Source organism: Lytechinus variegatus, chromosome 8 (assembly GCF_018143015.1).
Source record: "Lytechinus variegatus isolate NC3 chromosome 8, Lvar_3.0, whole genome shotgun sequence".
In the NCBI taxonomy this organism is placed as follows: domain Eukaryota; kingdom Metazoa; phylum Echinodermata; class Echinoidea; order Temnopleuroida; family Toxopneustidae; genus Lytechinus; species Lytechinus variegatus.
The window spans coordinates 30,129,570-30,195,531 of record NC_054747.1 but is presented as its reverse complement, the minus strand read 5'-3'; the positions used below and the strand labels follow the sequence as shown (position 1 = coordinate 30,195,531).

The following is a 65,962-nucleotide window of genomic DNA, read 5'->3' as shown; positions in this document are numbered from 1 at the left end:
GCAAAGCAAGTTCAGTAGTTACCATTTCTAGAATCAGTGTTAGATTTTGAATCATATTAATACATTTTTTGTCAATCAGCAATATCAAATTGAAAAAAATCGTTGGGTCGAACGAATATCTTTAGCCCTCCTGAAGATAGGTGCTCGTGGCACCTAAATTATGTGACCTTTATGAATTTTTTTTTTAATAGCTACTTTGCTATTCTTTTATATTTGTACACTCACACTGGCACAAAGATATGCATTGAAAATGTTTAATTTCTATGCAATGACCCATTTTAATGTGTTATTTATACATGTTATATTCACTATATGGATGTTTACATATCCTACCCTGCAGTGAATGCAATGACAATATTTTGTGTAGATATCAGGATACCAAAACTGCCCCAAGCATATTTACTAGATATACATGAGATTGAATGAGGAAACAATAAAAGAATGAGAACATATTATTTTAGCACATTTGCATTTGACCTATTATATCAAAATCTTCGTAGGGCTATATTGCCTATCAGATGTAAGAAGAAAGAGATACATAAATAGATAGACAGAGAGAGAGAGAGAAATAAAGGTAATTGTATAGATGGCATTTCTTATAAAGGGCTAGACTAAGATTGCCGCTAACAGCCACTCCCCCCCTCCCAGTTGAGCACTATTAGAAACTTACCTTACTCTGTGCCTTTTTTCTATATACCTTCTTTAATAAAGGTACCACTCTAGTTCTCATCAGTAAACTTCACAAAGTTCTATCTCCTCTCTACCCCCATTCCAAAGAACAATTTTAACATGAGCAATTTGTAAAGGTCTTTCTAACATTAAGTAGGTGATCATACACTAGCACAAACCAATGATGAATCAAAACATAAAGAGGCCTAGACTCTCATTGACCAGTCTATATGCATTCCTAGGCTTACAAACACATACCTACTAACTTTACCTGATATAGCATTGCGAAGCCATTAAATTCATTTTTGCATCACTTGATTACTAAACATATTGATATCAGTTAGATATTGTTTGCTACTGAGGAGTTTGGGCAGGTATTCCATCCACTATGGGGAATTTGTCATGCGCGTAAAACATTCCCCATAGACTTGTGTGTTAAGTTGGCACTAAAGAAAAATTCATTAAAAAAAAATAAATGTGAAATTACAGGGTCGAATGTTTATTACCTTTGGATGGGAAATATATCTGACATTCCATATCGGACCAGAGAAGGGTATTGTAGCCAGCCCATTTTAAGAATAAATCCCCATTTATGAAGATAACTATGAGGGGATTAAATTCATCAACTGAAACAGTAAAATAGCCCCAATTCTTCTGCTAGTCACAAAAAAAGTTCCAAATCGTTGATATATCTTGCCAATTTTGGCAAAGGAAGTTCAGTAGTTACCATTTCTAGAATCAGTTTTAGATTTTGAATCCTATTTATACACGTTTGTCAATCAGCAATATAAAATTTTAAAAAAATCGAATGGGTTGGGTCAAACGAATCTTTAGCCCTCCTGATGTAATTAGGCTCGTGTCACCTGAAGGGGTCCGGAGTAAGAAATGCTGAATTTTCGTCCAATACCCTCTCTGAATGTTGAGGGCGCATTTTTGTTTTTATATTAGGACTATAATTGATGGGATGGTGCAAATAGATGCGTCAGGGTCCTGGAAACTATTTTTGAAAAGAGGGTGCTGGTTTGAAGAAAAAAAATGACAAGCAACAAAAAAAATCTAAATAAGTTTTGCGCTCTAAAATGAAGGTGATTTTGGTCAAATTTCTACTTTTTAGCATTTTTAAAATAACCTGATTTCTAGTAGGTGCTGCTTATTGTTTATAAACTGGTTACACTTTGTAATTCCGAAACACGTACATTGCCTATACCTCGATGTTCGTTAATCCGAAAACATAAAAGGGTTCGTTAATCCGAACATTATCCCTAAGGTTCGATTATCCGAAAACGAAATTAGGTTCGATGTTCCGTTTTCGGACTAACGAACCTTCGGAATATCCGAACCTTCGGAATAAAGAATCTTCGGAATTACGAATGTATGCAGTATAAACTATAGGCAGAACCTCTTAGAAATATCTTGTGGATGCTGAAGCAACCCCAACACGACCGAGATAAAAAAAAATATTCACTCGGTCGCAATTCATTTGTCAAGTTGCCCCCATATACACCACTTTGCGCTCCTGTGCTTATTTGGTTAATTATGTCAATGCCAGTCTGATTCCAGGAAGAATATGTGGGCAAGGGGATTTTGCATTCGTATATAGGAAAAACACATTCATTACACGTTGTGCGTAGCAATCTGAAGAAGAAAAAGAAAAGAAGGTCCCTTTGGAAAAATGGACCATTGTTCAAAACCTGATATTCTGGTAATGGGGGATGTCCAGTAATTCCCCATCAGGAACTTTCCACTCCGAGTATCCCTGACGCAGAGAGGTGTGGCAAGTGGGGTAGCAGTGCTTGAGAGGGTGGCGTTTATGACCATGACTTGGAATACTGTCATAAAGACGGTCACTGCGGGAAGAAGGGGTACGGCCCAAGGGTCGAAGGGCATTACCGAGGTGTCTTCCATCCCCGGATGATGTTTCCATGGGAACATGGGACATCTTCGGCTCATCAACGGGATCGATATGTATGGCGTGATCACTTGTACGATACCATTTTGTCATGTCGTAGTACTCGTCATCGCTCTTGGACTGAGAGTCATCATCATCACCATCGACGGGGCTGTCGTGTATCGACGCCTTTGTTTCGACTGCTGTAGCGCATGTAGGAAGGTAGAGTCGTGGGCTTGGCGTACGAATGGTGATCTGGTTAGCACGAATCCCACCACAGTCAAGGTCTCTGCTGTCTATACCTATCGACGTCATGGCTTCGTTTTTACTCACTCGATATTCAGAGGCATGCCCTGTTGATCGACTCTCGCGTCGATGTCCCCGACGACAGAAATATACTATAAAGACACAGCAGATTAATATGATGACCAGGGATAGTACGAAGATGATCTTGTATGGTAAATTTTCGTGTGGATTACCAGTAGGTTGAGAAGGATCCGTAGTGTTTTGATGGACAGCATGCTCGGTACCGATTGGAGATGAGGTAGAAGATTGGTCTGTCGTCATGATCTGGGTTAATGTTCTGTCTTGACCTTCAGTGTCGATATAGGTAGAGAAATGCAAACACGTGAAACGAAAAAAAGACAAATTTATCTTGCTGAACATTTCCTTCTTCCGATGAAAGCTCATTTTAAGGCATGTGCAGGGAAATGTGTAGAATGTTGATCCTGTGCGTAAGAACTGGAACCCTGTAGTCTGTTCCTTTGCACAGGACATTCTTCATAGTTAAGTTACCATGGCAATAAATCGAAAACGCACAATAGTTGCTCCCCCAACTCCACCTTTCTTTTTACCTTTCTCACAGCAGTCCGCTCCATGTATGCCAACTGTTAATTAGAGGGCACGTTATTGTTACTATCAATATCTTTCTTTTATAATAGTGAAATAATGATGGCTATCTTTATTAATTTTCATCATCATCGAGTTTTTTTTTCTTAGTGTACAAGTTAAGATTAATTAATCATTAATTATGTCTACACATTATTAATGTGAATTTATTTCACATATCCCAGTTGGATTATGCAGAATTCAAGCGGTATTTGCCCCCCCCCCCCTCCCTCCCTCTCTCTCTCTCACTACCACCCTTGTGAAAAAGTCAAGTAAAGTAGAAAAAAAAAGATATTCACCAATTTCATCTGTCGTCACCATCGTTTCGGTTATCCATGGACGAACTGAAAAGATACAATAAAATATGATCCTAACTTTGTGTTTGAGTCATTTACACCAGTCCTACGAATACAAAGAGCACTATTATTTTATTTTCGTTTGGGCCTATAATGTTATTAAAGAATATTCTAGAATAATAGAACTTTGTCTGACTGATGAGTGACAGACGCATTTGGCGGGCAGGAGTATGTTTATTTAGGGGTCGCAATTGCACTGGTTATGACGTCCGGCATGTCCGGTAGCATTTTAAATGAAATTGGGAAAGCCGATAGACATTTTGGGTGGGTTGTCATGATAATTTGCAAGACATGAGTAGGGCCTGCTCGGGCCTACTAAGGTTTTAAAATTTGTTGGTATACATGTAGTCATCACCTAAATCACACCTCCCCATACGGACGGTACGTGGACATTTACCTTATGTTCACCCTGAAACAATAACATACGTAGGCAGGGGCGGAAATCTCTCCCAAAAGGTAGGGGGAGGGGGACAAGGGTCTGGAAAATCTGACAAGCAAAAAAAAAAGAAAAAAGGCTATTACCTGATATTTAAGGTCATTTCGACGAAAATATATTTGACAGGCAAAAAAAAAGGTCTTCTCGTCCCAAAACGCTCGTTTTATTCCCATTTTGAGTTATATATTTCTTAGCATCACCAAAGACCAAAAAGAGTAGGGGGGACATGTGTCCCCCCCCCCCCTACTATTTTGAGTAGGGGGACACGTCCCCCTGGGATTTCCGCCCATGTACGTAGGGCAATTAAATAAAGTGCAATGATTGCCCTTACCTTTTTTTTCATTTATAATTCATTAGTGATCTCACATTTTGTTTCTGTTTTCAATTTCACAATCGTTGATCTTTCTCACCTTGATAAATCTGCGCAACGTTATCGCCCCCGCATAGCTGGAAATTGGCCGTGTCGAAACAGGGAATGCCACAATGGCTATCACACACGCGTTTGTCTGTATAAGGTTCGTCACATACGAAATTTCCACACAGGCAATCTGTCCCTTGAAGAAGACCAGCGAATGCGCAGTAGGACATAGCGCATTGTTCTGTGCATGTCCAAATATCCATGCTAGAGTTGTTGTGAATTCCACATTCCAAGGTTAAACAGTCAGAATGGTAGCATCCAAGGTAAGGAAAATCTGCGATAATAACAACGATGAAATAACAAATACACTCTCAAGGGCAGTGTTATTTAGGGAGAGAACTCCTATAATTTTTCAATATGTAAGAAAAGGGGAACAAAAAGGGGAGAAAATAATAAAAAAAAAATGAAAAAGTTAACGCAGAAAAAAAGACCTACAAGAAGAGAGTTGTAGATGGTGTAACTGTATGTTACCCCTAATGATAAGAAAAATGAATATGCCGTCTCATCCCCACCACCCCTCCCCAAATCAAAATATTCTGGATCCATCCCTGATTACATAGTAATTTATGAGTTCAATGAAACATGAGCGGTGATTTGATGTTAAGAGTGGAAGGGGCGGAGCACCCATTTTCACATCTATAATTGGGCTTCAAGACGTCAACATGGACAAAGTAAGACAATCTTTGCTTTAAAAAAAATCTGCAGGGAAATACAATTTTACAATAAACGCAGAATCTTGGTATTTGAAATAGCTATAATAGTGACAGATTTAATTTTAGAATCCTCTCTTACAATACAGAAAAATATAGGTCTTTAGAATTAAAGGGGTGATAGTCCAGGCTAGAAGAGGCATAACCTTGTTTGTTCATATACACAATATTTTTTTATGATTTGGATTTAGGTTAGTGTATTTCCGTTCAAGAATATTTTCGAAATATAATCATATTAACAATACATATTCAACATAATAAAGACAGTTCAATGACATTTCATGACAAATAATGAAGATAAATAATAAAAAAAAGTGAGTTGTATTACTTTATCTATAAAAATGAAAGGAGTGTCAGTAACTTGCCAAGAAAAACAAAGCTTGTGTAGAAGGCAAGGCTTAGCCTTCGTTTCAATACTAATTTCATTGTTAATTCGAGGGTGCTGATTCCGAATCTGAATGATAAGGCATTCGTGTGATCTTGAGCATTTTCCGCAAGTTGGCAAAATCCAATAGGGCCGCCAAATGTACGAATGGGCCGAAATTAATTTTCACAAAAGTGAGCACTAAAATAATAGTAATTGTGATCTATCAGTGAAGTAATGTCTAAAATCATAATTACAAACGAAATACTTAATTTGTTATGTTATGTTATGCATGCAATGACAAATGATAAATTTTGTATTTTGATATCCAAAACGGCCTCTGAATCCCCCTAACACTATTATGTACAATGTGAAAGGGGGCACAAAAAATCACAAGAATGAGCACTAAAATGCATTTAATTAAGATAAACGAGTGGAATACTGACTAAGAACATATTGTTAATGAAATTTAATTTATTAATATGCCATGCATGTATGTGATAAAAATCCGTATTTTGATTTTTTAAATGGCCGCCAAAGGCCCTACAGTAGGCATAGTGTGTACAATGTGAGAGAGGACAAAAACAGTCACAAGAGTATATAAGCACCAAAATGCATGTAGGTCTATTAGTGGTAAATTGGTAGGATATATACTGCCTTAAATATAATTCTCAACGAAATATATCATTCAGGTTTCATGTTTGTGTTAAATACTGTATTTTGACTTTCAAAGTGGCCACCATAGATTTTGAGTGTATTATGTACATTCGAAATGGGAAACCAATTTTCACTTCAGTTAGCACCATAAAATGCATATAATTGTGATTAATTAGTAAAATATTGTCTAAGAACAATACTCTAAAAAATATATTACTTATTCTGCAAGGTAGGCGATACATACTTTATTTGGAAAGTCAAAATGATGACAAAAACTAGAGAAGGCACCCCCCCCCCCCATCCGGATAATCATCTAATCAACAGCTAGCTCACTCATTGACAGTTGTCATTGTTTTACAAGCGTGTCCTGTCACAAGCATTATACTCTTGAGGAATTATTCTAAGGGGCATTTTCTGTATCATAAAAAAGAGTAACAATATGTACAATAGGGAAAAGGTGCTAGAATTTATGTCAAAGTTAACTTTTGAACTTGGGGAGAAAAATTGAACGAACGAAGACCTAAAATGAAAAAGGCATGTGCTAGAACCCTGTATGCAAAATAACGCTGTAAGTCTTAGGAAATAATTCATTAACTTCCTCCGAACACACTAATCAGAGCATGAGCATGAAACGGATAGCTAGGAATCAGTGGCGGCACCAAGGGGGGGCATGGGGGGGCATTTGCCCCCCCACTCAGAAGCTTTGCCCCCCCCAGTTGCCCCCCAGAAATTTTGAGGACTTAAAAGAAAATTACACAGTAATTTGTAAATAAGTAGATGCTGTCGTACTACATATTCAAGCTCAGCTGTGAAGTGCTCTAAAATACCATTTTCTGCTCTTCAAAACTTGAAAATTTTCTCACTTAGTCGCTGTTGGCTTCCTCGCACATTATTAGTTTGTAATAAGTTTATATCGCTTGTTATATCTTGCATTAAGGCAGACATTTCAATGTGTGATACACAAGCTAATGTAAGTGTTAAACTACAGTACATGGCGTGTATTCTGTCGTCAGCAATGTTTATTCTTTGGGGGGGGGGCGTGGAGGACAAATACTCAAAGTCTGCCCCCTTCCTTGAAATAAATATGCATCTACTCATGTAAAATTTGGATTAAACTCATCGATTTGCTTCATTAACAAATAAGAATGCTTGAACTCTTCGTTCATAATTTGTCACCGTCATGGTTTTTAGTGAAAAAGTAAATAGGCTATGTAAAGATGTGCAATCTGCGATGGGTGTTCTGTCCCCTCCCTCTTAAATTTTTGACCTTTCCACGAGGGGAATGTCTGTATTTATTAGGCTATATTCTCATAACAAGACACCCAACTATAGTATATTTGAAAATAAACTTTACCCTGTGTATTAAAAACTTTCCTGTCTTCGGAAGAAAATTATTAGGCCTATGTATGAAAAAAATAAGATATGAAAGAGAACAGAAATTAAATATTGAAGTCTTTTACAATGCGATCAGCATTCTTCAATGGTACATACAGTTTGTGATGAAGGCTAGTCAAGAGTGAAATGTGGCTAAACTACTGAACTACACACGTGGCTGTACGTGTCAGTGTTTACGTATTGACTATCTACTGAAGATGGCAGCCAGAGAATGCGTTGAAATTTCATGGAATATTGTGCATTTTTTCTGATGTGATACAAAAATGTAAAAGTAGAATAGGTCTACGCCTTAAGATTACATATATGTAAATGTTCAGTTCATGATCTAGTTTTGATCAATAACTTTGCTCCATTAAGCATTACCTGATTTTACAAAAATTTCTGTTTATATCAAGTGTAACAAAAAAATGTTTATTGGGGCCACTAAAACTCGCGCTTCGCGCTCGATTTTTCCACACATGCAAAAAAAATTTTTGACTGCCCTTGCCCCCCCAATATTTTCTTTTGCCCCCCATTTGCCCCCCACTTTGAAAATCCTGGTGCCGCCACTGCTAGGAATATTCTATTATGTACCTAATGATTAATAATTTTTATAGGCCCTATAATTTCCATAATATCACACAAGGAGTCCCAAACTCATCACTACAAACAGAAATTACAACATCGAATTGAACGTGTGTTGCAGTTATTAATACGGAGAACACAATGAACATGACCTAAAACCATATATAGGTCTATAGGTCTATATATATATGAATATATATATATATATATATATATATATATATATATATATATATATATATATATATATATATATATATATATATATATATACATACATATATATATATATATATATTTATGATTTTGCTTTAAAAATTCTTCTTCTCACCTTTTGATTCTTGAGCGCCAGATACGCCTTCAACGCAATCATTTGTCACATTCTGTAATAAGAAAACCGGGGTCAAACACAAATGCAGAGTGAGAAACACAAGCGCCTGCGCTTCTCTAGCCATTTTGTATCATTGACATGGGCCTTGTTAACCTCAAATCTCAAGATAAAACATAAGTGAAAAGAATAGAAAGATGATTAACGACTTAACGCATCCGATCCGCTGTCGTATCGATGGGGATGTGGGGTGGGGGATGAAAGGTACTCCCTCCACAAAATATCGAAAAACCTTTTCTTCAGTTTCCTTTTGAATGAGGAATTCACTCTGACAACACAAGTTGGGAAGGGGGGAGCAGAAACAATAGAGAAACTGTTGGTGAAGGTTTCATTAAAATATCCATCAAAGAGTTATCATTTCATTTTATAATCTGTGACGTCATTTGCGAGCAGATTCCCCCTAATCATGTAATATGTAATAAATAAAGTTTCAGTTTAATGGAATATGCTGAATATAAATTTTCTTTATTTCTGTTTTACAGAAGAGGGTATGAAAAAGTTTGCATGATGTTATATTCACAGTACACATAACTGTATTAAAAACACATTTTCTTGTTTATAAATGACATTTTGGGAATTGATATTATGCGACATAACACGGAGGAGATGCATGCCTGTGAAATCAGACTATAAAACTTTAAAATTTCCTTACTTTGTTTTTCTTTGATGGATTTTCTTCAAAACTTTACCAACAGTCTTTTTTTATATTTGTTTAATTCAAAATCATTATCTGGGTAAACTATCCCTTTATCATGTGTTAATAAGCTGCCGCATTTTTTACGGAAAGTGCTTAGTTAAGAAAGAGTGATGACTAACGACATAAACGAAAAATAAAAATTAATAAAAAGAGAAGAAGAATTTTCATTTTTTTGGCCCCTACTGTCAAGGTTTACTGGGAACACCACTGATTCCATCATGTGATCATTATCTTTGCAGAACGTACTGTAAGCTCTCACTTTCCATTCCTCAGTATGTTGTGCACGGAAACTAACACTAGCGTAATCAGCCAACATTTTTAAGGGGAAGGGCAGGTCGGCGTATTGGGGAAAGTTAATAAAAGCTGCGAGCGAACGGGTTAAACAAAACTGTTGGGCAAAATACTTTCCACACAACAATATTGTTCAAATTCTATCAAATTCTGGGTAGTTTAAAACTAATTAAACTACACAGTATTGGTTGAAAACTACCCCCAGAGTTGGATAATTTCTTTAACCAATTGTTGTGTGACAGTATGTTGCCCAATATTTTAACAGTAAACTTTTAATTCTTTTTATATAAGACTCTAAATTTGTGATACATTTTGACATAATATTCAGAAAAGAACATATAGTACCCTTTTCCTTTTATTTTGTTCTACCTTTTTTGTCATGATAATTCTGGGGGTCCATGTCCCCTTAAGCCCTCATCCATGTTTAACCCAGTGTTAAAAGACAAAACAAAATATTTCCCCTGTCAGCACACTAATAAGAAAGTGCATTTAAATGAACTCTTGATTTTTTTTTTCGTATACATGCATCGTTGGATTTCTAACGTATGCGGACAGGGCATTTCCTGGTATCTTTCATGTCAACACAAGCTTTATAGTTTTCCGCATATATCGGTTTATAATATACTTATTCGAGAAAATAATGTCTATTATTATTTTGATAAATATCGAACAATCCATTCCATTATTCATTGGAAACATAACGATGGATATGTCCAATCTCTACTTCATGGGTAAAGGGGGGAATACCGGCTTGAATATTGAATCCTCAAGAAGGGTCGAACGCTGCGAAGAGGGCAAATGTGATCGCGTTTACAACAAAACAAAAAAGGCGAGTTCGACGCGGCCCACGGATCACGGAAGTAGAATAGCCGTCATAAACATGATAAATAAATGAAGTATTTGACAGCTACGCTCGCATAGCCGAGTCACCGTGTAAACACGCTAATTAACCTTTTCATTCATTTCACTATTTTCGATCTCACTGATCGGAGATCAAAAAGTTAGCACCTAATTACTAGTAATTATTAATTTCTTTAAATCGACGGATTATTATATACTTGTAATTTTAAAAGAGTATATCGCAAACCATTTGATAACATGTTTATGCTCATCACAAATCAATTTCAAAGTATTTATAACGTGAAGCAGCGAAACGATATTTGAAAGTAAGTGGAAAAGGGATCGAAGGGCTGAGGCTGCGCCTAAGTGACTGAGAAACTATATGCAGCAGATCGATCTGCAAGCACAGGCCCAAATTTGACACTTTAACCAAAACCATGTCTTTGTATAGGCCTAGTGAGTGAATTCGAGACTCCAAGCTCTCTTTATGGACATTGTCTGCAGAATATAGCAGATAGTTACGAGTCACGTGACTGATTCTCTGTGTTGCAATGAATGTGTAGGATGTGTTTATTTTTTTATGGCGGGTTTTCTTTTCGAATAATGTTACAGCATGGTTTCACATAGAATTGAGAATCCATACATGCAAACACATGGAAAGCACAATTATGCGTGATACTGAATGCCCGTATACTCATCTCATCTTTCATATGTCATTAAAATACAAAGTCAATGATGATTATGATCGAAACAGAAACTGCTGTACTGGGGCCCGTTGCAGAAAGAGTTGTGTTTAAACGCAATCAAAAAAATCAATCGCAAGTCCCAAATGCGCGCTGTTGATTGGTTGAAAATCAAGTTGCGGAATGATTTTTAGTGTTGCGATTGGTTGCAACTGTTTCTGCAACGGGCCCCTGGAGAGGTTATTGCGTTGAGAGCGTGGTAAAGAGTTTGCTGCATGCAGAAAGCATAGGGGACAGAGAGATGAGGTGGAGTGGTCAAAACAAACCATCATACTAAGCACTGCAAAAACTCCGGTGTTGATTTAACACCAGCCCGGAATCTATTATGTCCACACCAGAGAAATATTCAAACAATATACCAGTTTGGAATCAAACCAATGCTCATTTGATACTAATTGGTGTTGTATAAAAACCTATCTGGTGTTGGACCAAAAGGAAACTGGTGTTGTTGAACACTTTTCTGGCTGCATGGTGTTAAATAAACGTCAGAGTTTTTGCATTGAAGGATTGTAGGCCCTATTAGTTGCACGAACAAAATATTGACAACCTCAGATTCCTCGGATTGCCCAGTTTTCGGTAAATTTCCAATTCGTCTGCTACCAACTCGTTCACTGATCACATGTTGTACCTTCATTTTGTCTAATGCCATTCCGTCCATCAACATCTTCATACTATTTAAAATTATATGCTCATTCTATTTTATAAATGTATTAATTAATTCCATAAGTTTTAGTTTGGGATTGTCATTTTTTTCAAGCAATCTGCTTATGATGGCAATCCTTCTCCTGCAAATTGTGAATATCATATAGTACATGTAATTTGGTAGTTAATCATTTTTGTCTCGAATTATTGTTTTTAGTACACTTTATTTATGATTAATGCCAAAAATGCTAACATATTATGATTATTATGTTACGGAAAATGTATTATACGAATGTTATGGATGCAGAAGAAAACAATAAATCAAATCAAATCAAACATTCCGTTTAACAACCACTTTGACCCCATGGCCGTCCAAACATCACTTCGTCTACATCGTCCTTGACCATTTCGTCTCATACATGTCACAGTCAGTTGACCTAATGTTCCATTTCATTTTCATTAATTTCTCCCAGATTGCCCCCCCCCCTGACGAGTCACAACCCATGCAAGGGTCCTATCCCTGCCCCCCCCCCCTTAACGAAACGTTCCGCCACCCCTGGCTTCATTTATAGTAACGAAAGCTGCCCTCTTCATCGTGACATGCATGTTAAAAGGTGCTTATGATCAATTCGATCACATTGATTTGATTATTGATATATATTTATACATAATATATAGACAACTCGTTCTTTATTTAAAAGTGTGCTCAGAATGCCCGGTATACATTGGATTATAAAAAAAAAATCAACTCGCCCTTCGCATCATTTTCTTCAGCAAGAAACACTTATTTTGCATCATTAAAGAGTGAATACAATGACACATTTTAGGTTCCAATTGCAACAATCGTTTCCTGCATATGTATCTTGTTCTTTATCAAAAAAGTCCACAAACTGTCAATTATTTTCAGATCGAAATAAAAAAAAATCAGCTCGATCGCGCTTCACACTCTCATCAATTGTTCTTTTACATACCAATCTTGATCGTAGGTACCAAAATGCTTAGAATATCAAGCTTTCAGATCAGAATGTAAAAAATTCTTCAGTTGTTTTATCTGTTTGATGAGATATCCATATTTATCATCCTCGAACAGTCTGGTGCCTTTGTCCTGTTTTCACGTCAGTTTATTAAAAATTTCAGCTCGCGCTTCTCGCTCGCCTAAATTGTTTATTCAGTTATCACCCTGATCGCTGGTACAATAGCGCAGAATGCCAAGTTTCAGATATGAATATCAAACATGTTGTTCGGCTCGCGATTTACGCTAGCAATATTAGGTTGGTGATATAATACATCTTTCTCGCGAATCACTACAATTAGTCCTAAACAGGTTGTTTCCCCCATATTTTTCAGGCCAGTATATTACAAATTCCAGCTCCTCCCTTTTGCTCGCCGTAATTGTCTGCTTAGATGCACATAATATACAACATTTACTCTGAGCGTTAATTTTTGAGGTTTGAATGCATACAATATAAAATAAATTATCTTGCCCTCGCATTATTAATTAAAGCGGCCGGTAGGGGAAAATGTATATATATAAGCTAAGAATTTTTTTCTCCATCTCCCCCGTATTGATAAAAGCTGGATCAGCTCCGGGAAGTAATAGTAATAATACTGTATAGCGCCATCTATCTAAGAGTATTTTATTCCGAGGCGCGTTGTTATTATTATTATTACCCTGGCTTTAAGCTCGAGCTGCCTTTTGGCGTTCATGCATTCAAGGGATAAATCTTGCCAGGTACCCATTCACCTCACCTGGGTCGAGTGCAGCATGGTGTGGATAAAATTCTTGCTGAAGGCAATTGTACGTCATGGCTGGGATTCGAACCCACGACCCTCTGTTTCAAGGTCAGAAGACTTATCCACTGGGCCACAACACCACACCAAATTAAGTGATCACTACAATCCTAAATACGGCCCTGCAATGTTAGACCAAATGGTTGTAGATGAGTTGGCAAGTGGCCGAATAGACCAGTTCGTAGATACTTCATGGACAATTTTGGTCAAATGACCTTTCATTTCTTTCATTATGATAGGCAGATTTCAAAGCAAGGTATTACGTAAGCTTGCCTTACATAGCAGGATGAAGAAATTGACTAGAATAGCACACCAATGAACACTTTATGAAGGTATTTGTTGCATTCCTACTTTGAATGCATATCATAGCATGTTGCACATATAGTACTTGGCAAACTGTGAAATATACCAGTCGTTCGTAGACGCATTGCTGTTGTTTTTTGGGTGGATGTAAATAAAACCACAATTCAAAAGAATATAGTCATGAATAATCAAGACATCAAAGTTGGTGCTTATCTAATTAGATTTTAAACCACCGTGTCACTTTAGTACAAATAACCTTCCTCTGATCATGCGTAGAATCTTTTGATCATGCGCAGAAAGGAACTACACTGTTAGAAAATTTATCCTTAAAATAAAAGAAGTTCCTGCAGCAGAGTCTCGAGATCATCTGTAATCTTACCGAACTGCGTAATCTTACAGGAATTTGGTATTTGGTGTATGGAATCTTACAAATTTCCTTGAATAAAACACCCTTTTCCCTTTTTAAACAGACCTGTTATGTTAAATTGCAGAAAAATTCCTGTTTATGAATTTACAGAATGATTCTGTTATTGCTTTCTGCAAAATCTTCTGTTTATTTTCTGTAAAATCACAGGTTTTTTAACAGTGTACGAACTGGCTTATTGCATTAGACAAATTGAAAATAACCCCAAGTTCTATTCATGGCTTCATGAAAATTCAATGCCGGAACTGATGATTCATATCCCCACTTGTTCTTTTGTAATTTATCATGAAATTGTGTTACATTCAAATTTCGTCCTGCAGCAACTAACTAAAAGAAAAAAACTGGACTGACAATTGGTTTAATGCATTAGATATCCATTGGTGCAACTGTTTTCTCATAATGGAGACATAGTACACAATGTATGAAAATATGTAATAGTGAAGATTTCATGCAATAACATAATAAAAGGAAGGTGCGGATGAGGCATTATCAGCCTTCCAAATACGACATGCAGATACCCCCCCCCCCCCCAAAAAAAAGCCTATTGCTAAATTTAATAGGCCTATCCATAGCCTTACAAAATTAATGAAAGCAGAGCCAAAAGCTAAATTAGAAATCAAAACATGAAGATAAAGGACGAGAAAAACAGAAAACAACAAGCTTGCGAAATTGTATGCAATAGTGGTCACAATCGGGACAAAAAATAGAGGGTAATAGCTTAGGGCTATAGTTATATCATCCTACATGATGCCCTAACCACTAACGTACCTACGGGGGGGGGGGGACAGCAGACTGTCCCTGACGAGTCACAACCCATGCAAGGGGCTTATCCCTGCCCCCCCCCCCCCCGACAGAAGTTGAAGACCCCCTTTTTTCTTTTGCTTGTCAATTTATTTTCTGTCACAAAATACTTAATTTGTCCCAAAAAACTTTGCGGACGATTTCCCCCCCCCCTGTGGAAAGTCCTAGGTACGCCACTGGCCCCAACCCAAGTATGCTTTCCGCTGGCTATAGATTTAGCGTTAAAAGTCTCTAATTTCAAAATCATTTTGAAAGGCAAAATTTTCTGGTTCGCTTCGCTCGTTGGCGACTTTTACATATTTTTCCACATTTGCTGTGCTGACTTGAAATAGGGCCTATAATCATAATATAGATCGCTTATTATCCGCAACTGCGTTGAAGTTACCCTCTATTTGATAAAACAGTTGCCATCGGCAATTAATAAAAATATCATGAGGTTCCGGGGGGGGGGGGCTCCACCCCATACAGTGGCGGCACTAGGCTAGAGGAGGCACGGAGGGGGACTTGAATTGAAAAAAAAACGTAGAGTAGATGTTGTCATAAGCATCCTACTAAAGCTGCACGGTGCTCCAAAACGACCCATTTTCTTTATTTTTTGAAAAAAAAATTCTCATCCATTCACTGTTTGTCCCCAACTTGTCACTAAGATAAATATTTCAGGTCATTGAATAAAAAAAAATGTTACTCGCGCTACGCGCTAGAAACTGCATGTTGACTGAGATAAGTATTATCTTTTCACAGAATCCAATGGTCAATTCTATATTTTTTTAGGGGAGTTTTCATTATTTGTTTTAGCGAGATACACCTCACCTGCGTATTCACAATTTCTCTAAATAAAAAATGTTTGGCTCGCGCTACGCGCTATCAATTGTTGTTTAATTAGATAGCAATCCAGTTCAGGATTACATATAAGTACTTAAGACGTCCAGTTATCATCTCAGGATATGAAAAAAAATTCAGCTCACTTTTTGCGCTTGTATTATTTATTTGGTAAGATATCATCTTCATGACCCAATAACAGCTAGTCCTTCTAAAGGTCCCTTTTCAAGTCGGTAGAGTCTACATTAAAAAGAAATTAGCTCGCGCTTCATGCTCGATTTTGAGAAATAGGCAAAATATTAGTGTGTTGCCCCCCCCCCATCTCCTTTTGCCTCCCACGAGGTTAACAATCCTGGTGCCGCCATTGCCCCGCACCCGATCTGCATAGTGTCTGGCCCAAAAAGTTCTACCCCGGGGTTCTACCGAGACCAAAAAAGAAAAGATTAAAAAATGGAAAGGAAAGGAAGATGTAAGATATGTTTTGTGAATATCATGTCAAAATCAATCTCAAATGTTAGATAAGTGTTTACCTATTAAGAAAAATAAAGTTCGTAACATAAAGATTTGGAAACCGTGGAATAACCCCGAAACTTATGAGATATATCAAACGCAAACACAAGCTATACAAACAATTTTTTTTTTAATTATGTGTTTTATTGGTATTCAAAATCACATATAATCACAATATTTACAGGTAATTGGAATGATTCAAAACAGTTCAAAAGCAGTAAAATCACAAAACAAAGATGAAATAAAAATAAATGGAAAAAAAAAAAAAAATAAAAAAAAAAAAAAAAAAATAAAAAGGGTGACATAAATCAAAATAAAACATTGGACGATACAGGTTACTCTAAAGGAAATACACATCGAGATAAATTTACATGTATAATCAATTGTAGCATACTACTCTGTGCATTGTACAAGTCTCAATTTAAGATACAAAAACAAATAAAATGGAAAATGGGGAACTACCTGTATCTAAAATAAAAATCATATATCAAATCGCCACTTCTTAAAGTGTACAGTGAGTTTGTTTCTTTTCTTGGCTAGGTGATGCTCAATTTCCTTTTGTTTCTTCACAAAACTTTTAAATAAATCCACATTTGGTAAGGTGTTCTTGAATTTACAAATATAAATATAATATTTGGCCAATAGTAAAAGGTAAGTAACAAATCTATCCGTTGATACACCAAACAATTTTTGAAAATTAGTGAGATTGAAATCTGAAATATGTTTTTTTATCGTAGTCAATAGAAGATTCTGGGGTTTTATTCATCTTCATAGATTTAATAACATCAAAAATTTCATTTTTGGTTAAAGGATTTTCTAGGTTATGTTTTGCATTATCAGAAAGCTTGGGGATATCTAAATTATCAAAAAAGGCTTCATTTAGGTCATCATTTTCTGTTTCTCTGTCATGGTTAGAATACAGGTTTGAATAGAATGCACAAATTTCTTCAAGAATATTATCAGGGTCTGAAACAATATTGCCTTGGGCGTTCTGAACTCTAGTAATAGTTTTTTTTCGCCAAGATCTATTTTCTAAATTACAAAAATATTTTGAACTTTTTTCCCCTTCCTCTAACCATCTGACCCTTGACCTTGTGATAAGACCTTTAGTTTCAAATTCATAGATTTTATTCAACTTGTCTTCCAAGTTTTCAAGTTTTAATAATTCAGAATTGTTAGATGAAGTATTATTACCTAATTGTGACCTTAATTTATCAATCTCATCTAATAAATGAATCTTTTCTTTCTTTCTCTCCTTTTTCTTCCTGGCACAGTACTCAATACAGTTACCTGTTAAAGTACATTTGAGGGAGTCCCATAGTGTGTTTGGATTGCATTCTGAATCGTTATGAATGTGTTTAAAATCCCGGATACTATCCTTTATCAAATTAATAAAGTCAGAATCATTGTGTAAGTAAGAACAGTTAAGCTTCCAGTAGCCTCTTCCTCTGATTGGTTGATTATCAGTAAACTGAATAAAAACAACAGAATGGTCTGACTGAATTCCTGGAAGAATTTTGGATTTAACACAATTTTGCAAAAAATTACTAGAAACTAGAATATAATCAAGCCTTGATAGAACCTGGGGTGTTTTTTGATGTCTTGTGTACTGTCTCAATGCTGGATGATAATGTCTCCAAACATCAACTAAATCATATTCATCAATAATAATAGATAGCATTTCACTTGCCCTAGTATTAGAATGTTTTTGTCTTGTACCTTGGTAGTCAAGGGGGCCAATCACTGCATTGAAATCTCCACCAATAATCAGAGAGGAGTTGTCAAATTTATCTAATTCTGCAAAAACTTTTAGTACAAAATCAGGATCATCATTATTTGGGGCATATATATTCACCAAAGTGACTGGAACATCATTTAATTTACAATTTAAGATCAAAAATCTACCATCAGGGTCGTAAAAAACAGAAAATACTTTGACTGAAATAGATTTTCTTATAAGAATGGCCACACCTCTACTATTAGAGGAAAAACTAGTAAACCATGCAGATTCACCCCATTGGGATTTCCAAAAAACTTCATCCTCTTTGTTAGAATGTGTTTCTTGTAAAAATATAATATCACTGTTAAGGTTTCTCATGTAGTGGAAAATTTTCTTTCGTTTTGTATAATCCTGCATTCCCCGACAATTAAAGGAGCTAAGTTTGATCAACATATTAGGTTTTGTTCTAAACTTTGATTGAATAGATGCATGCAAATTAGACTAAGAAAACTATGCAAAGAACAAGTGAAGTCTAATAAGATTATACACGAGTTCACATTTACATAAAAATCAGTTTGGTCACCAAAAAGAGAAAAAAGAAAAAAACAATCATTGCCAAGAATAAACAAAAAACAAAAAAAGAAAAAAGTAAAAAATATCATTACAATAGCTTAAAGGGAGCAAAAGTGCAAGATGAAATGCAGAGCCTCAAATTAAGTAACAGCTCTGCATTCAGCACAAATCCAAAAATCAGCAATACAACAAAAAGCATCCAAAATTCAACGATGTTTAAAAGAGGGTAAAATAAATTTACAAGCTTCAGCATTAAAATTTAAGTATACATATACATTATGCATGCATATTTAATCACAAGTAAGTTACAAAAATGCACCTTTTATGTGTATGATTATGAATACACTAATACAAACAATCCAACTATGCTAAACAAACAAGTATAAAAAGTCCAACTATGCTAAACAAACAAGTATAAAAAGTCCAACTATGCTAGTAAAGCTGTGCCAAACAAGGTGATATAAGACTTTGGCATGGCATGATACTAAAAAAAGGAAAATGAACTGACATTTAAGTTCCACCATTCAGATCAACGTAACATTAAGTATACAAGAGAAAACACACCTCTAAAAAAAGTTCACCGAAAAAGTTCAACAAAATATGTTCATGAACAAAATAAAAAACAAGAACTTGGCAAAGTATGGCATCATAAGATATAATGGAACAAGCTAGAGAGTTATTTTACAATAACAAGCTTTCCTGAGGTATCTCTGTAGGCCAACTTGTCCGGATATAAAAAGAATGGCCTTTTCCCATTTTCCTTTAGTTTTTTTAATTCATCCATCTTTTCCTTCCTCTGCATCATTACCCTTTTGGAGAAATCTTCGGCGACAAATAATTTCTTACGGGCAATCTTCGAACTTTGAGGTGTTTTCTCCGGCGAAAGAGGATGTTTCCTGGAATCTCGATTAGTCGACATACTTGAGGATAATATAAAGTTTCACCCTGCGGAAGCTCTCGAATCACTTTTTTTGAACACCGCTGAAAATTGGACGCTTTGTCGTGAACTAAATCACGGACATCTTGCCATACCGCAAGATCTATGGAGCGCTCAAGCTATACAAACAATTTCTAAAATAATAAAACATCTTCCAGTGAAGTTAAATACAAAAGGCATCGTATGTTAATAATCTATCGAGCAATGCCAAGAAAATGTAATAAGTTAAGTCAAAGTAAAAACAATGTCAAAGTAACATGGTCAATTATCAACAATATACTAAAAAAAAATCAGAAAAAATTATCCAGACTATTTCATTTATGAGAAAGAAATCAATGATCCACATAATATTGCCAAGGAGTTTAATTCCTATTTCGCTAACTGTTGCAGTTCAATAGCATTGGATTCAATGTCTCCTGTTAATAGTGAATGTAACAGCACTGTTGATAATTATCTTGCTGACAGCTGTCCGAAGTCAATATTTTAACCCTATTACAAATTTGAAATTGCTGAAATTTGTAAATCTTTGAAAAACAGTTATTCATATGACTTTAATTATTTAAATGTTAATATTATGAAGCAAATTATTTGCTCTATTGTGAAACCTTTAGTAGATATATTTAACATGTCTATTGAAAGTGGTGATGTTCCACTCGAACTGAAAATTGCCAAAATAGTGCCCATGTATAAAAAGGGAGATTGTCGTGTTTTCAACAATTATCGTCCAATCTCTATTCTACCCTGTTTTTCTAAGTTGATTGAAAAATGTATTTATAATCGAGTGTACTCCTTCCTTTGTATAGTCAATATTATCACTAACAGCCAATATGGATTCAGAAAATATCATTCTACTTCCCATGCAATTATAGACATTCAAGATTAAATTATTTCATCTATTAATAATAATAAGTTTGGGTTTGGGATATTTCTGGGTTTGGGATATTTCTGGATTTGTCAAATAAAGCACTTGACATTGTGGATCACAATATCTTATAATATATAAATTGAATCATTATGGTTTACGGGGAACAGTTCCGAAATGGTTTACTAGCTACTTAGATAATCGCTACAATTATACATATTTTGCCAATTGTTCTTCAGATAATACTTTGATTAAATATGGTGTGCCACAAGGGTCAATTCTTGGCCCCTTGTTATTTTCATTGTACATTAATGATATCACCAAATCCTCAGAAAAGTTGAATATATACTTTACGCTGATGATACAACTTTGTTTTATACACAACCAAACACAGAAAATTTACAAGAAAATATTGAATCTGAACTCCGCAAAGTTATCACATGGTATAAGACTAATCGATTAATAATCAACTTCAATATAACATATTTTGTTCAATTCCACAATAAATATAGCAATGTAAGTAATGAAGTAGAAAATATTGTCATATCCATTAACTCAAAACATTTAAAAAAGTCAGACGATGTTAATTTTTTTTAGGTATTTATGTTGATAAGAATTTGCAATGGAAGGTACATTTAGACTACATAAACAACAACATGTGAAAGTGCGTCGGTATTTTGTTTACCCCTATCTGCTCTGCTTACTTTGTATAATTCCTTAATATCACCTTATTTAATATATTGTATACCACTTTGGGGGCAATTGCAATCAGTCTAAGCTAAACACACTATTTAAACTACAAAAAAAAGCAGTCTGGATTTGCACAGGAAGTCATTATCTTGCACATTCTGCATCATTATTTAAAAAATTAAACATATTGAATATTTATGATTTATACATTCATTATACTGCCGTTCTTGGATTCTTTTATTTTCAAAATGTTTTACCATCGAATGTTTTACAGAAATAGCAATATTCACAATTATAACACTCGAACAAACAAAGATTTTCATTTATTTAAAGTTTCCTCAACCTTCACAAAAAAAATAATTCCGCTTTGGTTTTCCCACTGTTTGGAATTCCATTCCTCGTAACATACGATCATAAACAAATCTAAATTTATTTAAAATATGTCTTAAAAAGTCCCTCTTGTCCAAGTATTATTTTGCTCTCCCTATTTGCATGTTTTTGATGTCATCCTACATTATTGTAATGATCGAGATATGCCTGTGTAATATATATTATGTCTTTTGAGAACTTATTCTCACAAGGACTCTGTGCTTTTCTTTTCAAGTTCTCTTTCATTCAATTATGATATTTGATCAGGGCAATGTTTTTTTTTATTTATGAAATAATTTACTCTACATTATTGTATGCATTTCTAATTTGGTTGCATTTTACATATGCTTTTTTTTAACCTATTTGAATTTGAATGAATAAAGAATTGAATTGAATTGAAAGTTAGATTCTCATGAAAATGTTATTTTTTTCTCGCTTGCTTCGCTCGCTCTGGACTTTTTGCTGCGCGCGCCATGCTGTGTTCCTACTTTTTTGTACTTTTTCACCCGGCCGTTGAGCATTTGAACTTTGCCTAATGCACGGGGCACAATATAAAAGTATCCTGAACTATACTATTATGACCGGGAAAGTTTTGGCTCTCGCCCCTCTGGCCACCGATCCCTGTTACAGGGGCCGTGGGAGCGGGGGAGGGCTGGAGGGGATTCAGCCCTCGGCACTTTTTTCAAAAGCCGTGTACAAAAAGGTAAAATGACCATGATTGTGGTAGGCTTTGGACAGCTTCATTTCTTTTTATATATTTGGTTTTATCCCTACCCTATCTGGGACAGGAGGTTGCACGGGCCTAATCACAGCTGGCAGGCTATCGATATTCATACGAGCCTACCCATAGCTCAATTTTTAAATTTGATATTGCTGATTGACAAAAATGAATGAATATGACTGACAATCTAACACTGATTCTAGGGAGGGTACCTACTGAACTTACTTTTTCCAAATTGGAAAGATATATCACCACTATGGAACTGTATTTTTACTAGCGGAAGAACTAGGGTCATTTTAGTCTCTCAAGTGATGAATTTGGTCCCGTCAGGTGTAGTCTTCATAAATGCTGATTTATTTTTAAAATGAGCCGGTCGAGGTACCCTTTTCTTGTCAGATATGAAATGTCAGACATCCACTGGTAGTAAACATTCAACCCTCGATTTTCCTCCTTAATTTTTAATGAATTCTTTTTAAAGGGATGGTCCGGGCTGAAAGTATATAAAGTTTAATAAGTACAGTAGAATTCACTGAGCAAAGTGTTGAAAATTTCATCAAAATCGGATAGCAAATAACAAAGTTATTGAATTTTAAAGTTTAGCAATAAGTTGTGAAAACAGTCCTCATGAATATTCATTAGGTGGGCTGATGATGTCCACTTGTCTATTTTTGTATTTTATTATATGAAAATACCGTGATAGGTTTATTCAAATATTTTCCTCCAAGAACTAGAAAAATTGGATTGACATCTGATTTAGTGCATTAGATATTTATTGCTGTAACCTATTTTTTTATAAGGGAGACATATTATTCACACAAGTATGAAATAATTTAAAAAATATGATTTTAGTAGTATGTAATAACATAAGAAAACGGAAAGTGGAGACATCATCAGCCCACCTATATAATGAATATTCATGACGACTGTTTTCACAAAATATTGCTTAACTTTAAACTTCGATAACTTAATTATTTGTTATCCGATGATTTTTTTTGGCTTTTTGCTCAGCGAATATAAATATATGGGAAATGAATTAGGCCTGTGAGCCCAGGAATTACGTGTGTTACGTTACGCATTTTGAAAGAAAATGTGTGCGCTGAACGAACGTACGCGAATGCATCCGGGCGATTCTGTTATTTGAAACCCGTCAAAATTGAGTACCACCGGTGAAAATACAGGCAAAATGGCGTCAAAAGAACAGCAGCCAACCATTGGAGATGACTCCCTGTATCCCATAGCTGTACTCGTTGATGAGCTGAGACACGAAGATGTAACGGTAAGACTACCCATTTTGTGATAGTTTTACAGTAGATCTAGTGGTATTTGAGATGAGTTTTCGGTGCAAAACCAAAAGATGACTCGAATATTTGTGATATGCGTACGTACGGTACGGAACCGTGTGGAGCGTGAGCCGAGTTTACGTGTGTTGTTATGCGCGATTCGCGAAAGACCGGCTTCAGGATCCGTGACTGTGTGACTGAGTAACGTGTGATTGTTGTCTAAGTCTAGGCCCTAAGACACTCATTCAATGAACAAGGTTGTGATATAACCTTGTTCTCAGTTACATCTCCATGTGTGGCCAAATAAGGGTGGCAATCATGGCAATGTTTGGCTTATTTTCTCTTTTTCTTTGGGGCAAATGCTTTATTTTTTGGCAGTGTATACAGCCACACGCGTGTGTCTTTACCATCCAGCCACACGCGTGTGGTTATATCCAGAACACCTATCTGTGGATACCGCCACACGCCGCCAGTAATAACAGTAAAACACGTACGGTATGTAGGTCTGACCGTCTATATCACGATAAAAATAACCTCATTTCTTCATTAAATTCTTACATTTTAAACCCCTTTGATATCCTTAGATCGTTTCAATTTCATTCTCACCGTCTTCTCTCCTTGCTTTTCTTGTCTTGTTACAAACGGTCGTCTGTTTAACAGCAAATTCTCTTTTTCTACTTGTGTCAATTCTGGCTTCCTTCGCGGTGGCAGACCCATACAGCGTTAGCGCAGCGACATACACAGTTTGGGTTTCGTACGTACGCGCACATAGCCTAGAGTCAGTAGAGAATCGACACAAGTAGAAAAAGTGTGGAAATTTGCTATTTAACAGGCGGCCTTTTGTAACAAGACAAGAAAAGCAAGGAAAGAAGACGGTGAGAATGAATTGAAACGATTTAAAGAAATCAAAGGGGTTTAGAATGTAAGAATTTAATGAAGAAATGAAGTTATTTTGATCGTGATATAGACGGTCAGACCTACATACGTGTTTTACTGTTATAAGATAGGTGTTCTGGATATAACCACACGCGTGTGGCTGGATGGTAAAGACACACGCGTGTGGCTGTATACACTGCCTTATTTTTTTTACACTGACAGTTGACATCACTCACACAACATGCGAGGTTAGTAATACTAACCTCGCACAACGCATGTGGTTTCATAGTGGACTTTGACGTTTTCATTCATCACACGAATGTGAGGGAATGAAAAACGCCAAATGTTTCAGTATTTCTCCACTATCGTAATCTCATTTTTTTTATTTATGTTTGTATTAAAAATAAGTTAAAAATTGTTTATAAAAGTGTTTTTATCGCTTACCTCCAAGTCTCAACCAGGATACTCCGTTCGATCCGTCCTTGATACTGCGGTGGAAAGTACGCAAACAACAATCGAAAAGCAATTTTTCGTATCGAACATTCTCAATTCAAGTCGTCAGCGCATAATAGGAAATTGTACCAAAAATCAACAGGTTGCATCTCATGTATATATTTATTGGTAAAGTACGCCATCTTTTGACAAGATGATGATGAAAGTGGATTGAACGAGCAGGATGTCTTGCGAGTTCAGTCGGGAAAGTGGGATGATAAGGCAAGTTTATCGGGGTGCAGACATAGGCGGGGGAGGGGGGGGGTCGTTTCCCCCTTCATTTGAGGCGGGGGACATTCCCCCCTAAATTGTTGATAACCCTTATTTCGCTTGTCAAAATATTTAGTGGTCCTTCCCTAAATTGTTTTTTGCTTCTCAATTTTTTTTTCCTGCGTCCCCCCAAAAAATTCAGGCGCCCCCCCTAAAATTTGTGTGGTCCCGCCCTAAAATTTTGGTTGATAACTAATTTTTTTTGCTCTCTAAAAAAAAAATTTGGTCGGCCCCTAAATTTTTTTTGCTTTCCGCCGCCTGTAACCCATCCCTTTTTCTTAATTGCATAAACTTTAATTTGAAAATATCCTTCATTTGTTAATGAAGGAAGACATGTTTTAATCGTTGTCTATTTTCTATACATAAAAACATACTTTGGGAAATGATTTTGTTATGGTTTGTCTCCATTTTCAAAAACCATTAATCAGCTTGCAATAATTTAGAGCCTTCCGTAGTTTGCGCAGGATCAAAGTTGGCACGAATAACACAAAGCTTAGCGATAAGTAGCAAATATGACAGAACGAGCCTTTTCAACCAAATGTGCCTAAAATCTTGCATGATTGAAGTTTCTAATGATTTGTAATAAATCCAGATCGGCTGTGAATAGGGATCAGCTGAATATTAGATTTAGATTTAAATCTTGTTGATTGAAATATATTTTGAGATTTAAAAGCTAATCCTTAAGATTATAAATAAATTCCATATTCGGCTGGTCACTATTCACAGCCGATCTATAATAATTTCTAATCGTTTTAAGTATATCTACTTAGCGATTGATCCGATTGAATCAATAAACTTCAGCAATGTAATTTTATGTACAGGTGCTTAAATTCTCAAATTCCAGAAAATTTTCGTGATTTCTTTACGCATGTATCAAATATACATCATTTTGATACCCGAACAAATAACCAAATATATATTCCTAAACACAAAAAGATTATCTTTCAACACAACATCCGTTATTCTGGCCCGAAAATGTGGAATGATCTTCCAGACTACATAAAAAATCCTTGTCAGCAACTAGCTTAAAATTTAAGATTAAAAAATCAATTTTATCATCCTATGCTTGAATATCCTAATACCTTACATTCCTATTGATCTTAAGTTAACATGAATAATGTGCAAATGTTGCGGCATTATTATTTTTATCTCTCCCTCTCTCCATCATACATTGTTGTACGCTCTACTTGCTAGGTACTCGGTAACTCATGCCCGCCCGCCTTCCTGCTCACTTCTCCCTCTCTCGTTTTCTTCCCGTTTTCTTTTCTACTTCTCTTCTCCTTTCCTCGCCCTTCTTATCTTTGTATTGTATTTTGTGTATTGTATATATTTGTCCACATGCGTATCCCGCCACAAGCATTATGCTTCTAGGGACATACGCCTTCCTCTTTACACATTTAGTTGTTTATATTTATATTCTTTATAGAAATTGATTTGAAGTGTATTCTTGTGAACAATAATGAATGTAACTTTGTAAAATGGAGGAAAATAAATGTTTATTTGAATTGAAAAAAAAATTATTAAAAAGAGTGTTACGGACCCCAGTATTTAGAGGGAAAAGCGGACAAGAAGTATGTTGCCGGTTTCACATGAGTCGAGCGCGAACATAAGCTGAAATTTTTACTATACACACTCTTAAAACAAATCACTCAAATTGACTAGACCAGTAGTCATCTGGGTGCAACTGATATGGAAATCACTGATAATCACAGTTTTGACATATATTCTGGTCAGAAATAACTATGTTCTATATAGTAAAATACGACTAGAACACAGTCAAATTTGACAATAATAACAGTTGCTCCCAGCAGACCCTATTAACCAGTTGACTGATTTGTTTTTAGAGTGCATGAATAGGCACTATACTGACTTGAAAATTAAAGGACTAGTCCACCCAAGCAAAAAGATAATTTGAATAAAAGAGAAAAATCCAAAAAGCATAACACTGAAAATTTCATCGACATCGGATGTAAAACAAGAAAGTTATGACATTTTAAAGTTTCGCTTATTTTTCACAAAACATTGTGCATCTATGCACAATTCAGTGACATGCAAATGAGGCAGTTAATAATGTCCTTCAGCCACAAGTTTGGGTTTATTGTTTGAATTATAGAATATTTCATTGTTTTACTTATTTCACAATAGTTAAGGACCAACTTGACTGAAACAATCTAGTATTAAACGATTCCGAGTTCAGGGAGGGATTAAATGCTGTTTCAAAATGATAATGAGGATAATATTTCATATAATAAAATACATATACATTTGTGAGTGCATGACGTCATCAGTCTCTTCGTTTGCATTCTTACCAGGATGTGCATATAATTTATTGAATTGAACCAAAACTACAAAAGTCATAACTTTTTACATCCGATTTTGATAAAATTTTCAGCGTTATGCCCGTTGTTTTTGTTGGGGTGTTTATTTTTTGTCAAATCGTCAAACTGCGCCTTTATACGATGAAACTCCGAACTCATTAACTTTATTTGAATCTACTTTGAAACCCCAAATCAACCATTTACACACTTTAGATAATATTGTTCACAAAGAAAAAAAGTGAACTAAAAAAAAAAAGAGTTTCCGTGTGGAGAATTCGTTGTAGATTATATTCTTATTATTTTCATATACTCATAAACACAAACTCTCAAACACACATCATCTCTGAAAAACACACAAACAAATATCTAGGAGGCAAAGACACATTTAGTTAATATAACAAACCAAACATAAACAAGTAAAATGTTGTTTGAAATTCATTTGTCCATTTTTACTGTACTTTTTTTTCTGAGCGTTCCAATAGTTATACAATGCATGCATTACTTATTAATGTTATTACATGACTTTGTGTGTAAAAGAAAGATAATAACGACACTTGGAAAATTATGTCAGCGTAATAATGAACATTTTTTTTTATTCATAAAGATTACATGAAATTGCCCTTAAAAAATCGAATTATGATTTTATGGAGCAAAATTAATGTACCTTTCAAACACAAACGAACGTTGAACATGTTTGCACATAGGTTGGAGAAATTGGTTACATTTCGTAATTCCGAAGGTTCTTTATTCCAAAGGTTTAATTCCGAAACACGTAAATTGTCTATACCTCGATGTTCGATAATCCGAAAACGAAATAAGTTCCGTTAATCACTACGTTTTCGGACTAATGAACCTTCGGAATCACGAATCTCATTTCGTTTTCGGACTTACAAACCTCCGGAAATACGAACTTCGGAATATCCGAACTTTCCGGGAATAACGAACCTTCAGAATTACGAATGTATGCGGGAGAAATTTTGTTCTAGATCATATTCGTCATATCATCATACTTCATAGCAATACTGAGAAATAATTCAATGAAGAGGTATTGACAAATTGCCTACATTACATGTTTTCTGCTTATCAAATTTACATGAGTTTTTAAAATTATTTTTACCTCATTCACATTAATAACAAACACGTCTTTGCAATAAGCATGGTTGGACTGAAAACATTGGGAACAAAAAATATACACGTAGAGCTAGATCTGCTATTCATTCACTGTGACATCTATTTGCGAAACATTATGGCAAAATCACGATGTATATGGATACAGATTCAAAATAATCTTCATTTTTCTTATATAACGTTGTTAACTTTATGAAACTTACGTTTAAAAGATTCAAGAAAGTGTTAGAAATCTTAAAAACTTTGCTAAATTCCAATTTCTCAGTTTTCAACGTGCTTCTGTAAATTGTTAAACGACTTATGTAAAGTTTTTAAAAAAGCAAACTACGTTGTATGAAATTTTGAACAACCTTTTAACCAGTTTACTGTGTAAACATAATCATCTGCATAACCTAGACTGATAATATTGTTGAAACACATCAACCAGGCGATCAAAATACTTCACATTTTATCAAAATTAGAGTTATTAAAGTTATTTCAGTATAATAATTCTCTGTATGTCTTCATCTATATGTGCAATGAGTAAGCTGATTATGTCATATTCCCAATTATTCTTTTGCATATTACCTTATGCAATTATATACATTGACATTTTGTTCAACAATAATGAACAAATACCTATTTACAACCTTTTCCTTTTTTGATCGTGCAAGGTGTGCACTGGGCTCGAAGAAAAACATTGATACAACGTTCAAAACATGAGTCATGCAGTCAGTTTCCTAGCTCTCCAACTGTGATCTGTTTGTAATCAGGTGAAATATCGTTACTCCATGTGAAAAATGAATCATATTCTACAGCACTAGATAGTTGACATATTACGAATTTTTCTTCATTTCAAGGCGACTTTTTACATTTCATCATCGCTGATGGCGCTACAACCGAATATACCACATGACGGCAAAAAAAAAACAGAAAGAGGAAAATAATGCTGGGCGCCTAGAATGCAACTAGCAGTACAACTTGCAAATCGTAAACAAACCGGCTTGTGAATAATATCGCGCGCCCTCTTTAGGCAAAAATTGATATCCACGCTGAGCAGGAGAAATCTACGTGAAGATCACGAAAAATGCTCTTATTTTATTAAACAAAACAGGAAAGAGAGTTCAACAAACGATCCATATGGTTCGGTAAGTATTATAGAAAAATCATATTTCATAGCTATGATGTAAAGTCATAGTTATTTTAGTAAAGATGGTGTGAAAGATTCGCGTGCACCAGGTGCATATGAATCCTTCACACACGAGACGATTTGAAACCATGAGTGAGTTGACATTAGACCTGTTATTCATAGGACAGCTTGGCTCTTATTTAAATTTGATTCTTTATATCATTTTTTCTTAATTAAAAATAGAGATCAAAAAATGAAAATTTTCTTGCCATATTACTTTCCACCAATAGAGGGCGTGCACAAAAATATGCCCATAATTCAAGTTTTGGAGCACTCTGGTGAATACAAAAATTATTCCCAAGTTACTAATGATAAATAAATTAAAACTCTATGGAAATTAGTAATTTTGGTCACAAAAGTGATATTTTAATGATTTTTTAAAGTGTGTGCTCAATACAGCATTGGCATACCATAGTCCTACCTGTAGATTCTCCGCAGGCCAGATGGTAGCAGTGAACAAGTGGTCTAAGTCTAAGACGTGAAATGAAATCATGGAAATAGAAAATTCATATTTTCGATCGTTTCCTTATAGCAACATGGACATGAGGAGGCGTGGCCTAAGTTATAGTTATGTCATATGTGCTTATCATGCCTGAAATTAGTCACCTCGACTTTTTTTGTGTGTGCAAATCGTTGTGTTAACTGTTAGTGTTGTTGTTATATAAAATAAAGGACAAGTCCACCCCAACAAGAAGTTGACTTGAATAAAAAGAGAAAAATCCAACAAGCATAACACTGAAAATTTCATTAAAATCGGATGCAAAGTAAGAAATTTATAGGCCTAACATTTTAAAGTTTTGCTTAATTTCACAAAATAGTTATATATGCACATCCTGGTGGATATGCAAATGCATGAGGAGACTGATGATGTCATCCACTCACTATTTCTTTTGTATTTTATTAGGCCTAGGCCCTATATGAAATAGGCCCTAGGAAATTCTATTTTTCTCCTCATTGTCAAGTGAAACAACGATTAATTCCTCCCTGAACATGTGGAATGAGTATTGTTTAATACTAGATATGATTCAGTCAAGGTGGTCCTTATTGTCAAATCTGTAAAAAATGAAATGTATAATTCAAACAAAAAACAAAAGAAATAGTGAGTGGGGGACATCATGGACTGTCTCATTTGAGTTGTGCATATCACTGTTTTGTGAAAAATAAGCAAAACTTTAAAATGTCATAAATTTCCTACTTTACATCTGATTTTTATGAAATCTTCAGCATTTTGTTAATTTGATTTTTCTCTATTTATTAAAATCAACATTTTTCTGGGGTGGACTTGACCTTTAAGTCGATGGGACTCGGTTGAATTTTGAAAGAAGTTGCCACTGCCAGTGTTGACAAAATAAATGGCAGTGAATGGACTGGTGACTTTTTAGTTTTAAACCAGGATAGTGCCAGAGGCGTTTGGAGAGTAGACTAAATATCTTTTGCTATGGCGAGGTTACTTTCCAAAAATATACATTACCGATGAGTTATTCCCCGGGTTATTCCTTAATTTTTTTATTTTCTGCTGGAGAGGAAAATATGGCAGTTGTAAATGAGTTGTGCTTTTATCAATGCTTTCCGATTAAATTTTCGATATCTTGGCCAATCAATGCGAGCGACAAGTTCTGAACGCACGCACATCTACAAGCGCAAAGCAGCGGCACAAATCGCGATATATAGCGACTGGTACATGTAAATTATACGTCTGTAAGGATGATGACGTCATCCAAGATGGCAACTTACATGTACATTGACCAAAGAAAGGATCGAAGATGATGATGTTTCGATCATCATTTGAAAGGAATTAGCGGTAACTGCTGTCTAAGGTACATGTACGATATTTCTGAATTTTAAACATTTTTCGTAAATATGGATGTGATTTCTTTTTCATAATGTGACATTTTATGTAAAAAAAAAAACGATCAGAAAATTGGGTTTACGCCGAATGTTAGATCTAACGTTACGGCACCTAATTTGCATAATTGGTAAAATGGGTGCTACGTATGGGACAATTATACTCATAAAAATTTAAAATAAAACTTGTGAGATTTAGTCATAGGTGGGACATGGACCCCCTAACATCTTATTACTTTTTGGGAAAAAAGTGGTGTCATCTGATTAATTATGCAAATAAGGTTTTGTCCAAGGATGGAATGTCCCATACGTAACATTTTTAGGATGTTTTTTTAAGTTATTTCTCATAATACAATACTTGTATTGTTGCATCTCTGGGAAGTTCTAATTTACATGTATAAAGTATGAAAATGTTGTACCCCAAAAGTTTCAAAAATAGAGTTTACTTTTTAATTAAAAGTTAATTAAAAAATTGTTATGGCGTGGCCGGCTGAATAATAGTTTCTGTATGTTAGCGGTAGGCCTACATACTGTCATGACTATGCAATCTTTGTGTGTGCATTTGTGTGTAGATTAGCAAAAAGGGTGCATGACGAATTGGCTTGCAGTTTGAACTGTACATAGAAAGTTGATAAATGTGTGCAAAATCGGGAGAAAAATTGTGTTACTTCGAAAATTATTGGTTGCCCGATTTGGGCCACCAAAACTTTTTTTCAATAATGGTTGCCCAAGATGAATTTCTGGTGGCCCCGGGCCACCGCTTACATGTACATGTATGTTGAGCCTTGGTTAAACCCATGGTTTATGTAGATTTCCTGTATGAATTAGGCTTTTTTGTATATTAAGAAATGTCCATCACTGATATGCGCTTTTGTCACAGTGCACCAAATTGACGCCTGCCCTGTTGCCATACATGTATGCTATTTCATTCATGAGTCCACTGTCCAAAACAGTGGTTTCATGAATGAAATAGCACTTGCTGCAACATGCATTAATTTGGTGCACTGTGACAATCCAATCAATATTGGACATAATATACGCGGTAAATAAGGGATACAGGAAATCTGTATAAACCATTGATTCAACCGATTGTTTTCAAAACCACCTTTGTGAATTGGGCCAATGAAAGACATTTTTTCCAAGGGCCTTTTACCTACATGTATACCATTTTTTTTCTACTGCTCTGTCCCCGTTAGACCAGTAGATACCATTTTTATTAAACATTCATACAGGTCTGGATCTAAGATTTACTCGTCAAAAATTTGAGTAGAAGGAGAAAATGCATGTACGCATTTAATATATTGAGTGCCTGGTTTACAATGTGAAATTTGTTTACTGTGCATTTGTATAATTTCTTTTCATTCAACAGAGGAGACTGCTAAGCATTAAAAAGCTGTCTACAATCGCTTTAGCATTGGGTGAAGAAAGAACAAGGGCAGAACTTATACCATTCCTTACAGGTAAGAGACTTTATATTATCAGAATTCAGGGATGTGTTCATTCTGGAAGTAAGTCAGTTTTGATAACTAGTTGGTAGTAAGTTGATATTGATAAAAGTTGGTAATACACGTAAGTAAGTTTTGATAAAAGCTGTAAAATTGACAATAATATTGATGAATGTTAAATGAAAATCCGACAGAGAAGAGCTGAGTTTTAATTTTGAGAAATTTTTATTTTGTGATACACACGAGCAGCCCCTCCATATATGTTTTGAGATTGAAATTCCACCAAATAACATTTTCTTGAAAACTAAATGTGATTGTATACGTATTAAATCATGATTCATGGAGTTGATGAACCTGATTTACGTGGGGAAAGCTGCTGGCAAGTTTTCTTACAAATTAAAGACTTGAAAAAAGTCATAACTTTTATATTCTTTGATGGACTTTCATCAAGCCTGCCCCAATTATTTTCTTCAGTTATTCTGCTATTATTAATAATACAAACTTATTTTCAGGGTGAACTTCCCCTTATAAATTCGACCTGAATGAAAGTTGTTTGAAAGGCAAAAGGGAATCCATGGAGTACTTCAATTGAAATTTGAATTAAGTCGGACCGAGCACAAGATAAATAACCAGAAAACTTGCATGAAGTTCAAATCAGTATACCGGCAATGCACAGGTATACGGGAATTTAAAATTTGCTGTTTGTCATTACGATAAAGGTAAAGACAACTTTCCATTGGTTCTGATCCCTTGATTTCATCTGTTTAAAAGTTGTATTTTTTATTTTGATTTCTGCCCCATGGGTAGAAGGCAGATGCATTTCAAGAAAATGGAGAAGATATTTCATAAGTGTATTGAAATCTTGTTTTTTTCCTTTTTTTTAAAGATACCATTTATGATGAAGACGAAGTCCTTTTGGCATTGGCAGAGCAGCTTGGTACTTTTACTCCCTTCGTCGGTGGCCAAGAACATGTATCTTGTTTATTGGTAAGTAATCATTAGCAGGGGGAGGAAGGGCTGGTGATTGAAGTTTTGGAAAATCAGGCATTTGAAAAATGTGTATTATTTCGAGCTGAGCCAATGAAATTATTTTTGTAACAAATTGTGGGCAACATGTATAGTAAAGGATATACCCAGTCATTTACAATTAGGCTCAGCACTGTATGCAATGGGCACAGGTTAAGATCCAGCTTTTGATGGCGATGTGTAATATATTTTTTTTTTGTTATGAAATGAAAAAAGGCTCAAACTAGCTCCTATTCCGTTGGAATAAGACCTGACTGAATTTATTTTTGACAATGAAAACAAACTGTATTAACCCAGCTCTAGCTCCAGCTGCTGCCTCATCAGCAGCCCACAGTGCATTCAAGAAATTCATCTTGTAAATGTACCCATGAACCTCACCTGGGTTTAAAGCATCCTAGAATGTAGAGTAGTGAACAATGTAATCATGATGAAATGCAACATTTATACAGCGTTTAATACAATGTTTCTTAGCGCTGCATACTATGATAACGGCTTCATCACGGCTATTCTGATCGAGTAATTCAATGAATTTTTTCCTACCTATTTGATGTACATGTACTACACCTGAGTGGAGAGTGGCAAGTGTAGATTAATGCCTTGCTGAAGGATGCGAGTGCTGTGGTGGGATGCGAACCTTGTGATTTAATGACGTGTCTTTTCTACCGAGCCACATGTACTCATCTTCTATTGCTGCTTTTATCGCACCTTCCATACAGCCTCCCCTGGAAAGTTTAGCCACCGTTGAAGAGACCGTAGTGAGGGATAAAGCCGTGGAAAGCTTGCGTAATCTTTCCGGTGAACACAGCACAGCTGACTTAGAGAATCAATTTATCCCAATGGTCAAACGTCTGGCGGGTGGGGACTGGTTTACATCACGGACGTCGGCATGCGGCCTCTTTAGCGTCTGTTACACAAGATGCAAGAATACGTATAAAGCAGAGTTAAGATCGTGAGTATTCTAATATGTATCCATAGTATGATGATGAGGGTGGTGATAAGTAGAAAATGAATGAATTGAATTCAAGGTTTTATTATCATTTCATCGCAGCCAGTGGCTGAATTGAGAAAGATTTACAAAGTAAAGACATAATATATAAACATAAACAGTGAAATATTTGATGTAAATCATAACCGCAACAACATTGAAAATAAACAATTTTTTTGAAAGAAATGTCCAATAACCAATTAATACTCCAGTAAAATTTTGAGACATAATAAACGATTGAGTATGAACTTATATATAGTTTTACTTGAAGTTGAAATAGTTGGTATAAAGAATAGTGTTTTAAGAAATAAATTGCAAAAATTTGAATATCGTGTAGAAAGTTATGGAAAAAAACTGCAAAAATAAAGAATAGCGAAGCAGTCCTTTGTCTGAGAGGTGGCTATTGTCCCCAGCCATTATTATCGCTAACCAGACAATGGTAGCGATAACCGTCAGAAGCAGGATTCTGAACGTGTATGTCCAGCTTGTATGTTGGCGTGTATATTCATATACCATGTCACTGTACTTTGCCATTTGTAGTATGACTTAACGACGATAATATATAGGAAATGATGAAAAGTTCCAAACAAAAACCTGGACAAACATCAAAGTTACCCAAACAAGTCCAGACTGTCCAATAAACATAAACATTCATTCCAATGTTCACAATTCGGATCTAAAATATGTAATTTTAAGCGAAAAGTAGCATGTCGATCAGAGCAATATAAAAATTGTGCTAGCTGCTAAACAGCGCCCTCTATGACACAAATATAAACAGAAACAACAAAGACCTGGGGCCCGTAACACAAAGCTTAGCAATGATCGTAGAACATTTTTATACGTTTGATTTCATTGACTACAATGTACAATCAATCGTTAAAAAAATCAAGCTTACGATTAATCGCTAACCTTTGTGTTACGGGACCCTGGGCTCAGTAACACAAAGATTAGCCATCAATCGCTAAATGAACTGACCAATCAATATCAATGTTACACGCGCCTTTGGTTTAAAATACTGACCAGAAACCAATCAGAGCGGTTCTTTCATATTTGCAATCCATCGCAAACCTTTGTGTTACGGAGCCCTGGTTTCCATAACACAGAGGTTAGCAATCAATTGTACGCTTGATTTTACTTTGTAGATGATGGAAGCAATCGTAGAAAAATGTTCTATGATCATCGCTAAGCTTTGTGTTAATACGGGCCCCCAGATGCGAGAGAGTATCTATGTAAGGGCATTATCAGTTGTATCGATTATGTCGTCTTTACAATGAGATATCCAAAGTGATAAGCCGCAAGTTATTCAAACAGGCTTCTACAAGATCTTGTGTCATCACTTGCCCTGCCGGGTTGTAGTTATGACACCTTTAATGATTGAGAGAGCTGCTGCTAAAAAAAAAAAAGAGCTGAATGTCGATTGGCAAAAGGAGGAGAGTAATTTTGACCTTTCATACTCAAAGACCAGTCGTCCAATATTCATTTACTGGCCTTGAGTTGGGAACTATCTAGTAAATTGCCTGCTATAAAGTGTTAACAACTGTTCGTGGGCTTCAAATCACCAACACAAATACCGAACTTGAAATCACAAATTTCCTAATCCCTGGGGGTTGGAATTGGTATGGGGAAATTACATGTAAATTGTCAACACCAGCTCTCAAGTCTCAACCCTAAGTGCCGGAAATATGTCGCATTTCCGAGGTGGATCCGAACACCAGCATCATTTCAAGTATGATGTTGTGGCTGGTGTGACAACACCAACACCAGATTTTATCATTGTACTTGAAATCGCCCAAAATGAATTTGGAAATTACCAACTGAGATGTCAGATATATGATATTGTATGCAACGTTTTTTTCACTAATAGTATTTCCACCATTTTCCTTCCTCATTGATCAGACTCTTCAGCAATCTATCTCGCAGATTTGGAAGTGTCCTGCTCAGATGTCAGATAGGAGTAACAATACTATTGCATACAACGTTTTTGTCTCACCTGGGGCCCGTTGCAGAAAGAGTTGCAATCAATCGCAACTCCAAAAATCATGCGCAACTTGATTTTCAACCAATCAACGGCGCGCATTTGGGAGTTGCGATTGATTTTTTGACTTGCGTTTAAGCGCAACTCTTTCTGCAACGGACCCCTGCATAGCAGAGTGAGACTATAGGCGCCGCTTTTCTGACGGCGGCGGCGGCGGCGTCAACATCAAATCTTAATCTAAGGTTAAGTTTTTGGAATGACATCATAACTTAGAAAGTATATGGACCTAGTTCATGAAACTTGGCCATAAGGTTAATCAAGTATTACTGAACATCCTATAAGAGTTTCATGTCACATGACCAAGGTCAAAGGTCATTTAGGGTCAATGAACTTAGACCATGTTGGGGGAATCAACATCAAAATCTTAACCTGAGGTTAAGTTTTTGAAATGTCATCATAACTTAGAAAATATATGGACCTAGTTCATTAAACTTGGACATAAGGTTAATCAAGTATCACCAAACATCCTGCATGAGTTTCACGTCACATGACCAAGGTCTAAGGTCATTTAGGGTCAATGAACTTTGGCAGATTTGTTGAATTACAATCAAAACTTTACAAGTTTTTGGATCTGATTCATGAAACTTAGACATAATAGTAATCAAGTATCACTGAACATCCTGTGCAAGTTTTAGGTCACATGATCAAGGTCAAAGGTCATTTAGGGTCAATGAACTTTGGCCGAATAGGGGGTATTTGTTGAATTACCATCATAACTTTAAAAGTATGTTGGTCTGGTTCACAAAACTTGGACATAAGAGTAATCAAGTATCACTGAACATTCTGTGCGCATTTTAGGTCACATGACCAAGGTCAAAGGTCAATGAACTTTGGCAATAATAGGAGTATCTGTTGAATTACCATCGTAACTTTGCAAGTTTATTGATCTGACTTTTGAAACTTGGACATAAGAGTAATGAAGTATCACTGAATATCCTGTGCAAGTTTCAGGTCACGTGATCAAGGTCAAAGGTCATGTGAGGTCAATGAACTTTGGCCACATTGGGGGTATTTGTTGAATTACCATCCTATCTCTGTAAAGTGTATTGGTCTAGTTCATAAAACGTGGAAATAAGAGTAACCAAGTATCACTGAACATCTTGTGCGAGTTATAGTAGTTTTCAAAGTCAGCACTACTGCTATGATGAATTGCGTGATGCAGGTGAGATGGCTAGCAGCATTTTACTTGTTCTTATATTGATACTATTTCCACCATTTTCCTTCCACATTTATCAGACTGTTCAACAATCTATGTAGTGATGACACCCCTATGGTAAGGAGAGCTGCTGCCAGTAAACTGGGTGAATTTGCCAAAGTAGTAGAAAGCGAATATGTCAAGTCTGATCTCATTCCTATGTTCAACAACCTAGCGAGTGACGAACAGGTAATTACTTTTGATCATGTTTTGGGATGATTTTTACCTATTCTTGTGTCATTATGTAAAAAAGCAAAGAGGTATGAGAGTGACAATATGAGATTTTGCAGGAGGTGAAAGAAAGATACTCTATTCAACATTGTTTTTGTAAGTTAATCTATGAAAATGAGGTAAGAATTGGTTGAAAGCAAATAGCAAAATCCATCAAGCACAAATTATATTTGCAATAGTACTGCGCATTTAGCTAGTAGGCCTTACACATATTGCATTTGCATTTATTTACTAATGAATTGAAACATATTTTGACATCACCTCCTATGCCATGCAACAATACATTTTGCTCAGTAGTGTCTGTTAGATGTCTTATTATTATCTACAGGAGCTCTTGACCAAGAATCTCTTCATTTTGTTGTACTTTGTATCCACAGCAAGACTCGGTGCGACTGTTAGCCGTGGAAGCTTGTGTGAACATTGCCTCTCTACTGCCGCAAAAGGATAAGGAAGACCTCATCATGCCCACTATGAGAGGCTGCGCAGAAGATAAGTCATGGAGAGTGCGGTATATGGTTGCAGATAAGTTCACAGAGGTGGGTATATATATGTGTTTTTTCTGTTGAAGTAACTCCCGTAGATACTCAGCAAAGCAGCTCTCTGCTGCATCAACGCCAATCTGGTATCTTGCCAATGAACCATTTTACGTCTAACTTTGTTAGTCACAGTGTCTGACCTGAGACTACAAAAATTACACTTGGACCCTTTTTTGGGGGGTTAAAGTTGACATAATGTTAGACCTGGGATTTGAACTCGCAACCTCACAATCATGAGTCCAATGCTCTAACCACTAGACCACACGAGCCTACTATAAGATTGATCTGTTATGCCTAGCTACCAACCATAGGTGGCGCCGAGGCATTATTCGCAATATTCCAAAGAATCAGATTGTCCTTAAATTCTGTCCAATTATAAGTAGCTCTGAGAGTGATAATGACCTAATTAGTTTTGGGCTATCAAATTCTAAGATCAAACAGCTCATTGTGTACATTGGAAATTGCTTGTTTTCATGATACATGCAAATGTATAGTTTTAGGGATTGATAGATTGAGTTGGTGATTAAAGTTGATTAATATTCATTTGCTGATGTGGTTTACGGTACACCATGTGGAGTTGTTATAGAAACATTGGATAGAAGAAGAGAAGAAAAGGATAGGCGAGAAAGTGGAGACTTGAGAGTAGAGTATTCCACTCCTGAAGACGGACAGTCAACCTGTCCGAAACGTCGAGTCTCTCTACTACTCATCATCTCTACTCGCCGACTCAAGCCAGCATCTCCTCATCAGCTCTACTACTCAAGCTGTTCCCTACTCATCAATTCCTTCTGGTTTACAGTCCTTTTCAGGACTACTTTCAAGAAAGAATACTCTACTCTCAAATCTCCACTTTCTCTCCTATCCTTTTCTTCTCTTCTATCCACTGTTTCTATAACACTCCATATGATGTACCGTAAACCACATCAGCAATTGTACATGCCACCATGCAAACTTTCAAACAATATCTAATAGTCATTTTATCTGTGTGTTTTGTTAAAGTGATTGGTTAACATTGGTTTGACTTTTAAAAAATATGAGCTAGAAGGTCACACTTGTCACCTGTGTCTTTGATATGTTACAAAAATGAAGCCCAGAAAAAATTGCGTTCGAAAATAATTATTTAGTGCTTCAAAAATTGAAATATAAAGTGACCGGAAACACCATCTTAATTTCATCCCATACACTTATGTGTACTATTTAGGTGTCTATAAGACGCCTATTTACAAAATCGGGGTTTGCCTTGTAGTTTTAGCTTTTCATTCTCAATAATGGTTGTTTTCAGGGTTTATTAGTTCTAATACATGCACTTGTACACATGTTTCATCTTGGTTTGAGAATTTTTTAAATTGGCTGCTCACAAAGTTAAACATTACCTTTAATGGGGATGCCCCTGCTTACCTCAGTGATATGATTTAGAAATATCAACCCAGTCGAAATCCTTGATCACAATCGAAGGATCATCTCTCTGAAATACGAGTACAGTCCAAGACCTTATTGTGATAGAGCTTTTGGGACCAAAATTGTGGAACAGCCTACCTCTTATTATAAGATCAATAACAGATTTTGGCAGATTCAAACCTTTGTTAAAAACTATTTATGTGGTGTTATGTATCTCTAATAACTGATTATTATTGATTTCATTAATTTGTTTATTTTCTAATGAAAGATTGATTTAATCCTGTTAAACACCAATCCGTGCCCTGCCTAACAAAGAGTTACGATTGATCCAATCAACTCAATGGAAATCCATCAACCTCATTATATTTTCTTCAGAAAATTTGTACTATATACTTTGTCAAAGAGAAGCACTCTGCATTGTCAAGAAAACAAATGTATGAATATAATATATGCACCATATCTAGAAAATAATTTGATTAAACATGGATTTTAGATGTTGACATCTGTAGTTGTGGTTGATTGGATCAATCGCGACTCTTTGTAAGACAAGGCCCCTGACAGAGATGCCAACCAGTACGATTTTATCGTATTTAGTACGATAAAACAAGTAAAATACGACAGTACGATTTTGGACATCAAAAATACGATTTCCCGACTTTCTGTCATAGTCCTGTTTTTGTCCCATATATGTGTGTTGTGTATGTATGCGCCCGCCCGTGAGTGAGCAGTGAAGCCATATCATACATGTAACTTAAATATCTGAAAAGCCCAAATCAAGTAACTTTCAATTTACGATAAGCACAGTTTCAAATTGCCAAGTGCGTGTTTTTTTCAGTACCATAAAAAGTGAGCTACATCCGTCTTTTTTTTCCTGTAATACATGTACGCGCGTGCTTCCAATAGCGGTAACAATATTTCCCTACTTCACCATGTGCAATTTCTAATGCACACATTTCCAGTTAGGATATCACAATTCTGTGATATAGTAATTTGAATTGCACAGGAGATAAATCCCCGTTTACAACACAGGATATGCGAGTCTTGTATCCTCACAGTCGCCGACTTTGCTTGTCAAAACGGAGCCTTATTAATCCAACGTCAATAGTTGTGAATTATAGCTTTTTAATTTCTTTCTTGGTGAGAAGTAAATATCAGACAATAAATCATCAAACAAGGCTCCATCTAAAAAAAAAAATAGGACGCCGTGCACGTGAGTGTGGTACTTGGATGCTGTTAGCTAGCCAGTTTGAGCTCATATTCTCTGCCAGAGATCTGGGTGAGAATTCTATCAGTAATGGCCTAAGTGATGGTGATTTTCTGTTTCAGATAGAGTTTAGATTTCATGTTAATTTTTGAAAACTGTAAAAAAAACTTCATGATTTCTTCATTGTGATGAATATTTAAGTTATTAATGAATACATTTTTACAGAATTTAGACTCTCCCAGAATGAAAGGCATTTTCTGTGGAGATCTGTGTTTTCAAATAACTTTTGAAAAACTTAAGGTACATGAACCTACAAAACATGTACATTTAAAATTTACATGTAGCCTGTGGCTATGTGCTGGAATTTGAATAGACTGAGTTAGATATTGATTTAATTTCTTCATTTCTTTAATATAATTTATATGCAATCCAAGTGCACCTCACAGTCACAATCATACACAAACACTCACCCACACCCGTGATTCTAACCATGAAAAAAAACCTTTAATTTTTTTTTTGTAAATTTATTATTTGATCTGAATTCTCTCTTTTTTATGTTTATTTTATTCATTTATTTAGATTTTTTTTTTTTTTGGGGGGGGGTTCATTGTTTGTGGTTCATTAAAGATGAAAAGTAAATAAGCCCATGTAAAGGGGATGTGGAGTGAGGGTGTCAAAACACACTTAAACATTTAAATCTCAGTGATTTCTTAGTTGTTTGAATAAACCCATTACTTAGCATGCTATTTCTATACTAATTTAAAATTGCAGGAGCTGCGCTTACTATAAACAAATTTGGAGTGTGGTTCACAGTTATATTCTTTTTTTTTTAATTGCCCCTTGTTCCAGAAAATTGCCCCCCCCCCCCCCGGTTCCTGTAAAAAGCTCGCGAGCCGGGGGCAATTTTTAAAAAGAAATTGCCCCCGGCCTGCAGCTGCTTAATTCAAGGCTTGCACTGGTCATATTGAGTTTTTGTGAAAATATGATTTTTCACTAAAAAATATGATTTTTGAGGATATTCAGTCTGATTTTTTGTGTCAAGAGGTTGGCATCTCTGCGCTGATGTATCGTTTCAGTGATCTGTAAGCCCCTTCTCTTCTTTCCTAGTTACAAGATGCAGTGGGTCCCGAAATAACCAAGAACGACCTGGTGCGGGCCTTCAAGGGTCTCCTGAAAGACTGCGAGGCAGAGGTCAGAGCAGCCGCTGCTCACAAAGTCAAGGCGTTCTGTGAGCACCTGTCCGAAGACATGAGGGAGGAGGCCATCATGACAGAGCTTCTGCCCTGTATCAAGGTCAATATTTCAAGACGTTTCATCAAATTTTCTTCATGTAGAGATGTTGCGGCTCAGTGGATAAGTCTCCGGACTTTGAACCACAAGGTCCGGGGCTTGAATCCCACTGCAGCACTCGCGCTCTTTGGCAAGGCGTTTATCTACATTTGCCACATTTTCCACCCAGCTGTAGTAAATGGGTACCCGGTAGGAAGGAATTCCTTGCATGCTCGTGCGCCCAGTCAGAGTAGCCATGCTAAAGCAGGGGTAATAGTATGTAGCGCTTCGAAACATTTGTATTAAGTGCTATATAAATGTTGGATATTATTAAAATATTTTGTTGCCGCCGGTGCGGCCTTCATTGTCATTTCTTGGAAGGGTTACGATGTTTTGGAATTCATGAAAGTTTCGCATAAATTTAATTCGTTGTGTTGCACTTTACATTGTGTATCAAAACTTAAAGCCATGTTCTCTTGAAAGTAGAATGTCTCAAATCAGTTCTGCAACATCTGGCAAACGTTCAATTAGTGTAAAAAGTAGTATTCGTTTTGTGATTGGTTGTAAACTGATTTAATGATTTGATTGTTCAGGTTTTTCTCTCAGGCTTAATAGATTCTATTTAATTTTTTTTTATCCCTCAAGGCCTATGCTTTTTTAAAAAAGTGGTTGACCAACACACTTCTCAGACTTATATGCCTGTATTCTGAAGTCGGGTTTAAAGTTGTGGTTTAAGTATGGAGAGCCAATCGTTACATAAATCACTAACAGTAGAGGTATAATACTTCAGCTCATTCAAATCATTCATAATTGTCTAGGAAGTATAAAAAGATTATTGTCTTAACCATTGATGAATCAGGAAAGAGCACAGTAAACATAAGAAACATACAACTTAATAAAAAAAATGGATACGTTTGGCTTCCCATATTTAACCACAACTTTAAACCTGACTTTAACTTAAACCCGACCTTGTAATACGGGCCTTTGTAATGAACCTTGGTAGCACTTGTATTATGATACAGACAAAGTGGTGAAAACACAAAATGAATGAGATTTTGTCTTTTGGGGCATTTCTACCCTTTTCTCTCTCAGACAATTTTGCTAATGAGATGAAAAAAAAGTAAAGCATGTGATAAATGTCATTTTTTATATGTTTTTGTTATTATTCAGGACCTTGTAAGTGACCCTAATCAGCATGTGAAGAGCGCTCTTGCTTCCGTCATCATGGGACTTTCGCCTATTCTTGGGAAGGAGAGGTAAGTAATCTGACTGTTTGAGCATAGAGCGGCGGGAGTGGGAGGGGGGATCCGTTACCCTCCTGCCTTCATCTTTTCCATTTTATTATAGCAAGTTGCGACGGGACCACGTGGGTGTCGGGAACAGAAAGCTTAGGCTAGAACATGGGACTGATATCTAAGATTGATTTCATAGATTCATTATGTGTGATCTATCATGAAAATCAGGCCCACAATCGATTGCAAAGTTTAGGTCCCTGGTCATGTCCTGTATGTTTAATGTGCCTTTCACTGTAATCAGCGAGTGCCATATTTTTTTCAAAGAGTCAATATTTGTTTCATTAATAAAAAAAGGAATCACTCGTGAGAAAATGATGTTAAACCTCTAGACCATAAGCTGAACTGAACGATGGAAACGCTCATGCATGCTATGCATTTCTCAAAATGCAATAGGCGTAACAATAGCTGTATGACCATTGCAAGAAAATGTGTTGATGGCTCTCCAGTGGATGCACAGATATGTGTTCATGGCACGTTAAAGAGTTAACACTAAGCTGACATTTGATGGGGGTCAATTTTTATAACCCCAATGTCCGTGCAACCTATACCATTACAAGATGTGCCATAACCCTAAACCCCCCCCCCCCCACCCTGTATTGAATGTAGCGCTTGAAGTTGAGGAAAACTGGAAAGATAGACAAAGGCAACTAATGCCACTTACGGTGCTCACCCAGTCCATTCAAGCGATTGATTGGGACACTACCAGAGGGTCATGGGTTCAAGTCCCAGCTATGACGTTAATTTTCTTCAGCAAGAGATTTATCCACCCTGTGCTGCACCCGCCACAGGCGGAGATGTGGAAGGATTCATTCCTTGAAGCTCTTCACCCCTTTCACTAGGCAGCAGGGTCTATATCTGAGATAATGATAATAATATTCACGTCGAGGAAGTGGGTTTGCCTTATACCATGTGGTGAGTCCTGCAAGGAAAGGTGGATGGAGGTATTAGTGAAGTGGAGAGGCGAGAATGTGGAAGGCAGGGAATTCTTTTTTCTGAATTAAGTGTAGTCCTTATTTAGGTCTCGTCCAACCAGGTCCCTTACCATGAAGATAGGCGATGAATAGCAAATATGAAATATTCCTGGTCTGTATTTTGTAATATTGATGCTGATTGGTCAGTTCATTTAGCAATTGATCGCTGATTTTTGTGTTACGGAGCACAGGATGTACCTTAACGCGTATCTAACTGAATTGTATTTATTATGTAATGTTTTCTACTTGTTCAGGACTATAGAGCACTTGTTACCGCTGTTCTTGATTGCACTGAAGGACGAATGCCCCGAGGTCAGGCTGAACATCATCAGTAACCTTGACTGTGTCAACAAGGTCATTGGCATCAGCCAACTAGCACAGTCCCTACTCCCAGCCATCGTAGAACTGGCGGAGGACAACAAATGGAGGGTTCGACTTGCTATCATAGAGTACATGCCACTACTAGCTTCACAACTGGTAAGTCGATGAGGGGAAGTCGGAGAAACCGATGGGCCATTGCGCCACTGTCTTAGAGGCTGGAGCCATTGCCATGTATGTGTTGGTGATCTCCAGCTAGCAAATCTCTGACAACTCTGTTAACATGTATTCCTATATCCTGTGAGGGAGATTCATGATGTCATATACATCAGGTTTATGAGTAGGGATGCTTCTTTTAGTTTTAAGCTTTAAATCGGGCCTAAGCAATTTACTTTCAGGCCAAAGAAAATGCATTCTCCCTACAAAAATGCCCACGCTACATAATTTTCTGGCTTGAATATTAATTCCTTGTGACATTCCTGAATGAAGTTCTTTTTGTGTTAGTAAAAAAGGTACACCGCAAATGAATGCTGTTTTAAATTGCTGATGCTCAAAGTATACCAAAACAAACAGCAGAAATTTTGGTTGAATATTATGTGGAGCAAGGTTCTTGTGCAGTTTAGACATGCACCAAACATGGTTTGTTTAAAATCATCAAAGATGCCATTTGAATTCAAGCTTTTGAAAGAAATCATATTTTTAGCCATTTTGTGTATTCGAGCGGAGAATAGTCCATACCTTCATAAATCACCATCATTTTACCAATTCGGCCAATTTGAAGTATCCATTGGTATAATCATGTTACAAACTTTTTCAACTTCAGAAAATTCATAATTTTCTTATTTCTAGTTTGATATTGTTAAAAGTTTTCAACTATCTGTCTTTTTGCTTTTTGTTTTTTCTGAAAACACTTTCTTTTGGTCTGGATTTCCCTTTAATATGTTGTACTGACTGTTCTACAAAAAAAGAAAAGAATTGAACACTGCTGGGTGCTACGTAAGCACTTGCCAGATTGCCGGGGCAAGTAAAAGTTGGAGTCAGGCAAGTGTTTTGAAGTAAAGACCAAAACTACTTGCCGGAATCGGGCAGGCAAAATTCTCACAATTGAATGACAAAAGTTAGGGTCGATAAAATCACTTTCGAAAAAAGAAATGCAACCAGATCAATTCATCTCAAAAGAGAGAACAAGGTCAATGGTTTGAATAACTGCAAAACTTTCCTTTCTAGAGGTAAAACTTTTTTTTTCAGTGATTTTTTCGGGCAAGTGAAATGGATTTTTGGGCAAGTGTGTTCCAACGCTTCTAAAAAGTTATGTAGCACCCTGCACTGTTTGTTTGGTGTTTTCTAATGCATTTTTTTTTCTTGGTTGTTTTATTCTTGATGTAGGGTGTAGAGTTCTATGATGAAAAGCTGAATAATCTATGTATGTCATGGCTCGTTGACAATGGTAAGTCTATATGCGGCAAATAGTATACAGTTATTGACTGATATGGTGGACGATATCATTCCAGAGACCGCTGGAGTTATAATGAGTGTTAATAATTTTTCCAAAGCTCCAAGGGTGAAGGATGAGCACAAGGGAAAACATAACTGTGTTAGGTGATCCACTAAATGTTAGATCGTTTTACACAATCCTGCTATGAATATCTGTTATGTTAGAGAGTTTTTATAGCATTTTAGGGCTCGATTGGAGTTGTTGCCATCACGAACGGTTACAGTTTTATTGGTGGATAAAACAATGGAGTAAAGACTATTGAATTGATCGTAAGGTTTAGAATCATCAAAGAGCTCGTAACATCTGCGTTTAAATTGAGGAGACATTATTTGAAAATTCATTATGAAAATCAATGTTGGGTTCTTATACACTAGCAATCAGAGGTTCTTCTGCAGCAGCACAGATTACACTCTCAACCGAGCAACATTTGATAACTAAAATGTACAATCTCTCTCTTCTCATGTATGAGCGAAGTTGGCTCAGTAGTTTTAAGTGTCTGCCTGCCGAACCAAAGGTCTTGGGTTTGAGTCCACCCCTGGGCAGATGACTGAAGCCTGCGTTGTGTGTAAACGTCTCCCCCGTTCATAGATGCAGGCTATGTTACAGTGCACAACACTCCGTCCCACGGAAAGATCGTTAATTAGTGGCCCTGTGTAGAGGCGAGTCACTGCCTTTGCATGATAAGAACCCACTGCACTTTTCATATGAGAGTAAAGGGGAAACCCTGGTGTAGCGGTCCACCTGCAATCCCCCAATCAGTTATATCAGGAGGAGAGACCTACGGGTCATGGTGATTCAGTTCACTTTTTGCCTCCCAGGCACAGGTGATAACCAACAAATAATAATAATAGCAATAAACATTGCATTATTATTCTTCAGACTAACATGTTGTGTTGTGCTGTATTGTAACTACTCATATATAATAAGCCAAAGTGGATTGAATTGAAATTCTTTGAATTTTTTCAATTGGTTCTTGCAGTATATGCCATCAGAGAAGCTGCTACACTCAATCTCAAGAAACTTGTAGAAGAGTTTGGTTCATCATGGGCACAGGTAAGTTATTTACCAGGGCCTGTATCATGAAGCATAGTTGTTAATCATCGGGTTGATATCTAAGATCAATTCCATTGATTAATGTGTATGGTCAATCATAAAATCAGTTTCACAATCAATGGTTAAACTTTGCATTTTGGGGCGTAGGACAGTTAGCCGTGACTATCCGGGCCGGGTGAGATGAAGTTTAGCGACGGATCGCTGGATTTATATTTTTGTTGTCTCGCCTGCATAGCAGATTGAGTGTGTAGGTTGCTGTATTTCTGATGGCAGCGTCGTAATCATTGAAATCTTAATCTACAGTTAAGTTTTTGAAATGTCATCATAAGTTAGGAAGTATATGGACCAAGTTTATGAAACTTTGATATCAGACTTATCAAGTATCACTGATCATCTTACATGAGTTTCAGGTCACATGACCAAGGTCAGAGGTCATTTAGGGTCAATGCACTTAGACCATGTTGGGGGAAATCAACATTGGAATCTTAACCAAGCTTAGTTTTTGAAATGTGATAACTTAAAAAGAATATGGATCTAGTTTATGAAACTTGGACATCCTTCAACACCCTTTCCATTTTCGATCACTCCCAACCTCTTTGTCATCATTTCTTACCTCGATTTGTCACCCCTTTTTTCTTCACCCTCCCCCTTCCTTCCCTGTCTCTTCTCCCATCACCATCTCCTTTTCCATTTCTCCCCACTCTTTTTATCACTGCACCTCTTCCCTCCATCTGATTACTCTGCCCATTTTTCCTTCCACCTTTCTCTCTCTTTGTCTTCTCAACCCCACCCACTCCACTTCCCTATCTTATCTCTCTGTCTTTCTCAACCCCACCCACTCCACTTCCCTATCTTTCTCTCTTTGTCTTTCTCAACCCCACCCACTCCACTTCCCTATCTTATCTCTCTGTCTTTCTCAACCCCACCCACTCCACTTCCCTATCTTATCTCTCTGTCTTTCTCAACCCCACCCACTCCACTTCCCTATCTTATCTCTCTGTCTTTCTCAACCCCACCCACTCCACTTCCCTATCTTATCTCTTTGTCTTTCTCAACCCCACCCACTCCACTTCCCTATCTTATCTCTCTGTCTTTCTCAACCCCACCCACTCCACTTCCCTATCTTATCTCTTTGTCTTTCTCAACCCCACCCACTCCACTTCCCTATCTCTCTCTCTTTGTCTTCTCAACCCCACCCACTCCACTTCCCTATCTTATCTCCTGTCTTTCTCAACCCCACCCACTCCACTTCCCTATCTTATCTCTCTCTCTTTCTCAACCCCACCCACTCCACTTCCCTATCTTATCTCTCTGTCTTTCTCAACCCCACCCACTCCACTTCCCTATCTTATCTCTCTGTCTTTCTCAACCCCACCCACTCCACTTCCCTATCTTATCTCTTTGTCTTTCTCAACCCCACCCACTCCACTTCCCTATCTCTCTCTCTTTGTCTTCTCAACCCCACCCACTCCACTTCCCTATCTTATCTCCCTGTCTTTCTCAACCCCACCCACTCCACTTCCCTATCTTATCTCTCTGTCTTTCTCAACCCCACCCACTCCACTTCCCTATCTTATCTCTCTGTCTTTCTCAACCCCACCCACTCCACTTCCCTATCTTATCTCTCTGTCTTTCTCAACCCCACCCACTCCACTTCCCTATCTTATCTCTCTGTCTTTCTCAACCCCACCCACTCCACTTCCCTATCTTATCTCTCTGTCTTTCTCAACCCCACCCACTCCACTTCCCTATCTTATCTCTCTGTCTTTCTCAACCCCACCCACTCCACTTCCCTATCTTATCTCTCTGTCTTTCTCAACCCACCCACTCATCTTCTCTATCTTATCTCTCTTTCTTTCTCAACCCACCCACTCCACTTCCCTATCTTTCTCTCTTTGTCTTTCTCAACCCCACCCACTCCACTTCCCTATCTTTCTCTCTTTGTCTTTCTCAACCCCACCCACTCCACTTCCCTATCTTATCTCTCTTTCTCAACCCCACCCACTCCACTTCCCTATCTTATCTCTTTCTCAACCCCACCCACTCCACTTCCCTATCTTTCTCTCTTTGTCTTTCTCAACCCCACCCACTCCACTTCCCTATCTTTCTCTCTTTGTCTTTCTCAACCCCACCCACTCCACTTCCCTATCTTTCTCTCTTTGTCTTTCTCAACCCCACCCACTCCACTTCCCTATCTTTCTCTCTTTGTCTTTCTCGACCCCACCCACTCCACTTCCCTATCTTATCTCTCTCTTTGTCTTTCTCAACCCCACCCACTCATCTTCCCTATCCTATCTCTCTCTCAACCCCACCCACTCCACTTCCCTATCTTATCTCTCTGTCTTTCTCAACCCCACCCACTCCACTTCCCTATCTTATCTCTCTGTCTTTCTCAACCCCACCCACTCCACTTCCCTATCTTATCTCTCTCTCTTTCTCAACCCCACCTACTTCACTTCCCTCTCCTTATATATTTCTCTCCATCTTCTCCCATACAGACTACCATTATCCCGAAGATCCTAGCCATGTCTAAGGATCCCAACTATCTTCATCGTATGACATGTCTTTTCTCTGTCAACGTCCTCATCGACGTCGTTGATCAGCATGTCGTTAAAAATTTAATGTTGCCTACTATCATCTCTCTTGTTGGCGATCCTGTCGCCAATGTCCGCTTTAACGTTGCCAAGACTTTCCAGAAGATGGTACCACTCATTGAAAAAAAGTGAGTTCCAACGAAGTATATTCATTGTACATTCAAACGTTAGCCTATTGCTCAGAAAGTTTGATGCCACATTTGCTGAACCCATTTGTTCTTCTACCAATCTGGGCCACGTTGCATAAAAGTTATTTTATCCCTTAAAGTACAAGTCCACCCCAACAAAAATTTGATTTGAATAAAAAGAGAAAAATTCAACAAGCATAACACTGACAATTTTATCAAAATCGGATGTAAAATAAGAAAGTTATGGCATTTTAACGTTTCGCTTATTTTCAACAAAATAGTTATATGAACGAGCCAGTTACATCCAAAAGAGAGAGTTGATGACATCACTCACTCACTATTTCTTTTGTATTTTATTACATGAAATATGAAGTATTTTTATTTTCTCATCGTCATATGAAGTGAAGTTTCATTCCTCCCTGAACACGTGGAATTCCATTATTTCAACATTTTGTGCTTCAGGCAAGGAGGTCCTAATCGTCAAATTCGTAAAATTGAAATATTGTATAATTCAAACAAAAAACAAAAGAAATAGTGAGTGACATCATCGACTCTCTCATTTGGATGTAACTGGCTCGTTCATATAACTATTTTGTTGAAAATAAGCAAAACTTTGAAATGTCATAACTTTTTTATTTTACATCCGATTTTGATGAAATTTTCAGCATTGTGCTTGTCTGATTTTTCTCTATTGATTCAAATCAACATTTTTCTGAGGTGGACTTGACCTTTAAGATTGACGCATTGAGAGTGTACACAAGAAGAAAAAGCATAGTTTTACTTCAAAAACGTTTGCCATGATATAGTTCATTTTCCTATCTGCCGTCACGCATAGTCCGTTTTTCCTTAGGGAAAAATTAACTATTCCTTTTTTTTGACCCCCCCCCTCGCTATGCGATGCTACGCGCTTGCTGAGCTAGTTTACTCATGACCGGTACGCGCTGCATGCATGCCACAGGAAAGTTTCGGCGAGTTGCGCTGGGAGGGTATGCACTAATCAAGTGCGTTTGCACTTGCAGAAACTGCCATCTTTTGATCGAGAGGTTTTGATCGCTTTATTTTGCAACGTCATACAGGATAATCAAATTGAGAAGAAGCATATTTAACAAGGTGAGTCAATTAAGCTGTGATGTAACTAGAGTTAGCCGTCCAGCGCGTTGGAATTTCAAAACGCAGCAGCAGCACAGCCCAGCGGACCTCTCAATAAACAAAGTCGGGTAGAAGCCCTGCACAGTCTACCCCATAATTAGGAGCTAGATAGCATTAGCTCAGGCGCAAGGTCTAGACCGTCTGTTTTAGCCAGGACGCTCTAACGTTTTTTGGTCCAGATTTGTTACACAACAGTTCTCACTTAAAGAAGGGATATAAAACAAATATATCGGACGTTTTCTTCGAAAGCATAGTGGGAATTATCAATCCTCGATTGGACTGGCAATATTACTATTTTTCCCTCGGGGTTTCGCCCCTCGGGAAAATTAGTAATTGCCAGACCAACCTCGGATAGATATTTCCTGCTATACTTTCTCAAAGCCTGATAAATTTGCATTCTATTATTGTAAGTTTGCCATCCAATGGTAACTACCATGGGTCATCAATCAACCAATCAGAATGGAGGATTCCATGAAAGATATCATTGGATGGCAAAGTTACCATTATTGGTATCTTTTATGCAACGGGGCCTAGGTCATAATAAAGAGTTCCCAGTTTTGGTTTACACATAGGGGAAAGCAAAAAAAAAACATCACAGAATTCTAAACTAAATTTTCAGGCTAAAGATAATGAGCCGCGTAAAATAGACTACCAAAGTGATGATATCACAAAAAAAAACTTTTATGCATTTCAGTGTTTTTGATACCTTAATTTTGGTAGAGCATGATGAAAAACCTGTATAACCCTAATTTGGTCGGATCGGTCCATGGGGCCCAAAGATATGACTTCCTGAATACATAATTAGCCCCATGGACCAATTCCCATCAAATTTTGGTTATAGGGGGAGGGGTTATCATTCTCTGCCAGAATATGGTATGAAAAATGCTGAAATGCAAAAAATGAAAATTGATGACATCATACTTTGGTACCTTATATCTAAGCAAATTCCAAGAAAACAAATATGTGAAATGATATTGATAATGATGAAAAAGCTGGTCCCAATGACTTTTTTTGCATACCAGTATGTATGGAAACTGAATGTTTTTCTAAGATTTTCACTATTTAGAATTGGTTCGTAGTACGTTTTATATATATCTTTAGAGAACGCAGAAAGTGATGAGAACACCAAAGAATTAACCCTAAAAAAGACTGCCTCGACGCTTTACGCGATTTTATATATATCTTTAGAGAACGCAGAAAGTGATGAGAACACCAAACAATTAACCCTAAAAAGACTGCCTCGTCGCGATATTTCCGAAACGCAAAAAGATTGCGCCGCAAAATTTTATGATTTTTTTCTTTGAAGGCTCGCGCAACTTTTGAGCCTGATTTTGCGACATACGGGTATACCATTGCGACGTCACATGACTTTTTACGAGGTAATGTCATGCTGAAAGTGGCTCAGTTTTATACTTTGTGTAAAAAGTCTATGGGAGGTGAAATTCATAAAAGGGTGATATTTTGACGATGACTTCCATTCATGAATTCATCGTGCATAAATAATCTCAGCACTAGCAGACGAGTAAGACTCGAACTGTTATCAAAATAAACATCAAATTAATGGTGAATAGGCATCATTATTACACAATCGGTTTTATTTCATATGGAATATGAATCAAGTAAGTAATAATTAAGTTAGACATTATTTTGATGAATGTGTGTACCAATCGAAGCATTTCCTTTCTTCACACTCTTTTTTTTTTTGAATACTGTGTCCCTATTCCATTTGCTGTTCGGACTGCATAATACTTGGTCTCATACTCCTGTAGTCTGTTTTGAAATTGTCACCAGACTTTGACGAACGTTAATGAAAAACTTTCATCTAACACTGCCATTTGGTACCCATACTACACATATGGTAATAACAGTGATACTATTGTGGTGATGGTAGTAATGATAATGGCAATGAAGATCTGGAGGTGTAGGAGGATGATATTGAACATTTTTTTTCTTTCCAGCTCTCAAAGCGATATCAAAGCGGCGCTGGATAAGCTGAATGCTGATTCTGATCTTGATGTCAAATATTATGCTTCAGAAGCTTTGACAGGTATATAATCCAAACATTTCATTATTTTTTCTTTTGGAGGGGAGGGGTATTTGGTAAGTGGCGATTGTCCTTAATTACAGCAATGGCCTTTGAAGATCAAGTCCATCCTAGGAAACTGTTGATTTAAAGTTCAAGTCCACCCCGAAAAATGTTGATTTGAATAAAAAAAAAAGAAAAATCAAACTACCATAACGCTATAAATTTCATCAAAATCGGATTTAAAATGAGAAAGTTATGACATTTTAAAGTTTCGCTTATTTTTCTCAAACCAGTTAAATGCACATCTCGTTGATATGCAAACAAGAGAGTTGATGATGTCCATCACTCACTCTTTTTTTTTGTTTTTTATAGTTTGAAGTATACAATATTTCAACTTTTATCTATAAGACAATAAGGACCAACTTTACTGAACCATATAGTATTAAACAATGCTAATTCACAATAATGTAAAACTTGACTGAACCACATAATATTACTGGTAAACAAATGTGATTTCCACATGTTCAGGAAGGAATAAATTTTGATCAAATTTTCAGTGTTATGCTTGATTGATTGTTTTCTTTTTATTCCAATCAATTTTTTGTTGGGTTGGACTTGTCCTTTAATCACTGGAAAAAATCAGCTAAGCATAACGCTGAAAATTTCATGAAAATCTGATGTGAAACAAGAAAGTTATGACATTTTAAAGTTTCGCCCATTTTTCGCAAAACAGTTGCATGATTTTATACCTCTGTGATGAGAAAGTCGGTGATACCCCTCAATCACTATTTCTTTTGTTTTTTATTGTTTGAATGATAGAATGTTTTTATTTTTATGGATTTGACAGTTCAGACCAACTTGGCTGAACCATAAAATGCTAAGGAATGGAAATTCCACATTTTCAGGGAGGATTAAAACTTTCTTCTCACACGACACTGAGGAGAACATACAATTATTTCACATTTCATATAATGAAATGCAAAAGAAATAGTGAGTAGGTGAGGTCATCAGTCACCTCATTTGCATACAGACCAGGATGTGCATACTAAATATTTTGTGAAATTAAGCGAAACTTTAAAACAAAGTACTAGTAATAACCTATACCATGGTCACATTTGCATTATGGCGAGGCGAAAACAGCCGTTTTATTCATTTTTACTAAAATCACCTATGTAGCTGGTTCAAACAAATGTTGGAACAGCTGTTTTCGACTCGCCATACAGCTGCAGTAGAACAAATGTGACCAAGGTATTATTTTACGTCCGATTTTATAGTAATGCTTGTTGGATTTTTGTCATTTTATTCAAATAGACTTTTTCTTGGGGAGGACTTGTACTTTAAACAAAATATAGGGCGAAATTCTGTACATGCCTGCTCAAAAAAGGCACTTACATGTACACTGCAAAATCACTGAAACATTTAGAACAATATAGCTTGTGTCAAAACAGAAAAATCAAAGAAAAGATCAACGAAAGTTTGAGAAAAATCGGACTAATAATGAGGTTATGAGCATTTGAATATTGCGATCACTAATGCTATGGAGATTCTCAAATTGGCAATGCGACAAAGATGTGTGATGTCACTTGTGAACAGCTCTCCCCATTACTTTAGTATATATATATATTTCACTTAATTTGCCTCATATCACATCTATCAGTAGATCATGTGTTCTTTCTATAGGAGGAAATGTAATACAGATTTTTAAAGAATACATTATGGATAAAGAGTTTGTATCACCATATGAAAAGGCAAAAAAGAGACATGGGGGGGTATTTTATAGTCCATCAAAGGGAAAATTCACATGTGACATCACACATTCTTATCGCATTGCCAATGAAAGGATCTCCATAGCATTAGTGATTGCAATATTCAAACGCTCATAACTTTCTCATTGTTTTTCCGATTTTTCTCAAACTTTTGTTGATCTGTTTCTTTGATTTTTTTTGTTTCGACACGAGCCAACTATTCCAAATGTTTCATTCCCCTTTAAAGCTAAATGAAAGTAGTTGCAGTTAAACACTGATTTCATGAGAAAGTCTGTAAAGCCAAGGTTAAGTATTACTGTATTATTGTGGATCTAGATCCGGTACAGTTACATTAACTGAACTTTGTGAAATCATAACATCTAAGCTGAAAAACGATCACACTGAAGATCGCCAACACAGATGGGCACATGTGGGACAGTGTGTATTATTATTGCTGGAATAAAACCCAACGGAAGTGCCCGAATTGGCGCTTATTTCTCAGCAAGTTGACAATTTCTTCTAGAATCCTTTGGCACATATTTTTTATTCATACAAACAGGCACTTGGGTGGTCTTTATATTGGATTCTGTAAAAATTCATTGTTACCACAACTGGCATTTATCATTAATACCATTCCGGTATCTATATCGGTCCACACCAGAGAGGTGTGGAATCAACATTTAAGTATCCATCAGAGAAGAAGAAGCCGGGGGGGGGGGGATCTGATTCCGCCCCCCCCTCGACATTTTTCGTGATAAATTTGGTGCGCAATTTTCTTGTAATGCGTTGCTCGGATACGTGGTTCCAAAATTGCTCAAAAACGTGAATTTGTGTACATATCCAATGCAAATGGTGTTTTTAGCCAAAATTCATAAATGTATCATTATTTTTTCTTTTACTGTTCAGAATCAATTAATTCCATCTTGTTTATAATCAAAATAAAGTTCCCGACAATTTTCAAAAAAAAACATGGTCAGAAAACATAGAAATACATTTTTTTGTTTTTTCAATTTCTTTCATTGTTTATTTAATGAAGTTTGACAGGGACTCTTGCGATCATAAACAGCATAAATATTCTGTTTAGGCCAGCAAAACTAAGAATAATCATTCATCTATGATTTCTGGACAAAAACTAAATTTGCATTTACTTTGTACATGAAATCAGCATTTTTTAGCAATTTCTGGTCTGCCATGCACTTACAAAATGTTGCATAATTTCAGAACTGCATACCAGGGCATCGCAATATTGGTGGCAATAGATGCGCAAGATTTAAAAGTAAATAGCAAACGTTGCGGTGAAAAATATTTGCGTGGCGGATATATTCCCCCCCCCTCTCGGCCTAGATAGGGTTAAGAGTAAATTGGTGTTGCATTAATGCCAAATTGCTGTTAAGCTTAGTGCCAAACCGGTGTTTCAACACCTCTCTCGTATGGACCGATATAGATACCAGGGTGGTGTAATTAACACCCCATTTTGCAGTGTTATTTTAGTGTTATTTTAATAATAGCAACTCTATTATTGATCAAAGATATGCCATTTGAATAACGTAACTGTCTCTGCTAGGTTTCCTCTGCGTGATTATAGCATGAAGAATTGATTTCCATGCGTGTTAGTATTCTCTTAACCCGTTGACCACTGGAACTGGATGGTCCCTGTCCAAAGTATATAGGAATCTGAGAATTCAATAGGGAACGGGTTTATAATGAACATGTTGACCATGAGTTATATACATTTTTTTTTAGTTTGATGGAATGAAGTTTGTAAAATTTGATACAGCATAATATTGTTGTGGGAAAAAATAAGTCAATCGCTGTGGATTTTCAAGGTTCTCTATGAACGTTGTAACAGTGAAAGGGTCTAGTGTAAATATTGCTCTTCGGTTGGCCTAGCATTCAAGACAATAAATACCGTAAACTCACCATGCGAATCACTTGTATGCAGTCCCATGCACATATTTCTGTGTACAGTGCTTTGACCTCCCGAACATATTTTCTGTAAATGAGGGACAATGAAATAGCATGCCATCATACATTGTGCAGTCTTCTGTGTGTTGGTCTTCTGCCTCTCTCTCTATGCACAGCACTCTCCAACACAGCACTGTCTATGGTGCACACTGGCAGAGTGGTACCCCTTCTTATAATCTACTTTGTCATCTTCTCATTCTCTCCATGTATACAGTGATGTAAGGATAGACCCCTCTCTTTCTTTCTGCACAGCACTCTCCTCCAACACAGCACTGTCTAAGAAATAATGGTGCACACTGGCAGAGTGGTACCCCTTTTTACAATCTACATTGTCATCTTCTCATTCTCTCCATGTATACAGTGATGTAAGGATAGACCCTGAGACAGGATCAGCTACCAGTTTGTCGGCCTGCTGCCCGGAGCCATGGTAGATATATAATAAAATAACTTCTGGATTTATAAAATGAAATGAAATCAGACACTGTCCTGAGATGTCACTTCTGATGTGTCTTGAGGGTTGTTTAATACAGATCATTCTTTTATTGTGCTCGTGGCATGGCAGACTCCAGAGTCAAAGAAATTATTGAACTATAACAAGCTGTGTGACTTTTTAACATATTTCATGTACTTTGCATCCTTATGAGATAAGGCATAGCGATCGAATTGCAGTTGATTTTCATGATTAATTCCATACAATGATCAAGAAATTAATTGTAAAAATCCACACTATGTTCTCTCGCTGTGCTTTTTGTCACTAGGCCTGATTTTGCTTTAACATCGGTAAATGGAACCATATTTTCAATTTTGAAGAGCTTGTATGCTGCTGAAGAGGGCAAAATTGAATTATAGTCTGGTATTTTATAGTCTTCTGACAAGATATCAACACATTAAACAGCATATGATTTGATTTTATTTATTATCCTTTATAACAGAGGAAGTTTATCCTCAAATGAAATAATTTGTTAACTCAAGCAGAAACCTGGTGAAACAGATCTATGACATTTGGCAAAATCCAACATAGAATAAAAAAAAATGGAGGTCATATCGTATGATGTCACATGTGAGTTGCTTTCTCATAATTTCTCATGCTTTAACCACTGTTTTTATGAAAATTCTAAGATATGTTAGCTGCGAGACTGTATTTCCAATCATGTGAAATTCTTATTACTTTAACTTGTTAGGAATACATGTAGCACACATTGCACTTCTGGGGAGTGTTTCACAAAAAGCTTTGTCAGTGATATTTACTGATTAATTTGCTCTTGGCCAATCGGATGCAAGGATTTTCAGTGGCTTACATGTACATCTGTCAGTGAAAGTCAGTGACAAACCTTTCATGAGTCACCCCCCCCTCAAAGAAAAAAAAACATACATGTAGTTCACATCAGTTTACACAGGTATTAGATTTATTACACACAGTCAGTGGCGGACTGTGACCTGGGGAGCATTTCATGAAAGGACTTGTCAGGCGTTTTATCCGACAAGTCCCATTTTATCCGACAGTTACCATAGGAACAGTGCCTCCCAGCCAATCAACATCAGGGAAAGATGTCAGACCTGACAACTTGTCGGAAAAAAATGTTGATGAAACGCTCCCCTGGAGGAGACAATGATTGGAGGGGCACTGTATTGTTTGTGAACAATGCTGTCCCCCTCCAGTGCTTTGTCTCCTCCGTGTCACGGTCCGCCACTGCACATAGTATGCAGAACTGTTCCAGTCGTACCTTGCATGTGTAATTTCTATTAACGCCCTCGATGATGGGCTTTATAATATTTCTTGTCATTGTTGCTACAAACTCCGCTGCTTTATAGCCATAGCATAATAATCTTACCTTTGAGCTAGATGAGCAATATTGGGACTGCTTCCTCTAGGTAATCTACGTGTTCAGCTGTGTTTTAATAACTTAATAATATGCAGCAAATCCATCCTAAGGTTTGACCCTAGCATTGAGGCACCATTGTACCCTTTGTTTTACGGTTGATTGTACATTGTAGTCAATGGAGTCAGTCGTGAAAATTTGTTCTGCGATCATTGCTAAGCTTTGTGTTATGGGCTGTTTGCCCGGAAGCACATCTGATGGTTCATTAAAAATAAAAAGCAAAATTTTTTTTTGTTTTTACTATTTGAAATTGACTGTTACACATCGAATATGAACATTGTCATGGACCTTGTAATGCAGAGCCTGCCAATTATTGTAGAATAATATTTCACAATTGATTGCACTGACCAAAATATATATACCAGTAAACAGTTTGAAAATTGGGCTTGCAAAAATTACTGAGATATTTTGTTACGGGACCCAACCTAGTTATGTAATCATTCTGCAAATGATTTGTTGCTGTTATTAACATGATTGCACAGACTGTATTCGGTGTACAGGGGCTTGTAACACAAAGCTTAGCAATGATTGTACATGTAATGCAGAACATTTTTCTAAGATAGATTGCATTGACTACAATGGACAATCGACCATGAAAATCAAGCGTACAACTAACTGCTAACCTTTATGTTACGGGACCTGGGCTCCGTAACACAAAGGTTTGCAATCAATAGCTAAATACCAATGACCAATCAAGATCATCGTTGCATGCGCGCTCTGTTTAAAATACTGGCCGGGAGCCAATCAGTGTGGCTCTTTCATATTTGCAATTCATCGCAAACCTTTGTTACGGGACCAGGTGTCTTCATAGTTCTTCTGATGTGGATTAGTTGTGTATGTTATTTAATTTTATCCTCAGTGCTAAAATGACGAATCTTGTGTGAATAATGTACATAAATACTTGGTATTAAAGAGAGATTAAAATAATATGTTGGAGATAAATTTTGCACAACATTTTTTGTTGACTTTTTGATGTAGGGAGGGTTTTGCATTGATTTTTTTTCTTTCAAATATATGTTATTAAATTATTGCTTGAAAAGCACATTAGATTTTTTTTAATATACACAATGACTATCCAAATAGAGATGTGTTTTGATTGAAAGAAAAATCATCATAACATTTTTGCAGGATATTTCAATTGGGTGTTGCAACTTGCTAGAATTAATGAATTATCAATTAAAATATTAAATGTAATTTTCACTTGCACTCGAGTTCATATGTTCTTTAGGGGTATGCTTTATATGTCTTGTTGTTTTCCCAAAGTTAGTTGAGGTCATATTTGCAGAGATTACGAGTCGTCATTTGACATGTATATTTAGTTGTTGGAAGTTGTAATTTCCATGTTTACTGTGCAAATACGAAATGCATATATACATGTATGCAAACTTATGTTTTCATAGTGAATGTTCATGTTAAAAAAATAATTCATTGAAGTCCTTTACAATATTCATTTTAGGGTTGGATGGGGCACGACCGTCACCAACACTACAGCCACCAGACCAGCTTCAGTTCTTTATCTGATCAAAATATTTTAACCTCAAACTTAAATTGATACAGTGGAAATGGTTTAATAAGCATTCTGTGTTCTTGTTCACTCTATAACCTTTTGGTTAACTTTCATGCCTGACAAAGTAAAATGCAGTTTAGAAAAAAAAGTAAATGAAATTGGTGTGAACCATTCCAAGGGGACTGTTTGCACCATTCATTTTTGTCATGAATATCTGATAAGCAAAACAAGGATCAGGTTAATTGACATTCATTCAGCAGGATTCTTGCTAAAAAGACATGGTCAGAAAAGGCTAAAATGTATCTAACATTAGGCTGGCCCATGTGCTATGTACTTTAACTTTTGTAGGATGGGAAAATCTTTAATAATTTGTATGTTTAATACGTTATTTTTTTGTTTTTATATTTCATCACATTAACATTAGCACACATTACATACTGTGTGTTGGCCTATGTGTTCATTGATCACCTGCTGATCCTCAAATTGGCAACAGAGATAGATTTTTCTTACACGGTGTCTTCGAAATATTGTGGTGTATTGTGTATGAAAATTACAGATGAGAATGTATCTCAAGTTTGATAAATATTGGGATATTAAAAAAAAGAGAGAGAAAATTGAAGATGGTGATGGAAAACATTTTAAGGACTTATCAAGTTCACCATTTATGAAGAATTCACAGTATTATCGGAAGTTCTATAAATATGAGGAAATATCGAATTGGGTCCCTTGGTATAAAGGATGCAGTTTGTCTATTTTCTTCATTTCAAGTACATCTGTGTATATGTACACTGTGCTTTATATTGTTACAGTTCTGAATTACTGAACCAAACCTTTTAAAATGTTGTGAATGATTTGGTTTCTAATGTGAGCCAAATTTTTAAAGGATACAGGACTGATCAATTGAATTCATCAGCTTTTTCTGTGCAGTTTAGTTTGATTTTTTCATGAGATATTGAATACTAACATGGGGTTGATCAGCTTAAATTTGAAGTTCAGTTGTATTGTAAAACCCTTAACAGGAAAATTTTACAATTTCTGTAATACATGTACACTGTATTACATGTGCGTCAGAAGTATATTGTGTTTATTCAGTTTGTGTATGTTTGAAATAAAAAAAAAATTGAAAAGTTTCTTTAAACTACAAATACTCTCAACTTTTAGGAACTGTAAAATATGAGAGCAAATTATCACCTAATTTAGAAATTGTGCAGCAAAACTTTGCTTCTATTTAGCAACGATAACTGGTCATATGTGACGTCAGTTGATTTTCTGCTGATATGCAGTGATACCGAATTTGTATTGTGCCATTTATCTGGGAAACGTTTTATATATAATCAATGCGTGTTGAACACCCCGTTTCAGATTTAGAAAGAAGCCATCGATATCCACCTTCCTTATTGCATATACATGTATACTATATTTTAACCTAACATTATGTATTTGTCTACTGAGATGCAAATTACATTTAAAACACCAGCACTATTCATTAGCAGGATATACAGTGAAAATGCCATGCTATCATAAATATTACAAGTTGTGCAAAATTGATTAGAAAACAAAGTGAGAATTGTGTGGATAAGTGGTGGAATTACCAAAAAAAAAAAATGCTGTCATATGTATGTTTGTAAATTATTTGAACTTGTGTCATTACCTTAGAGCTACGCTGTGGCTTGGTCGAATGGACAGTTTTGTTTGTGTTTCTATAACTGACATTGTGATAGCGTGGTAGTCTTGTATTAGTATGCACACAGGCCTATTTGTAATAATGACTTCATTATCTAGAAATGAATAAATATTCTGTCTACCACCACATCATTTCCTTGACAGAGTGTATTTTTTGTTGTCTGGGCACTTGATTTGCGTGCATTCCACTTGGACCTCTGTATCAACGAGATTTCACCCAGTGGACGTCTGGTGCTTTAACCCTAATTCTCCCGGGGGGGGGCCATAATCACGATCATCATCACTATTATCATCATCATTGCTATTATCACTGTCATAATCACTATAATCATCACTATTATCATCACCATCATCTTTCACCAGCGTAAACATCATCACCATCATCCCAATTACTACCATCGATATCATCATTACCAACATTATCACCATTATGACCATCATCACCACAGCCATTTTCGGAATCACCAACATCACCATCAATATTTCCATCGTCACCATTATGACCATCAATATCATCATGACTATCATAATGGTCATCATCACCATCATTATGATTACCAACACATTACAATCATCACCATTAACATCAATAACATCATTGTTGCCACTATAACAAATAAATAACGTGCATTTACATGTACATAGTGCAAAAACTATTTCTATATATTCTATTGCGCTGCAAGAGTTCCCCAAATGCTAAACATACTACCGTCACCATCATCACCAATATATTTTTTATGGCCTTTAGATCATTATTATCACCAATATCATCATCATCATCACCACCATTATCACCAATATCATCACCATTACCATCATCATCACCATTATCAACAATACTTGTATCATGATCATCATCATTACCACCACCATCATCGCCAATACAATGATCATCCTCGTCACCAACATTATGACAAGCACCATCATAACCATCATCACCACCTACATGATCACCATCATCATAATCATCATAATCATCACCATCATCATCACCATATATCAAACAAACAACAATGATGAAGAAAGTGTGTTCATAATCTTGTTCTATTCAAGCGATAAGCGTGGAGAATCTAGAATATAATTACACAAAATAATTGGTAGGCATGACTGAGGTATAGAGGAGAGCATACTTATACAACACTAAAAGGGCTATATTTTTAATATTTGGGCATGAAAAAGTGCAACCTTCACATTGCGCTGTTAAGTGAAAACACAGGGTTTATTTGGGGATTATTTTGGTTTTTGAATTAATGTTCATGTATATCCATCCATATGCAATTCAGAAAATCAACCGGTCGAACAATACATATCTCAAGAATATTATAACCATGGAGCTATCCTGATAGCTGCATGTTACAACCCTTTAAAGTCTCCAAGTATAGAATTACATGTACATAATTTACATGACAGCCATCAAAAACATTGTGCCATCATATACAGTTATACATGTAAAGTCAACCCTCTCCTTCAATATGAGCCCTATTGGAATCAAAACTGATTTTATAAAACACCCTTTTTCATAAAAACAGGACTTTTCTCAAAATATCACCTACATGTAATTACAACATACTTCTGTAGTCAAAGAGACTTTGGCAAACTCATCAGTATTCTAATGTTACTATTACAATTGCACAATTTTGGGGCCCAAACAGTTTACGCATCGAGTTGTGCCACGTCGTTCCATGTTGTGAAGTGGGGGGGGGGGCAGTGCAGAACAATTAATGCTTGAAGTGTCGTGCCAAAATTTCCAAAAGCTTGGCACAACAACTTTCAGGGATTATTGGCATGAACTATTCGTAAACTGTGCGCTAATTCGTAAGGCTAAGTCGTGCCATGGCACGAGCAGCACGTATTTCACGACTTGTTCATGCCAAGATTATGTGTAGTTTGTGACAAGTTAACAATAGTTTGCGCATAATTCACGCTCGCATAAGAATTACTCGCCTCAAAGGCATACGCATGCGCAGTTTGACTGTACATGTATCAAACAGCAATTCATGAAGCTCAATTTTATGCTCCCATGAATGATGATGTATTGAATGACATGACCAATAGCATATCCAGCATCAACTGTGAAAAACAAATGTATTGGTCATGCACAAGCATAATAGTCACTTTTGTCCCCAGATAATTGGGCCCATGAAATGCTTTGTAGGATCTGATACTGGATACACTCCTGGTATAAACAGCACACAAACTACACGTAAATACTGCGTGAACATTGTCAATGCATAAACTTGTGAACTAGTCGGGACTATATGTCACAAACAAACCGCATTGTTGCGAACTGGTACGATAATGCCAATGCGGGAACCTGAAATTGTGCAATAGCAGCATTAAGTGCATGACTAATTTAATATTCATTGTCCATTCGATAAGTCTGTCTTCCATGTAGGTCTAAACAATAAAAAGAAATAAATGCAAATCTATTCAAGTAATTGAGCCGTTATATGTCACCTCTTGAGAATTCAGAACATAATAGCTCTGTTATTAACGTTCAAGCATTTCATTTTTGTACAACCACTTGCATACATGTAATCCTTTAAATATACCCATAGTTTTGAATTACCGTTTTGTTTTGGATACATTCACTTCAAATCCACTACAAAAAAAAGGAAAATGAAATCATCCTCCAGCAATAAAGAGAAAATCAATACAACCCTTCTCACAATCAATACCATGGTCAGCTTCATTGAAAGCTGTCAGAGCAAATAGATTTAGCCCTTTTAGTACATTTTCAATTACATGGGCATATAACTAAGTCTGCTCTTAAGTGATATTTCAACATGTATGAGAAATATGAGCATGTATCACATGTATTTACCCCTTTTTTAAATACTGAAGGAGTAATTTATGTCAGACTATCAAGAATTTAATATAAAACCATAGAGAACAAGAAGCAAAATTAAAAGCGCATTAGTTTCACTGGAAGTGTTGAAAGATTTTAGAAAAAAAATCTAATTATGCTTTATAGTAATTCTATACA

General features: G+C 36.3%; 2 protein-coding genes across 2 annotated transcripts; one reads left to right on the top strand and one right to left on the bottom strand.

Moving 5' to 3' along the window:
• Positions 1–2,054: 2,054 nt before the first annotated feature.
• Positions 2,055–3,790, bottom strand: LOC121419794. Its single transcript, XM_041614254.1, has 2 exons — positions 3,745–3,790; positions 2,055–3,150 (listed from the first exon to the last, which is right to left on the bottom strand). Exons 1-2 carry the CDS (start codon positions 3,764–3,766, stop codon positions 2,354–2,356), a joined length of 819 nt encoding a protein of 272 aa, XP_041470188.1. The 5' UTR covers positions 3,767–3,790; the 3' UTR covers positions 2,055–2,353.
• Positions 3,791–23,593: 19,803 nt separating this feature from the next.
• Positions 23,594–63,103, top strand: LOC121420316 (serine/threonine-protein phosphatase 2A 65 kDa regulatory subunit A alpha isoform-like). The gene is made up of 14 exons (XM_041614901.1): positions 23,594–23,742; positions 33,213–33,303; positions 34,175–34,275; positions 35,031–35,263; positions 38,571–38,718; positions 39,138–39,296; positions 43,006–43,191; positions 44,338–44,423; positions 45,688–45,910; positions 47,138–47,198; positions 48,226–48,299; positions 50,798–51,021; positions 54,129–54,217; positions 58,268–63,103. The coding sequence occupies exons 1-14, from the start codon at positions 23,650–23,652 to the stop codon at positions 58,273–58,275; spliced, it is 1,776 nt and encodes a 591-aa protein (XP_041470835.1). The 5' UTR covers positions 23,594–23,649; the 3' UTR covers positions 58,276–63,103.
• Positions 63,104–65,962: the final 2,859 nt, after the last annotated feature.

Coding starts and splice junctions, on each gene's coding strand:
- LOC121419794 (XM_041614254.1), bottom strand. CDS start 3,766: ATGGTGACGACAGATGAAATTG. Junction 3,151..3,744: donor GGTGACGACAGATGAAATTG/GTGAATATCTTT, acceptor TCGACACTGAAG/GTCAAGACAGAACATTAACC.
- LOC121420316 (XM_041614901.1), top strand. CDS start 23,650: ATGGCGTCAAAAGAACAGCAGCCAACCATTGGAGATGACTCCCTGTAT. Junction 33,304..34,174: donor ACTTATACCATTCCTTACAG/GTAAGAGACTTT, acceptor TTTTTTTTAAAG/ATACCATTTATGATGAAGAC. Junction 35,264..38,570: donor TATAAAGCAGAGTTAAGATC/GTGAGTATTCTA, acceptor CACATTTATCAG/ACTGTTCAACAATCTATGTA.